At 45.0% G+C, this 72,089-nt stretch overlaps 2 protein-coding genes across 3 annotated transcripts in view; one reads left to right on the plus strand and one right to left on the minus strand.

Annotated features, from left to right (window-relative positions):
- The window catches only part of LRRIQ4 (leucine rich repeats and IQ motif containing 4), a 25,656-nt gene extending 20,148 nt beyond the window's left edge, over positions 1-5,508 (plus strand). For both annotated transcript variants that reach the window (XM_053600178.1, XM_053600179.1), the window contains exon 5: positions 5,292-5,508. In XM_053600178.1, coding sequence (XP_053456153.1) covers positions 5,292-5,465 — 174 coding nt within the window. In that variant the 3' untranslated portion in view covers positions 5,466-5,508. The remainder of the gene's footprint in view (positions 1-5,291) is intronic.
- A 2,530-nt stretch (positions 5,509-8,038) lies between these two features.
- LRRC31 (leucine rich repeat containing 31) lies at positions 8,039-34,488 on the minus strand. The gene is given in 12 exon segments (XM_053598859.1): positions 8,039-8,154; positions 8,157-8,237; positions 17,652-17,801; positions 20,351-20,476; positions 20,479-20,517; positions 21,205-21,291; positions 21,294-21,374; positions 25,085-25,111; positions 28,193-28,309; positions 28,959-29,062; positions 32,249-32,487; positions 34,402-34,488. Coding segments are annotated over 12 exon segments (1,254 nt in total).
- Between the last annotated feature and the right edge of the window lie 37,601 nt (positions 34,489-72,089).

The raw sequence follows: 72,089 nt of genomic DNA on the forward strand, positions 1-72,089 counted from the left end.
CCCAACGGGCAAAGGAACCCAAAACTTAAAATTTCAAAACAATCTAAAATCCTTGGACTATTTCATTGGAGTGAAAAAAGTTTGTATTAACAAAGGTAAGGTTGGAAAATTAGAAATGAAAGCATTTATTTATTACAAGTTATTTGTAATAAATAATTGATAATTATTAGACATATAGGCCCAGAGACCAGGGTTCTGCTTTGCCACTAACTAGAATCAAAGGGCTGAGAGCCCAGGAGACCGAGGAGACCCCAGGTGGGCTGGGAATGTGTCCACTTCAGACAATATGCTCTTCAACTGGCCTCTCATCTAGACAACCACTTAACCCATAACTAGCATCCCTGCCTCTGGGGGGACTCCCCCATGACGCAGCCCCCACTCAGTAGTCACATTCTCTAGAGTTAGAGTCATAGCCTCTGGTCTGCAAGACCCTCTCTCAGTGGCCCCAACTCTATCAGACCTGCCCTCTTTTCTTCAAGAAATATTTTGTGATACCACCTTTAGTATTCTGCTATTGAATTCAGAGATAGAAAAACTACCCAAACACACAATTTTAATAAATCAAAATAAGGCCTGAGTTTGCAACATAAAGGAGAACGAAAAGGAAAATGATTTATATTAAAATATTTATTTATATATATGTATATATGTATATACATACATGTAGTTATTCCTAAGTGTATATATACATATATACATACTCAGGAATAACGACACTGAAAAAATGAAAATTGCAGTTTTTGATTGCATACTTTCCAAAAGCAGCTGGAAAACCCTTGTGCCCTCTGGCATATTTTAAAATTGATATTAAATTTTTTTGTCATAAAGTTTAAATCAGTGCAAAGGATTTTGGGTGAATTTTAAATGTTGACACTTTATAATGAGCTGTTAGATCTACATTCTAAATGTGTCCAGTGGAATCTAAATACCATTATAATCTGTCTATATCAATTTATAAATACTTGAACAAGCTCTCATTTTATAGGCAGAAATTTTATATCATATTCCTTTTCTTTTTCTTTTTTTTTTTTTGAGACAGAGTCTCATTTTGTCAGGCTCATTAGAGTGCTGTGGCATCACAGCTCACAGCAACCTCAAACTCTTGGGCTCAAGCAATTCTCTTGCCTCAGCTGTCCAAGTAGCTAGGACTACAGGTGCCCACCACAGCACCCAACTATTTTTCCAGACGAGGTCTCACTCTGGCTCAGGCTAGTCTCCAACCTATGAGCTAAGGCAATCCACCTGCCTCAGCCTCCCAAGTGCTAGGATTACAGGCATGAGCCACCTTGCCCAGCCTTCCTTTTCTTCTTGAACATGTTTTTTCCATTCCACTGTTTTCTCAGAATTGATCCTAAGGTTATAGATATATATATTTTTAAGTCTTTCATAAATTGTTCATTTGTACTTCTGTGCAACAAAATAACTGTGTTACATCACAATTAATAGTAGTATAAAATTATCTAAAACAACATAAAATTTATTACAAATTATTTATAAGAAATAATTGATAATTATTAGACATGTAGGATTTTTTAGAAGACTATGCCCAAATGAGAGGGATTTTTTAAAATCGGTTTATATATTCATGCATAAATATTGCTGATTACTAGAATAAGACAGAGTTTATCTAGATTCTACTCCTACTTTTTCATTTTACAGATAAAAACCCTGATAAACTGTATTCACATAGATGAGTTGGTGAGAGTAGAAGCTTTCTTTGCCTGTACTGTTCTGTTTTAAATAGCAATGCTTCAGACATCTCCAAAATTCTCCCAGATTTATACCCCCCAAATCAGATAGTAGGTCTTAGCTGACATAGCAACTAGCATTTCCTCAATTTTCTTGATAGAATTGGAAACCACCTCCCTAGCAAAAGGATTGCTCACCCAGCCCTCCAAGTCATTCGTTTTCTCAATATCCCCAGTAGTATTTTGAGTTGTTCTTCTGTTTTTTCCTTTTCTGTCTGTTGTTGCATTCTCAGGCTGACTTTAGGCAGGGGTGCATATGGGGGTGCTTTCCCCAAAGCTCAGGAACGTGTATTGCCTTCAGCCTGTCCCTCCTGCTCACCCTTAGGCTATGCAAACCAGGGCACCTGTCACACAACCCACCACACGGTCACCTTAAGAAAACAAAGGGAGCTGAGGAGAGGAGGGAGGTTGGGGTGGAGGGAGGGTAATTGGTGGGGCCACACCTATGGTGCATCTTAGAATGGGTACAGGCGAAACTTGCTAAATGCAGAATACAAATGTCTACATACAGTAACTAAGAAAATGTCATGAAGGCTATATTAAACAGTTTGATGAAAATATTTCAGATTGTATATGAAACCAGCACATTCTACCCCTTGATTGCACTAATGTACACAGCTATGATTTAATAATAAAAAATAAAATAAATGGTTATCTTGGGAAAACAAAAAAAACAAAGAAACAAAAAAAAAAGAGCCCCATAAATTCCCAAGTGCCTCTGGAGGGTACTGTGGCCTGGAGGGTCACATGGGCTGACCGGCCGTTTCCAGGCCTGGCTCACCCTTGCCCCCCTACACGCTCAGTCCCAGTCAGGACCCGGTGCTCCTCCAGGGACCAAGTGTGCTCCCGCCCCAGGGCCTCGGCACGGGCTCCTCGGGTTCCTTGCCATGCCCAGAGATGCTCCCTTAGGTCTGGCAGTAGTCCAGCCTTGCTTCACTGTCTCTGCTGCGTGTCCTCTCGCAGAGCCTCACGTCCATTCATTCAGCGAGTGTTCGCCTCTCCCTCACGTCCATTCATTCAGTGAGTGTTCAAGGAGCTTCTGCTGAGTGCCAGACATTGTTCTAGGGACTGGAGAGACAGCAGCATACAAAACAAGTATTTCTGTCCTCCTGTTGCTTGGAACCTAGAAGGAAATAACATAAAATTACATTCGTTAGAGTGCTGTGGGTGGGGGGAAGTTGCAGGAAAGGGGACTGAACCCGCAGGAAATGGCGTATGTGTGCACTGCACGCGTGTGTCTGTGACTGCGTGTGTGGGCGTGCTCATGTCTGTCTCTCTGCGCCAGCATGTGCACATACGTGTGTGTGGGCACGTGCGCGTGTCTGTGTCTGCGTGTTCTGTGCGCATGTGTCTGTGTGTGCACACACACGTGTGCGTCTGCGCATGCGCGTGTGCGGAGGAGCCGGGCTGCTTTACCCCAGGTTGCTGGGGCTTCACTGGAAAGATGGCTCTTTGAGCTGGAGGGGTTTGAACACAGCACCACAGATGGAGGCTCAAATAACAGAAATGTGTCTTCTCACTGTCCTAGGCAAGAATTCAGCAGGGGCCGGCCTGGTGAGGCCTCCCGGCTGTGCAGCGGGGCTGATGCTCCCGCGTGTGAGGTCTCTGTCCTGCCTCCCCTGAGGCCGCTAATCTCACCCATTTAAATCTGATTATCTCCCCAAAGCCCTGTCTCCAAATACTGTATCACCTTGGACATTTGGGCTTCAACATATGAATTGGGGGACGCAGTTCAGTCCCTGGCAAGGGCAGCTGAACGCAGCTGGCTGCGGGGTGAGCCCCGAGGGTCAGGACTCGGCTCCCGCAAAGGGCGGTGCCTCCGAGCCGGGCGAGGCCCCCGGGCAGGGCCGGTGAGCAGGGCGAGCGGTCGGAGGGAGGCGGGAGCGCAGCCAGTGGGGCCTCAGAAGCACGGCAAGGACGCGGGGCGACACTGGGAGGCGTGTTCCTGGGCAAGTGGAAGGGCTCGGCGGGCCAGTGACGGGAGTGGGGCAGGATCGGAGCTCAGCCTGCCCCGGCGCCCTTCTCCAGCCGGATCACTTGGCAGGTCGCCCGCGCTCACTGTGGCCTCCTCTCTTGCCCGGAAACGAGCGCCCTGAACGCAGCCTCACTGCTGCTGCCAAAAACCTACAACAGTGCCCGGCACACAAAAGCACTAAAGTCTATACTTTTAAAAATTGGCCTGACATGAAACAATAAAAATCCTCAAAGAAAGCATAGGAAAAACACTGGAAGATACTGGCCTGGGGAAAGACTTCATGAAGAAGACTGCCATGGCAATTGCAACAACAACAAAAATAAACAAATGGGACTTCATTAAACTGAAAAGCTTCTGTACAGCCACGGAGACAACAACCAAAGCAAAGAGACAACCTACACCAATGGGAAAGGATATTTGCATATTTTCAATCAGACAAAAGCTTGATAACTAGGATCTATAGAGAACTCAAATTAATCCACATGAAAAAAGCCTAGAATCCCATCTACCAATGGGCAAGAGACATGAATAGAACCTTCTCTAAAGAAGACAGACGAATGGCTAACAAACATATGAAAAAATGTTCATCATCTCTATATATTAGAGAAATGCAAATCAAAACCACCCTGAGATACCATCTAACCCCAGTGAGAATGGCCCACATCACAAAATCTCAAAACTGCAGATGCTGGCGTGGATGTGGAGAGAAGGGAACACTTTTACACTGCTGGTGGGACTGCAAACTAGTTCAACCTTTCTGGAAGGAAGTATGGAGAAATCTCAAAGCACTCAAGCTAGACCTCCCATTTTATCCTGCAATCCCATTACTGGGCATCTACCCAGAAGGAAAAAAATCCTTTTATCATAAGGACACTTGTACTAGACTGTTTATTGCAGCTCAATTTACAATGCCAAAATGTGGAAACAGCCTAAATGCCCACCAACCCAGAAATGGATCAACAAGCTGTGGTATATGTATACCATGAAATACTATTCAGCTATTAAAAAAAAATGGAGACTTTACATCCTTCTTATTAACCTGGATGGAAGTGGAAGACATTATTCTTAGTAAAGCATCACAAGAATGGAGAAGCATGAGGGACTTTACCTAACCATTGCAATCAGTGTAACCTGGCTTATTGTATCCTCAATGAATCCCCAACAATAAAAAAAAAGAAGAAGAAGAATGGAGAAGCATGAATCCTATGTACTCAATTTTGATATGAGGACAATTAATGACAATGAAGGTCATGGGGGGGGGAGGAAAAGCAGAAAGAGGGAAGGAGGGAGAAGGGTGGGGCCTTGGTGTGTGCCACACCTTCTGGGGGCAAGACATGTTTGCAAGAGGGCCTTTACCTAGCAAATGCAATCAGTGTAACCTGGCTTATTGTACCCTCAATGAATCCCCTACAATAAAAAAAAGAAAAAGAAATAAAAATTGGCCTGAATGACTGGCTCCCTTTGGAATTCTAATCCCGGCCGGTTCTCTGCAGCCCCAGCCCCCGTCAGGGCAGACAGCGCCCCGCAGCGGCTGCGGCTGGGGCTGAGCCCGCCCGTCTCGTTTGCAGATTCAGGCCTGGTGGCGCGGGATGATGGTGCGGAGAGGATTCGGGAGATTTGAAGAACTACTGAAAGCGCGAAAGAAAGGCAAGATCTCTCCAAAAGATAAGAAAGCAAAGCAGCAGGCTGCGAAGGAAAGGGAAAAAGAAAAGGAAAAGCCTGAGAAGAAAAAGAAGAAATGATTCTATCAATGTATGGGCTGAGGTAATGAACCAAGCTGTCTGGGAATTAGAGTCTCACTGCATTAAAACTATTCATAGAATTATGTTTATGTGTAAAAATAAGATACTTTTTTTTTTTTTTGAGACAGAGTCTCACTATATCACCCTCGGTAGGGTGCATGGCATCACAGCTCACAGCAACCTCAAACTCTTGGACTTAAGTGGTTCTCTTGCCTCAGCTTCCCAAGTAGCTGGGACTACAGGCTCCTGCCACAAGGCCTGGCTATTTTTTGTTGCAGTTGTCATTGTTGTCCAGCTGGCCCCAGGCTGCGTTCAAACCTGCCAGCCTCCTGTATGTGGCTGGCACCAAGCCATAAAGATACTTTTGCTGAACTACTTTACAGGTAAAATGATAGTTCCGTGTTTTTTTTTAACCATCCATTTTAACCACCCATTGAAGGATGCACGCTGTTTCCAGTTTTTGGCTATTACGAAGAAGGCTGCTGTGAACATTCATGTGTAGGTTTGTGCAAAAGCACAGGTGTTCACGGATTCTGTGGGAATGCCCAGGGAAAGGAATACCATGTTACCCAACATCCCTTTTTATTTTACAGCTCTCAGAAATTCCTCATCCTCATGACTTTTTCTTTCATAGTAGTATTGATTTTTTTTTTTTTTTTTTGTAGAGACAGAGTCTCACCTTACCGCCATGATGGTAGAGTGAGATGTACACAGGACTCAGTAGAGTGCCATGATGTACACAGGACTCACATAAACCTCTAGCTCTTGGGCTTCCGCGATTCTCCTGCCTCAGCCTCCCAAGCAGCTGGGATTACAGGCGCCCGCCTCAACGCCCGGCTATTTTTTGGTTGCAGTTCAGCCGGGGCTGGGTTTGAACCCGCCACCCTCGGTATATGGGGCTGGCGCCTTACTCACTGAGCCACAGGCACCTTTAAATGCTCATATCTTTCAAGCAATGACAGCAATATTAAGTATTAGTGTAGCAAGAGGAAAGTGAAACAATTTGATTAGAGAGTATCAGAACAGAAATGTTTAGGCAGACATCACAGCCATGCAATGACTTTCACGTTCCACTAGAAGAAAGACAAAAATTTCAAACCTCACTTAGAACAATATAAAACTTTCATCAGTAGGCTGGACACAGTGGCTCATGCCTATAACCCCACTCTGAGTGGCCAAGGCAGTTGGATCCCTTTAGCTTAGGAGTTTGAGACCAGCCTGAATAAGAGCAAGAACCCATATCTACTAAAAATAGGGTGGCAGGCGCCTGTAATCCCAGCTACTCTGGAGGCTGAGGCAGGAGGATTGTTGAGTCCAGGAGTCTGAGGTTGCTGTGAGTGATGACACTATGACACTCTACCCAGGGTAACAGAGTGAGACTCTGTCTCAAAAAGCAAACGTTTCATGAACTAAATAGGTTTTATGTAGCAAATTCCATGTCAAGGAAATGACTAGAGGCCAGGGGTCCTCAAACTGCAGCCCATGGGCCACATCAGGCGGTGTGATTATATTTGTTTCTGTTTTGTTTTTTTACTTCAAAATAAGATATGTGCAGTGTGCATAGGAATTTGTTCATAGTTTATTTTTTGAACTATAGTTCTGCCCTCCAACGATCCAAGGGACAGTGAATTGGCCCCATTTAAAAAGTTTGAGGACGCCTGCTAGAGGCAATATGTTAATAATATTTTTGTTTTTACAATGAAAGATTTTCATTTATTCTAACATGATGTGTTTTCGATAGTGGGTCCTACTGTCTAACAGTGATGCAGAGAAATATTTACTCTCTACTCAATATTTACTTGATTTGCTTAATTCAGATTGAATGGTAAACTTGTGTCAGTTGATCTGATTTAGTGTAATATCTACTTGTTCATGATTCATTGATTCTGCAACTAGAATTAGGAAAGGTACACCACCATCTAAGGCCTGTAATTCCTTAAACATTTTTTTCTAAAAAAAAAATTCAACTTTTCCCAATTAGGAAGTATATTTATGAGCTATCATCTTTTTCTTTTTTTTGAGACAGAGTCTCACTATGTCACCCTTGGTAGAGTGCTGTGATGTCACAGCTCACAGCAACCTCAAACTCTTAGGCTTAAGCGACTCTCTTACCCCAGCCTCTCGAGTAGCTGTGACTACAAGCATCCACCACCATCCTGTGCACATTGGGTCTATATACTTTGAATTTTATTTCTCTTTTATTTCTCTCTTTTTATTTCTGGGTGCTCTTAGTCAAATATGCTTTAAATTTTAAATGTTAAATCTGCAAATGCCAGAAGCATCAATGGGGTCTTCAGAAGGTCACTTTTAAAAGACCTATTTTCTGAAAAGCCATTTTGCCTGTGGCTGAGTCTTGTAATAAGATTTGCAAACAAGGAAAGCCTCTCTCTCTCTGTCACCACACAGCACCCCTGGGACCTGTGGTCCTCACCAAGACTGAGGCCCCCTCTCGCTGTTACCGCACAGCTCCATGGGCTAGGGGGTCCTCACCAAGACCGAGGCCCCCTTTCCCTGTCATCTCACAGTTCCCTGGGCCAGGGGTTCCTCACCAAGACCGAGGCCCCCTCTCCCTGTCACCGCACAGCTCCCTGGGCCAAGGGGTCCTCACCAAGAGGTGCAAGAGCCGGACCCTCCAGAGCGCAGCAGCTGATCAGCAGTGACCTCAGTGCTGGTAGAAAGCGGAACCTAGCAGGTTCTCAGAAGCACTGCCCACATTCCTGTCGGCTGATAAATCCAGTTCTTGAAGACTCCCAAGTAAAGGGATAAACTGAGCTGTGGAAATATAACAGGGTCATGTTTCGGGACCATCTCACCAGATTCTTTGAGTGCTTGCTCCCCACTGGCAACTTAACCTGGCAGCCTGGCTCCCCCATCCCTCCTCCGTCCCTCACACACCCTGACCAGCCTGCTCCCCAGCTCTCCTGCCAGGCCCCTCTCCAAGCTGGAAGTTAAGAGCAAACACTTTGGAGATAGAGAACTGGGTTCTAATCTTGGATCTGCTACTAAAGAACTGTGACTTTGGACAAGTTAATTAACCTGTCTGAACCTTAGCTTTAAAAAAAAAATTTTTTTTTTTCTTTTTTGAGACACAGTCTCACTCTGTCACCCTGGGTAGAGTGCTGTGGCATCATAGCTCACAGCAACCTCAAACTCCTGAGCTCAAGGGATCCTCTTGCCTCAGCCTCCTGAGTTGCTGGGACTACAGGTACCTGCCACAACACCTGGCTAGTTTTTCTATTTTTGATAGAGATGGGGTCTCACTCTGGTTCAGGCTGGTCTCTTTCTTAACCATAAAATACCCCCCTTCAAGGGTCATTGGCAATATCAAATGACTTGGCACGAATAAAGTATTTGGCGCATGACTGCTTGGTTAATGTTTGATATTATCCTTCTTTTCTTAGAATGGGAGCACCAGTGAGGCCACAGAAACAAGCCAGAGGCCTGTTGGCAACAGCACTGGAGTGGGGTCCCCAGGGGTCCGGGGTGCTGGGAGTCACCCCGGTTCACTGCCTTTCTGCTATGTTTCCTGCCACTGGCACTGCTCTTCCCAAGGCAGAAACCACAGTATCCAAGGATCTCTGGGGGCAGCCCCCTCCTCAGAGCCCTCCAGTAACCCCGGAGCACGACCACATCACCCTATTTTATCATCTTCATCACAGCACCCACCACTACGTGATATTTTCTTGTGTATTTGTTTCCTGTCTCCCCCAACTAAAGGCAAGCTCTAGGTGTGCAGAGACTCCCCCCGCCCCAGAGCAGGGCACAGTGCCCAGAACGCCAGAGGCACAGAGGTTTGTGGAAGGGGCAGGGGATCAAGGGAAGAAGGCAGAGGAAAGGCAAGGAAAGGCAACTGGGCACTTCTGACCCCAACAGGTGTAACTGTTTCCCTCTTCCCACCCCTCACACACTTTGAATTTCACCATCAAAGTCATAGATCTGTGTGTATGTCTGCCCCTACCAGAAAGAAGCACCTGGGCTGTTTGTATAGTGCACCAATCGGAGGATTGATTAATCCTTAATCCCAATGAGAGGATTAATCAATAATTATTGGCTAAATGATCTATAATTCCATTTCTTTGGAGCTACTTAGAATAATCAGGTAAAAGAATATTCAAGGATTTGACATCAGAAGGAATAAAGCAATTCTATTTTCATTTCCATCTTTTCAAAATTAAGCAGAACAATGCCGTTTGCTATGGTTATTAAGTAATTATCAGTTTTCCAAGGCCAGTCACCCATGTCAGATCAGGAATGCTCATCCCTCTGCGGCTGGTGGCTGCACTGAGTCCTCCAGCACTTTGGTCATCCCCTGATGACAGGGTGGGCTGCGCTCTTTGCGTGTACCCAGGGACGCTGTGGGCTGATGACTCCCAAAAGCCGCCTTAGCTGTGACACTCAGGCTGTATGATAAGCACAGAGAACAGCGATACCACAGAAAGCTCCGAAAAAAGCTCAAAAAGGAATTATATTGTCACTTTAAAATCTTCATGAAAACCTTGAACTCCTCTCATTTTCCCAAATTGACAGAAAAGAGTCTGAGAAATAATTTACTGGGCTTAAAAGACAGATGTTACACCTAAAGCCTACTTTCCTGTCTTCCTTCCCAAGTCCTACTAAAAACTAAAAATGTGCTTCATTATTGCCGTTTGCTCAGTCATGAATGTGCACTAATTGGGTGCCAGCTATGAGCAGGTGCCTGTGAGTGGTGGGGAGCTGCCCACTATCTGGAGAGAGCGAGCCTGAGGCTCAAGGCCAGCCCACACCTGGGGTAAGCCCGATGGTGAGGCCAGGGCAGAGTCAGCGAGGGAAGCGAGAGGGTCAGGGAGGCCACTTGGCCTCCCGCACTGATCTGGGCATGAGACATGGTAGCCTGGGCCAGGACAGCAGAGCCCTGCGTGGTGAGCTTCGGCAGATGCTGGCCGCATGTCAGAGGTTTGCTGCAGCCCCAGAGGAAATAAAGCCCAAAATCTCCAGGTAATACTCGCTGCGTTCCTTATGGGAAAGTGCACTCATATATTACATGATGTAAGTACAGAGCTCTGCTTGTGGTAAGGTCAGTGTGGTTAACTGAAGCTGTAATGTACATCCATCACACACCATCCCACTGACCGTCTCTGTAACTCCACTGTGTCTGAGCAACATTGCTTCTAGTCAGAAAACTGAGACCCTAAGGGGAAAGGGAGGGGAGGGGAGGCGGGAGTATGGTCAGAGGGAGGGTGATTGGTGGGACCACACCTACAGTGCATCTTACAAGGGTACATGTGTAACTTACTAAATGTAGAATATAAATGTTTTAACACAATAACTAAGAAAAAGCCAGAAAGGCTATGTTAACCAGTGTGATGAAAATATGTCAAATTGTATATAAAACCAGAGCATGGTACTCCATGATTGCATTAATGTACACAGCTATGATTTAATAAAAAAAATTAAAAAAAGAGGCAACAATACGGCCCACCCCCGAATATTCTGAAGCCACAACCCCTGTCTCCCTGGGCAACCAGAGGAGGCTGGGCATCTTCTCAGATGGCAACCACCTCAGAACAGATCTGGGACTGAAACACAGGCCTTGTGAGTAAAGGGTTTGCCGGTGGTGGTACCGGCCTGGGTGGAGCACGGGGACTAGAAAACGCACACACAGAGCCGGGAAATTCCCAGGGCAGGGCTGACCCAGAGGACCACTCTACTGAGCCTGAGATGCACCTGGCCCTCAAGGGATTGTCAGCCTATAGACAAAGGAAGGCAAGAGGCTAGAGCTGACAGCTAACCAAATACAAACCTGCAGGAGCAAAGACAGGGACTGAGGCACAGGTTCTGGGAACTAAAAACAGCTTCCCTTCTGCAGAGGAATTTAGCAGGGACAGGAACAAATTCCCACAAAGTTGTTCTGTTCTGTCAGTAACATCAAAGGTGGGGGTTAGAACTGAGTGAACACCCCCCAGCCTCCATCAAGTGCCTGAGGTTGTCAGGCCTCACCACCCCCTGCTGGATAGAGCCAGAGAGCAGTGGCCTGGCTGAGCAGATACAGATTCCCTTGTGATTCAGGCAGGTGCAAACCCCTGGAGTATCTGCTCATGGGAGGCAACTGAGTCACAGCCCTGCGGGGCTATCAGTGACTGGGTGTGACAGAGATGCAAGGTGGGGAAGGAAGCATCAACCTTCCCAGACTACTCTATTTGCTGGGTGGATCCTCCTGACTTCAAGGAGCACCGGAGAAAGTCATATTTGAGTTGTCACCAGACCCCTGCAATCCAGTTACCAGAGACCTTTGAAACTCTCACACCTGAGACAGGTGCTGACTGAGACAATTGATTTGGACCTTTTGAATTGAGCCAATTGCCTGAGGACTATTCAAGTGGTGCCCTGGGTGTGTGGTTATAGGAAGGTTTGATTTTCCTTTTCTAATTGTTGCTTATGGGGGGCGGAGTGACTTAATTGCTGGTATTTCTCCACAGCTGAGACTTCAACCCAGAATAACTGCTTCACTAGGGTCAGACAGAGACCACCTGAAAACAAGACAGAACCACATAGCCCCACCACATCAAATAGGTCCCCAGTTTCTCAGGCCATAGCACTGTATGGGTCCTCAACAGGGGAAAAGTCAAATGGTGTAAAATAATCATGGGGCAGAATCAGCGGAAAAACTCTGGTAACATGAATAACCAGAATAATCAACCTCCCCAAGGAAAGATATAGCAGATGTAACTGAAGATCCCATTCATAAACAGCTGGCTGAGATGTCAGAAATCAAATTCAGAATTTGGATTGCAAACAAGATTAATAGAATGGAGGAGAATTTGGAAGTAAAAATTCGAAGAGCAATTCAAAAGCCAGAATTAGAAATTCGAGGAGAAATGCAAAAGTTGTCTCAAGAATTTAATAAATTTAAAGACAAAACCACCAAAGACTTTGATGCACTGAAGCAAGAATTTGCAGCCCTCAAAAATCTGAAAAATACAGTAAAATCCCTCAGTAACAGAGTGGAGCAAGCAGAAGAAAGGATTTCTGACATTGAAGACAAAGCCTTTGAACACTCCCAAACTCTCAAAGAGGAAGAGAAATGGAGAACAAAAACAGATCATTCTCTCAGAGAGCTCTGGGATAATTCAAAGAAGGCTAATATCCGCCTCATTGGAATCCCTGAAACTGATGAAGTGGCCTTGCAAGGCACAGAGGCCCTTCTCCATGAAATTATGAAAGAGAATTTTCCAGACATGCCAAGAGATTCTAAAATTCAGATAGCAGACAGTTTCAGAACTCCAGCATGACTCAATCTGAATAAGACATCCCCCACGCATATCATAATTAACTTCACTATTGTTAATATGAAAGAGAAAATTCTGAAAGCAGCCAGACATAAGAAATTCATTACCTACAAAGGGAAGAATATTAGAATGACTGCAGATCTCTCTGATGAAACTTTTCAAGCCAGAAGAGGATGGTCATCAACTTTTAATCTCCTAAAACAAAATAACTTTCAACCCCTGATCCTGTATCCAGCTAAACTGAGTTTCATTTATGATGGAGAAATTAAATACCTTAATGACATTCATATGTTGAAGAAATTTGCCATAACCAAACAAGCTCTTCAGGATATTCTCAGACCTATCCTCCATAATGACCAGCCCAATCCTCTACCACAAAAATAAACTCACTCAGAAACTTTTGACCAAATTCTAACTTCCACAGTGGCGAAAGGATTAAAAGTGTCCACTGGACTTTCGAAAAACTAGATACCCAAAATTTTACCAGACTTATCAATATTCTCCATTAATGTGAACAGCTTAAACTGCCCTCTAAAGAGGCACAGATTAGCTGACTGGATAAAAAAACTTAGGCCAGACATTTGCTGCATACAAGAGTTACATCTTACCTTAAAAGATAAATATAGACTCAGGGTGAAAAGATGGTTGTCCATATTTCAGGCAAATGGTAGCCAGAAAAAAAGCAGGCATTGCAATTCTATTTGCAGACACAATAGGCTTTGCAGACACAATAGGCTTTAAACCAACAAAAGTAAGGAAGGATAAAAATGGTCACTTCATATTTGTTAAGGGTAATACTCAATATGATGAGATTTCAATTATGAATATTCATCCAACCAGAATGCACCTCAATTTATAAGAGAAACTCTAACAGACATGAGCAACTTGATTTCCTCCAGCTCCATAATAGTTGGAGATTTCAACACTCCTTTGGCAGTGTTAGATAGATCCTCCAATAAGAAGCTGAGCAAAGAAATTTTAGATTTAAACCTAACCATTCAACATTTGGATTTAGCAGACATCTACAGAACATTTCATCCCAACAAAACTAAATACACATACTTCTCATCAGCCCACGGAACATACTCCAAAATTGATCACATCTTAGGTCACAAGTCTAACCTCAGTAAATTTAAATTATTCCTTGCATCTTCTCGGACCACAAGAAGATGGAATAAAAGTTGAACTCATTAACAACAGGAACCTGCATACTCATACAAAAACATGGAAGTTAAATAACCTTATGTTGAATGATAGCTGGGTCAGAGATGAGATTAAGAAGGAAATTGCCAAATTTTTGGAACAAAATGACAATGAAGGCACAAATTATCAGAACCTCTGGGATACCACAAAGGCAGTCCTAAGAGGGAAATTTATAGTACTGCAAGCCTTCCTCAAGAGAATGGAAAGAGAGGAATTTAACAACTTAATGGGACATCTCAAGCAACTGGAAAAGGAAGAACATTCCAATCCCAAACCCAGTAGAAGAAAAGAAATAACCAAAATTAGAGCAGAATTAAATGAAATTGAAAACAAAAGGATTATACAACAGATCAATAAATCAAAAAGTTGGTTTTTAGAAAGGCTCATAAAATAGATAAACCTTTGGCTAACCTAACCAGGAAAAAAAAGAGTAAAATCTCTAATTTCATCAATCCGAAAACGACAAAGACGAAATAACAACAGACTCCTCAGAAATTCAAAAAATCCTTAATGAATATTACAAGAAACTTTATTCTCAGAAATATGAAAATATGAAGGAAATTGACCGGTACTTGGAAGCATGTCACCTTCCAAGACTTAGCCAGAATCAAGTGGAAATGTTGAACAGGCCAATATCAAGGTCTGAAATAGCATCAACCATACGAAATCTCCCTAAAAAGAAAAGCCCGGGACCAGATGGCTTCACATCAGAATTCTACCAAACCTTTAAAGAGGAACTAGTACCTATATTACTCAACCTGTTCCAAAATGTAGAAAAAGAAGGAAGACTACCCAACATGTTCTATGAAGCAAACATCACCCTGATCCCCAAACCAGGAAAAGACCCAACAAGAAAAGAGAATTATAGATCAATATCACTAATGAATATAGATGCAAAAATATTCAACAAGATCCTAACAAAGAGAATCCAGCAACACATCAAACAAATTATACATCATGACCAAGTCGGTTTTATCCCAGGGTCTCAAGGCTGGTTCAATATACATAAATCTATAAGTATAATTCAGCACATAAACAAATTAAAAAACAAAGACCATATGATTCTCTCAATTGATGCAGAAAAAGCTTGGGGATGCTGGATATTATCAAAAGCTTTTTCTGCATCAAGAAAATCAGTATAGAAGGGACATTTCTTAAACTGATAGAAGCCATCTACAGCAAACTCACAGCCAATATCGTATTGAATGGATTTAAATTGAAATCGTTTCCAACCAGACAAGGCTGTCCATTGTCTCCACTGCTCTTTAACATTGTAATGGCTAACAAGTTTTAGCCATTGCAATTAGGGATGAAAAGGCGATCAAGGGTATCCATATGGGTCAGAAGAGATCAAACTTTGGCTCTTCCCAGATGATATGATTGTATACCGGAAAACACCAGGGATTCTACTACAAAACTCTTAGGAGTGATTAAGGAATACAGCAATGTCTCAGGTTACAAAATCAACATTCATAAATTGGTAGCCTTTATATATACCAACAATAGTCAAGCTGAAAAAACAGTTAAGGATTCTATTCCGTTCACAGTAGTGCCAAAGAAGATGAAATAATTGGGAGTTTATCTAACAAAGGACGTGAAAGATCTCTATAAAGAGAACTATGAAACTCTAAGAAAAGAAATAGCTGAAAACATTAACAAATAGAAAAACATACCATGCTTATGCCTGGGAAGAATCAACATTGTTAAAATGTCCATACTACCCAAAGCAATATACAGTTTTAATGCAATCCCTATTAAAGCTCCACTGTCATACTTTAAAAAACAATACTTCGTTTTATATGGAATGAGAAAAAAACTCAAATAGCCAAGACATTACTCAGAAATAAAAACAAAGCAGGAGGAATCATGCTACCAGACCTCAGACTATACTATAAATTGATAGTGATCAAAACAGATGGTACTGGCACAAAAACAGAGAAGTAGATGTCTGGAACAGAATAGAGAACCAAGAGATGAACCCAGCTACTTATCGTTATTTGATCTTTGACAAGCCAATTAAAAACATCCAGTGGGGAAAAGATTTCCTATTTAACAAAGAGTGCTGTGTAAACTGGCTGGCAACCTGTAGAAGACTGAAACTGGACCCACACCTTTCACCATTAACTAAGATAGACTCACTGGATTAAAGATTTAAATTTAAGACATGAAACTATAAAAATACTAGAAGAGAGTGCAGGGAAAACCCTTGAAGAAATCGGTCTGGGCGAGTATTTTATGAGGAGGACCCCCTGGGCAATTGAAGCAGCTTCAAAAATACACTACTGGGACCTGATCAAACTAAAAAGCTTCTGCACAGCCAAGAACACAGTAAGTAAAGCAAGCAGACAGCCCTCAGAATGGGAGAAGATATTTGTAGGTTATGTCTCTGAAAAAGGTTTAATAACCACAATCCACAGAGAACTAAAACGTATAAGTAAGAACAGAACAAGTGATTCCATCACAGGCTGGGCAAGGGACTTGAAGAGAAACTTCTCTGAAGAAGACAGGCGCACAGCCTACAGACATATGAAAAAATGCTCATAATCTTTAATCATCAGAGAAATGAAAATCAAAACTACCTTGAGATACCATCTAACTCCAGTAAGATTAGCCCGTATCACAAAATCCCAAGACCAGAGATGTTGGCGTGGGTGTGGAGAAAAGGGAACACTTCTACACTGCTGGTGGGAATGCAAATTAATACATTCCTTTTGGAAAGATGTTTGGCGAACACTTAGAGATCTAAAAATAGATCTGCCATTCAATCCTATAATTCCTCTACTAGGCATATACCCAGAAGACCAAAAATCACTCATAACAATTATATTTGTACCAGAACGTTTATTGCAGCCCAATTCATAATTGCTAAGTTATGGAAAAAGCCCAAGTGCCCATCGCTCCACGAATGGATTAATAAATTGTGGTATATGTACATCATGGAATATTATGCAGCCTTAAAGAAAGATGGAGACTTTACCTCTTTCATGTTTACATGGATGGAGCTGGAACATATTCTTCTTAATGAAGTATCTCAAGAATGGAAGAAAAAGTATCCAATGTACTCAGCCCTACTATGAAACTAATTTATGGCTTTCATATGAAAGCTATAACCCAGTTATAACCTAAGAATAGGGGGAAGGGAGAGAGGGAGGGGAGGAAGGGGGAGGATGGGCAGAGGGAAGGGGATTGGTGGGATTACACCTGCGGTGCATCTTACAAGGGTACATGTGAAACTAAATGTAGAACATAACTGTCTTAACACAATAACTAAGAAAATGCCAGGAAGGCTATGTTAACCAGTGTGATGAAAATGTGTCAAACTGTTTATAAAACCAGTGTATGGTGCCCCATGATCGCGTTAATGTACACAGCTATGATTTAATATTAATAAAAAAAGAAAGAAAACTGAGACCCTTAAATTTGCCATTCTCTCTCCATACCTGTTTGTAATAGACTTGTGACAGTGAGAGATTCATTTCTAAGCAGCAAAATAAATTCAAGATTTTGCCTCAGTTCTAAACCTATCATTTACAGACACGATGTCTGTAATGTTGACAGAAATGTTAGATTACTAGGATTTAATACATGCTGCGGCATTCACAAAACTGTGATGATTTGGTCCTTCCAAAAACTTTACAGGAGGTAAATTTAAGTGCACATATCAGTTTCCAAGTCCCCAAACACATGCGCAGGTTCTGCAGAGTGCTCACTCAGTTGCCGGCTGTCAGGGAGCACTAGTGAAGATGGAGTCCCTGCAGGCGCTTCAGCAGAGCCAGCTGCCCCGATGAGCCTTCGAAACCTCCGCCCAGCTTCTTTTTGCAGGAAAGATCTAACTTCCTCAGCTCACCCAGGTATCTGAAGGCAGTATCTACAAAGAAAGTCAGGACCCCATTCTGACATACACCGAGGGGGGAGGAGGTGTGCAGTGGCAGGCAGCCAAGCAGGAAAGGAGGCTGAGGCTGTGGTGACAGAAGGTGGAGGACTGACAGCGGTGCCCTCTGCACATCTGGCAGTGACCCACACACACTCTCCATAAGATCATATTGTCCACCAATGGCTTTGACATGAATCTTGCAACCACCTCTGAGCATTCTCCTATTCTGCTTGAGCATTGGAGTCAGCTCAGAATTTTAGACCTACTCAGGCTGCCAGTGAGGAGGATGTCACAGGCTCTGTAGGTTGAAGGGCAAAACACAGCATCATTGCCTGTTCTCCAGGAATGTGGATGCTCTGCATGGGGGAGTGGACTGTGGATAGCAGGGCCCCACAGCCTGGGAAACGCTCAGAGAGCGACCCCCAACCACTTCTCCTTTCACAACATTCTTTCTACCTGCCAGAAGTCACGCAGCCCATGCATGCTCTCCTTGTTATGGGCAAGCACGCAGTTTTTCCTCTTTAAGGTTCATATCTACCTCATGTGCTAAGATTTCTGTAACCTTGTTAAGATATTGTACAAATAAAATTGTTTTCACAGTTCAGGTGCTGGCTGCAGCCATCAGCTACGTCAGTCCTCCTGACACCATCCCATCTCTCGTCTCCTGTCTTTCTCGGCTTTATTTCTCCATTTCCCACCATTTCCACTCAGGTCAACTCTCCCTCCTTGTGCCAGTTCTCCAGATCTACACAGGGGTCTGAGCTTTAACTACAGAGCCACTAAAGTCATTTTCATCAGTACTAATTCCTTCCTACTACTGAGCATGAAAAATGATAGTGAATGTGATGGGCTGTGAAGACTCCAGCCCCAGGTCTGGCTTTCTAGCAAGTGGTCCCCAGAACCTGAAAGCACCAACTCAGCCAGCACAAAAAAAAAGAAAAAAATCAAGCAGTAGCAACAGAGCCAGTGGGGGAAGAGGAAGTTACACAGCAGGGGCGGAGCCAGTGGGGGAAGAGGAAGTTACACGGGGGGGCGGAGCCAGTGAAGGAAGAGGAAGTTACACAGGGGGCGGAGCCAGTGAAGGAAGAGGAAGTTACACAGGGGGCGGAGCCAGTGAGGGAAGAGGAAGTTACACAGGGGGCGGAGCCAGTGAGGGAAGAGGAAGTTACACGGGGGGGCGGAGCCAGTGAGGGACGAGGAAGTCACAGAGCAGGGACAGAGCCAAAGTGGGGAGAGGAAGTCCCAGGTGGAAATAGTCACAGGAAGTCACACAGCAGGGGCAGAACCAGAGTGGGGAGAGGCAGTCACACAGCAGCGGCTGGCGATTGGAACAATTTTATAAAACACACCTATGTTATAAGCAGATAGAACACACCTGAGAGGCAGGTGGGGGTCCTTCCTCGCATATGGGGAAGGATCATTTCCAAACTTTCCCCCTTGTATTTATTCCCCAGTTCCTAGCTTTGCTCCACCCTCTTCTGCTGTTTATGCGTTTCTGAACTCAGGTCTGTAATTTGGGAAGGATCTACCGACTGCCTTCTGGGAAGTCTCATTTTCCTCATCTGTTCACTGACTGGCTCACCTGGGATCTTGGTCAAGCTGACTCCACACTATTCCTTAACGTCTCCTTCGGAAAGTCTCCAAGATATTATCGGGGCATTGATTAACCATGGGATGCTGACCAGGTTCTTCTTTAAAAGGTTTCCATTGATCAGTCCTTCTGAGGGGGGGTCTTAGGAGTTGAGCATTACCTGAATTTCGAAGCTTTCCAACCACAACCGTGGCTAGTTCTACTTTTTTTTAGTAGCCCTGAATAGTCCATCTCCCTACACTGCTTGTGTATAAGCTAAAGAACTTCTGTTTCTGGGCAGCGTCTGTGGCTCAAAGGAGTAGGGCGCCCGCCCCACATACCGGAGAACTTCTGTTTCCTCTGTCTCAGCAATTGTCTGCTTGTCTTTTCCTTCTTACCCTGCTCCCTACCTATCCCTAACAGTGAAGGTTTCAAAAGTAAGAGAAAACTTTTGAAAGAAACTTTTATTTTGCTCAATGTCTATCTCAAACTTAAAACGGACTGGCTTTTTCAGAGTCAGCCTCTTTAAAAGCTTATTGTTATACAAACAAAAGTATATGCCTCTTGTTAAAAAAATTTAGAAAATAAATAAAACATTAAAAAGGGTTAAATTATCTTTAAAACATAACTTTTTTTTTTAAGAGACAGAGTCTCACTCTGTCACCCTTGGTAGAGTGCCATGGTGTCACAGCTCACAGCAACCTCCAGCTCTTGGGCTTGGGTGATTCTCTTGCCTCAGCCTCCCATGTAGCTAGGACTAAACGGCTATTTTTTTGTTGCAGTTTGGCTGGGGCTGGGTTTGAACCTGCCACCCTCCGTATATGGGGCCAGCGCCCTACTCACTGAGCCACAGCTCCACCCTAAAACTTATAACCTTATTCCCCAACATAACCACTGTTTATGTTTTATTGTATTTCCTAATAGCTTTTAACATACTTATATGTAATTTTAAATTTAGCCAGTGTTAACTCACCCAATATTTTGATGCTCGTTTGTAATAACCCACATGATTGTAAATTCAACACCTTCAGATTTGAGGTGCATTTTAATCCCAGAGCAATCCTGTTCAGACTGCCACTGAGGTGTCTGTTCATGGAGAGTCAAGCACCTTAAGGCCTTGCAGCACAGGCAGCAGCTGGCCTGGGAGAAAAATGGACACAACAGAGCAGCACCGTTAAAATGCAGGGCTCGAGGCCTCGGGCAGGGGGAGGGAGCAGCTCTGTTAAAATGCAGGGCTCGAGGCTGTGGGCAGGAGGAGGGAGCAGCCTCCTATGTCTTCAAAACAGAGGGAGCCTCCTTTTAAATTCAGGACAAGAATCACCAAATTGTGGAAACAGCCTAAACACCCACCAACCCAGGAATGGATTAACAAGCTGTGGTATATGTACACCATGGAATACTATTCAGCCACTAAAAAAGATGGCAGCTTCACATCTTTTGTATTAACCTGGATGGAGGTGGAACACATCCCTCTTAGTAAAGCATCACAAGAATGGAGAAGCAAGAATCCAATGTACTCAATTCTAATATGAAGACAATAGATAAGCTAATCCATGGTGGGGGCAGAGGACTGAACAGGTGGGGAGAGCAGAGGGGAGAGGGAGTTGGGTGGTCATGGTGCAGGGCACACCTCTTGGGGGGCCAGGATACAATTACAAGAGGGAATTTACCTAATAAAGACAATCAGTATAACCTAATTCTTTGTACCCTCAATGAACCCCAAATAATAAAAATAAATAAAATTCAGGGCAAGACAAAAAAGCAAACTTAGATCCCCACGCTATCCAATCACAGACATCTGGGATGGACTCTACAAACTCCACTCACCCACGAAGGCCCTGTCTTCTGACATGAGGGCACAGTCCACAAGCTCCAGCGTTCATACCTTTGTCCCATCCTGGAGCTTCTGGAGATGAGAGGCAAGTTTCCTCCCACGTTACTGTTCCAGGACAGATTTAGCTCTTCAAGTTCAGGTATCATTATTGCAAGCGCTTCTCCTTTTAGAAAATGACCTCAAAATTATGTTGCTTGCTCATCAGAAAAGCAGGAAATTCACTTTGAAATCAATACAACAATTAACTCGTGGAGTCTAGAAGCTGGACCAGGCTCTGTGTTACGTTAGGTGCCAAGAGACAGTGAGGAGGAAAGGGTCCAGTTCCTGCCACTCACAGCAGGGTGAGGTCTGCATTAGTAGGACTAGTCATTCTGCAGCCATGCATATGTGCAAAGCATTGATGTAAAAAAACCACCTACTGGTAGGACGGTTTGGGAAGTCCATCTGCTTTCTCTCATTCCCTCTCTCAAGGGTTAGCATTTCTGAGATGCTTGACCAGGGGTAAAAATGAGACAAAGCAGGGAGTTGGGCACCATGCCCGTGACGCTGTTTTGAACATCAGGAACATCACACACTACCAGCCATTGCAAAGGCTGGTCTGCTACACGACAACCATGAACTAACAATGGAACATCAGGTGAGCAAGTATCACAGCCACACAGTGCCAGGACACATGGGGTGCAGCGACAGGGCTGAAACCTGACATTTCTGAAACCACCTCAGACAGGAAAGTGCCTGAGCGCTATAGCAGGGAGCTGAGCAGAGAGCAGAAGTGACCAGAGGGATCCAGCCTCCAGAGTGCTTTCCACACCGTGGGGAGAGAACACACAGGTGACAAATGTTTTCTCGCTCTGTGCTGCATCCACCTTAAGACCTAACAGTTAAGGGCCCAGGAAAGTCCCCTGGATTCCTGCACAATTAAGTGATGACTAAGGAAACTCCTGAGGCAATGTCCAGAGTAATGCCTGAGGTAATGCCTGTCAGTTCCCGGCTCAATTAGTTATGTCTGCAGGGGACACAGCACTGGAACACTATGTTTGCCATCCAGCACTAAGACTAAGAAGTCTCTCTTTCGCTGGTTGCCACTGGACTTGAACATTTACCATTATTTATTTACTCCAGGGACTAGACAAGCACATGTCACTCCATATGCCATCCCCAGTCAACTGTGGGCAACTCTCTACAGTCCTGAGGTGTCCCCTAGGATCAGGGAGAAAGAACGCATGTTTGATTATACCACAGGAACATGATTTCCAATGCTGGGAATCACGTGATGTCCAAGTGGGGTCTTGGCTTTGCACAAGAAAGAATTCAGGAGCTGGCCAACAGTATAAAGTGAAAGAGAGTTTTATTTAGGAAGTGAAGTAAGTCTACCCTACAAACAGAACAGTTCTCCCGTGGAGGAGAACTGGCCCTTGGTTCCTTTGGCCTCTCGATTTAAGCAATGGCTTAATTATAGGTTAAACAAGAGGAGGAATATTCCTGTTATTTCTTGGAAAGTGAGGTGTTTTCTTGGCATGAAGGTGATACTGTACTTCAGACTAAATATGGTCAAACAGGATGTGTCGTGAAGTCAGGTGGATGAGCAAGCTTCCTTAGAGATTTCTAAGGCAATAAAGTGTGTAACAAAGCTGTAAGGTCCAGAGGTGCACATTTCTTTGCTAGCTTGGCTCTACCCATCTGGAACTTGTCCCACCTCCATCTTGTTTTTATCTGGGTAGTTGGAAAGCTTGTTTTGAGACCTCCTGCCTCAATTAAATGATTCTTGCACTGATTCAGCACCCATAGATCAGTGGTCAGGGCACTGGCCACATGCACTGGTGCTGGTAAGTTCAAACACAACCCAGGCTTGCTAAACAACAATGACAACAATAACAAGAAAAATAGCCAGGTGTTGTGGTGGGCACCTGCAGTCCCAGCTACTTGGGAGGCTGAGGCAAGAGAATCACTTAAGCCCAAGAGTTTGAGGTTGCTATGAGCTGTGACACCATGGCACTCTACTAAGGGTGACATAGTGAGACTCTGTCTCAAAAAAAAAAAAGATTCCTGCACAATTAAGTGATGGCTAAGGAAATTCCCGAGGCAATGTCCAGAGTAATGCCTGAGGTAATGCCTGTCAGTTCCCGGCTCAATTAGTTATGTCTGCAGGGGACACAGCACTGGAGGGCGGTACGTTTGCCATCCAGAACTAAGCAATCGTAAGGGGTGTAATAATTTTGAAACGTCTCCTGATTCATGTTCCCTTATCAGTAAACCACTTATTCTGCCTATGACCCATATGCCATGAAGGCTGGGCTAGAAGAGCAGAGCATGGGGAAAAGCGCACCTCTCCTATCGGGAAAGGGAGCAGACTGCCTTCCAGAGAAGAGAAGGGAGGGGCTTTGAGAAGGGCACAAAACATCAGCGGGGCTGTGGTGCAGCCTCTCTCCAGGGCCAAACAAGTTTGGAATGCGTCCTCAGGCACAAGTTTCGTTTTCTGGCTTCCTAAGAATCGGAAGATCATGAAGAAGACCAGGTTAAGCATAGAAATAATGAAACTAAGTCATCTTTTTACACCTGAGTAATTTTGTGAGTCTGCTGCACAACAACCAGCTGCTCAAAGCTGGGTCTAATTGATCACAACAACCAGCTGCTCAAAGCTGGGTCTAATTGATCACAACAACCAGCTGCTCAAAGCTGGGTCTAATTGATCACAGAAAGGGGCCCTGGATGAGAGAATAAGGGAAAAGCACCTCTCTATTACTGAGCACCTATGGTGACCCAGGAGATAGTACGTACTTCACAGAAATTAACCCTCACTGTCAGTTTTCGAGCGGGAGATTCCCCCCATTTCACAGATAAGAAAACTGAGGCTCAGAAAAGTTAAATGTCTTGCCCATGTTCACAAAGCTAGTTAGTTGTGGCACTAGGATTTGAAATAGGATCTGAGCAACACCGTAATGTATGATGTTTCTCCTCAGCTACAAGAGGGACAGCCCAGGGACATCGGCCTGGCCCCGCTTTCCAGGTAGGGACTAGCAAGGGGCATGAATTGTGCTGTTTTTCCAGAAATCTTTAAGGAGATGCAAATAATCAAAGTGTGTCATCAGCCCACACAAAGAGAATAAAAAGTGTTAAGGATGCTACTAAACCAGCAGGCATTCAAAACAGCAGTGGGGTTAACTTCCCTGCACATTTCATCCAACGTTCAGTACATAAACCAACGCAACTGAGGTTCTAGTTCTAATCTAAATGGAAAATCTTGTTCTGATCCTTTTTTTTTTTTTTTTTTGTAGAGACAGAGTCTCATCTTATCACCCTCGGTAGAGTGCCGTGGCGTCACACAGCTCACAGCAACCTCCAAATCCTTGGGCTTAGGCGATTCTCTTGACTCAGCCTCCCAAGTAGCTGGGACTACAGGCACCCGCCACAACGCCCGGCTATTTTTTTTGTTGCTGTTTGGCCGGGGCTGGGTTTGAACCTGCCACCCTCGGCATATGGGGCCGGCGCCCTACCCACTGAGCCACAGGCGCCGCCCTCTGATCCATTTTTTTAAATGGAAGTGGAAAAAATAGAAGAGAGAAGTATTATTTTGGAATTAGAAAAGAACTTAATTCTTATCTACTCTAATTCTTCTCTTTAACAGATGAGGTAACTGGGACCCAGATGAGCAAGTTTTAAGAGTTTTAAGATAGGTGTCTGGCAGCCTCTTCCTTTCTCTGCGTTGCTTAGCATGACGCTCAGCCGAGGGCCACGTGGCTCCTCAGCACTGCCTTGTGCATGGTCCTTTGACCACATCACCTGAGAGGGTGACACAGTCATTTGGCTGTGGGATTCAGGACAACAGGTGCCTCGAGTGAAGCCGCCTGCTAAGGGCGCATCCACCCTACCTACCCAGAGTGCAGACATCTTCCCTGGTAAGTCTGCAATTGCCCAGCCTCAGGGTCTTCAACTTGCAGATCAGGTGCACTTGCTGGGTGATTAAGCGGAGGTTTCCACCTACAGAATTGTTCCAGGACACATCCAGTTTTTCCAGGTCCGGGAGGAAAGGCAGAGTGACTAGGTGTGAGTGGAAGAAAGCACAGTTTCATACACGTGATCTGGACCTGTAATGAGCAGAACCCAGTGCCCACGTGCACAGGACACAGCTGTGCCCTGTAGACCAGCGGGCCGTGGGCACATGGACTCTGAGCAGCACAGAGGGGGCAGTTATGCAGGGGACTCTGTGACATCTGCATCTCCTACTTCGTGAGATGTTGTCTATTTCCACCAAATAACTGCACTCTCAAAACGCAGTGGTGTCTCCATAAGATTTCCCAGAATCTCCTTTATGTGGCTGAACCCACCAGCAGTGATGGTAATTCTAACACGTGGCTATAGCAGTGTACACTGGAAATTCTGTTCCATGAAACCCTCTCACATCACCACCTATCACTCTATCGGATCCCAGGTTGAAGGGCCTGCGGAAGGCTCTGCCGGCCGGGACTGCCGAGCTTGGGCTCGCCCGTTACTTTGCCCTCTACCTTGATTACCTGGCTATCACCCCACTGAAAGTCTCCAGCACACTTAAAAGGAGCAAGATGTGGAGGTCCCTGTGGGGACAAAGCCTGCCTGGAGCCCTCTCTATGAAGTCACTCTGTGAAAAGATTCTCAGAAGGCATCCTTATTCCCCTGCAGCAACAAGACCCGGGAGCAGAAACCCCAAAGCAGAGGAGGGATGTCCCTGCTCCCTCATCACATGTCGTGAGCGTGACGTGGTGGCAGCAGTCGGAAGAGCTGGGCCCCTCTAGTGACAGGCATGGCAGTTCCAGACCAGCCAAAACTCTGAAGCCATGGATGAGAGAAAAATTGCTTCCTTTTTGCTAGTATTTAAAGCACTTTAGCAATTTCATCTTGTTCACTAGGATCCTAACTTCATAAAAGTCTATCAAATGTATCAAGAAGGCAAAAAAGGCCACCAAAAAAGTGTGCTTTTCTAACATGAAGCATTGAGTTAGTGTAAACTCTGTCCCATAACCTTTCACTCCCAATTTTTCTAGTTCATAAAGGAAATGAAGCCTCCTCTCTGTTCGTAACCCCATTTAGAAGATACAACAGCCAGGCACAAAACGGAAGTGAGTGGTCGAGCCTCAGTGGGCATCAGAATCCCAGAAGGGGCTTGTCAGTCCCATGAGGGGCCCACGCTGAGGGGACACGGCTCTCAGGTTTGTACTGGACTCAGGTGACTGTTTCCACAAGCTCCACAAGTGATTCTGACATAGGCATTCGAGAACCACGGGCATAGGGTTCCCTCACAGGAGACCCGTTCCAAACACAATTGTGTGAATTTTAATAAAAACGTAAAATCGTCTGAATGTTTGTGCCCCCCCATGCAAATATTGAAACCTAGTCCCCAGTGTGATAATATAAAGAGGTTAGACTTTTAGGATGTGATGGTTAATTTTAGTGTCAAGTTGAAGCCTTATTTGGGAGTGTGCCCATGCAAATGTCTCCAGAGGTCAGCATGGGAGTCTAAGTGGACCAGGTGTGGACGCTCCATCCTCACCATGCGTGGGCACCCCCAACCTGCTGGGGCCAGGAGAGAACAAACAGAAAAGGCAAACAATCAAATATGCCGCCCATCTGCTGGTGCTGGACACAGTCCTCCCCTCCTGCCCTGGGACAACTCTAGGCTCCTCAGACTTACACCAGTGGCCCCCAGGCTCTTAGGCTTGGCCTCAGGCTGAGAGTCACAACATTGGCTTCCCTGGTTTCAAGGCCTTTGGACTGAGCCATGGTACCAGCACTCCAGGGTCTCGGCTGCAGGTGGCCTGTCATGGGACTTCCCAGCTTCTGTAATCACACAGCCAGTTCTCCTAATAAACCCCTCACGTGTCTATATCTATATCTATAAAGATCCTGTTTCTGTCTCTCTGGAGAACCCTAACCCAGGAGGTGATTAGGTCCTGGGATGGGAAGAGGGCCCTATGACAGAGACCCCAGAGAGCCCACCCCCCAGTGTGGGAACACAACTGAAGCCACCACCTAGGAACCAGGAAGATGCCAAATCTGTCAGCGCCTCCCTCTGGGACTTCCCAGCCTCCAGAACCGGGAGAAGTGAGTGTCTGTCATGGTGGCACCCATAGCTCAGTTGGCCACATGCACTGAGGCCAGTTCGAAACCGGCCCAGGCCAGCAAAAACAACAATGACAACTGCAACAACAACAAAAAATAGCCAGGTGTAGTGGCAGGCACCTGTAGTCCCAGCTACCTGGGAGTCTAAGGCAAGAGAATCACTTAAGCCCATGAGTTTGAGGTTGCTGTGAGCTGTGACACCACAGCACTGTACTGAGGATGACATAGTGAGACTCTGCCTCAAAGAAAAAAAAGTGTATGTCATTGGTAAATTCCCCAGTCTAGGTATTTTGTCACAGAACAACCTGAACAGACTAACAAAGAGTTAAGGACCCTCACTGGAAATGCAGCTCCTTTGACAGCTCTGAGTCGCTGCACATCTAATCTGATTTAAAGAGTCTGAGAAACAGGAAGGCAGGGTGATGTGACAAGGGGAGGGCTGTTCCCAAAGTCCCAGGTGAAGAGCAGGCATATCTTTGTGTACAGAAGGTGTAGCCAGTAATTGCCGGTAGTTACACTTTTCATACCACAGATAACAACACGATATCCTTTAAATTCCCAGCAGGGCCTAGTTTTACAGTTGAGTTTATATCATCTGCAAGGACAGATGCTTTTCAGAGCACAAGTGGCAACTGGAGGGTAAACTTCCTCAGGAAAAAATGAACAAATGAGTTCAGCTTCTCCTAAACTCAGCTCAAATCTCCAAAACTTGAGGAAGGAGCGATTAACTTGTTTTTTGAGTTGTTGTTTTTAACAGCGATGCAGCTGCTATTCCTGCAACTGTCTGGGACCACTGCAGGTTTGAATGGGTGGGTGACTGGGTAGTGTCGCCTATCTGTCTCCAAGTGAAGTCCCAAAGCCGACGGCATACAGACGCATTTCCCTGATGTCCACACTTGTTAACCTCCAGACGCTCGGTGGCAGCCTTTCTGTCCAGCTTCTGCAGGGACTGCTCAGTTTTCTCCATGCTGGATCCCAATTCCTCTTCTGAGCTTGGAGGCTTAGCTGTATGATAAGAATAATTTGTTGTCAATAACAGATGGTTTTAAAGATGCTTAACAACCACAATAACGTAAGAGGAGATGTAGCCTCAAACCCTCCTTGGCTGTAAAAGTCACTTTATGATCTAGTAGTTATCAGACGGTCACAACAGCCAGTCCTCCCTGCTCCTGACACCGTCAAGGCCGTCACGACCCTGGGTGGAAGAAAAACATGGCAGATTAGAAATGTGATGAAGAGCCCTGCGGCTGGAGACGAGAGGGTGGCCTGAGAATGTGGGTGAACACTGTGGCTTTGGGGAGGGCGTAAGAACTCTGTGACCCTCTCCCGGAGGAAGGTGAGCTCTGAGAACCATCTCCCATCTTCCAGGGAGACTGAGTCTTGTTAACAGAGGACCACATAACCCTCAGGAGTGTTTGCTCTTGCTCCTGGTTCCAGCACCTCCATTACAGTAAAACAAGCGAAATGACCCAACACGAGCCTGAGCTAATCCCTTGTAAAAGTTCAACTGAGAAAAGGTGGCATTTACCAGGCACAAAACTTAACCACAGCTCCTGCCACTGGGCTCAAACACTGACTGCTTCGGTAGCCTGGGGAGCTCAGTGCGAAGACCCAGTTGGATTCGTGGGTGAGAAGCCTTTGAGAACACACTTACTTCTGGTGGATGCAGAGGCGGGGAAGAAGCACAGGAGTTTGCCTGCTACATCCAAACAGGTGAAGAGCAAGGTGCTGCAGCTGCCATCAGTGAACTTTAACTGGCTACAGGGAAGGAGTGGAACATGTGTGGGCAGTTCCAGACTGTCCAGCCGACAGACACAGAGAGACAGTGCCTGGGAGGGCCTCTGCATTCCCTTAGCTCCTGGAAGACACTCGGGGAGGACCCCAATCACTTCTCCTCCTTTAACATTCTTTTCACCTGCCAGAAGTCACATAGCCCTTACATGCTTTTCTTATTACAGCTTTTCCTTGTTAAGGTTAATCCTTACCCCTAACACATTCGCTTATTAGGGGCTATTTGCCCAGTGCCCTCCCCTCCCCCTCTGTCACAGCCCTATCCTAACACAGCAGCACCATAGTAACAGAGCTGTCGTCCTCTCAGGCACCTGTTAGTGCTACCTACTTCCATGCACCCCCATGTCAGACACGCATAAAACTCGTCACCATTTTTCCAAGAAAAATGGACATGTACCAACCGTGACCTGAAAGCGGTTTTTAAGCAGAGACACAAAGCAGAAGCACGCAGGGCCCATAAAATGGTTTTCAAGTGAAAATGTATATATTTAAACAAAATATATTTTGGACTCTAATGGGAAATCGTAAGTTTCGAATGTGCAGTTATTTTTTATTAAACCACACAGCTAAGAAGAAATACATTGGTACCTGAGAAAATTAAAATAAAAGATAGAAGGATTGTATTAGTGATGCATTTAGACTAAAAGATTAACAAGATAATAAAAAAAACTTCCCATCAAATCCCCAGTGAGTCCGAGCACGCTGTTTTTGCAGAGAAATCCACCGCCCGCAGGTGCACTAGTCTCCAGGATGGGCTGTGTTACCACATTCTGCCAGTGGGAGGCAGCAGCACCCACCCTTTACCCGTCACTGGGGCCTTCAAATGCAAGGTTGGTACAAGGTATGCGGGGTGAGGGGCCGGGTAGAGTTGCCAGATTTAGGAAAAACAAAAACAGGACACCCAGTTAAATTTAAATTTCAAGTAAATAAGGAATCATTTTTTTAGTATGTCCCAACTATTGCATGTATTTTTTTCTGGCAACCCTAATTTTGGGTGGAGCAAAACTGAGTTGTAGATGGAGGATGGGGGGTGGGGGACGGCCTCTTACTTGCCAGCAAGCACAGGATGATTTGTTTAAAGTAATCACACTTAAAAATAAATAAATAAATAAAGTAATCACACTTAAACCTTTTTACAGATTTGGAAACTAGGACTCAGAAGGACTATTAATTAACAAGAGGAAGAGTCAGAATTTGAACCCAGAAAAGTTTGTTCCAAAGCCCATTGCGTGCCTGTGTGTGTGTTTCATTTTTGTATTTAAAAAAAAAAAATTGTGCATTGCATTGTGGAGAGCAGGCTGTGAGGTGGCAGGGTCCCCCACAGCCTGGGAAACACTCAGGGAGGACCCCAAGCACTTCGCCTCCTTTAACATTGTTTTCACCTGCCAGAAGTCATGTAGCCCTTACGTATATATGTTCCTTATTACAGCTTTTCCTCCTTAAGGTTAATCCTTATCCCAGGTGTTAAGATGTACCTTTATAAATAAAGATACTTAAAGATACTTTATAAATAAAGCTGCTTGCACAGTGTGGTGCTAGCCGGCCGTCGCGCCCGTCAGCCCTCCTGGTCCCATCCCGTCTTTGTTTCTTGTGTGGTTTGTGTTCTCGCATGCCTTTCTTCCTCATCTCCCACCATTTCCACTCAGGTTATTTCTCCTTCCCCGAGCTGGGTTGCACGGTTGTATCTTGTTGCTTTCTCTCTTTTTCAAGCTTTCATCTCTACCTACATTTCTGCTCCAGTTTCAGCTCCACTGAGCCCTCTCTTTCTTCTGTTTCCTGCTCGAGCCACCATCAGTCCTTCCCTTTGATGCCAGATGTACGGAGAGCTGGCTTCCTGGCCCAACTTTTCACAGCGTTTTCCAGCTGACTCTCCACCTCTGGTTGCCATCCTCACCTATCCAAATAAACTGTTTCTCCAAGGTTACCAGCATGACCTGCCAACTGACGGTTCAGAAATCTCTTCCGAGCCCACATTGCATCTGGGTGTTCAGTGACGCTGGACATGGCTGACTAGCCCAGGTCAGCACAGGTGGAAGATAAACAAGGCGCTGACTTCTCTGAGCCTCAGTTACTCACCTAGAAAAGAGGACTGTTTCCTGCCTGGTTCACGTCTCAGGAAGGTAGTGACTTAAACTTCCTGGAGCCTCCCAGAGACATGAGAGTCTGCAGGGCCTTTTACCTACGATGTACTTGGTAAGTATTTGTTGGATATACAAATAACCGAATGAATAAATATTGGTTTTGCAGCACTTCAATCAACATGATAAATCTTGAACAAAATACCTAACTATAAGCATTAATACAAACTTATGAGACCCCTGGAAATCTCATACACCATATACTTCATTTTTTTTTTAATCAATGAAGCTTGTTCTTAAAAGGATTCCTCCTGTCAGGGTTGAAAACGGTTTATGAAACTTCTGCGTCAGAGCTGCTGCAGTTCGGCTGGGCTGGGAGGGCTGGGGCTGCACAAGGACACAGCAATGGCCACACACAAGAGGTTCTGGGGAGCAGTTCAGGGCCTTTTCCCGACTGCTTTTGCTCTGAACAAAGCTCCTGGTTCTTTGAGCTATGGGGGTATCTTCTCACCAGGTTCCTTCCTGATGTAAATGTCAAGAGTGGCTCGTGGGTCGCTGGTTTGCGTTTGTGACCTCACAGAGCATCGTTGCATGTTGCGGCATGGGTGGTGCTATGCAGGGCCAAGAGAACAGGCGCCTGTTTTCAAAGAGCCACCTGCCTAATGAAATACAGAAGAGAGGCGTGTGGTGGCACCCCTTGGTGACCATAAGCACCCCAGGTGTGGTGGTGCCAGCCATGGTGGGTGGGTCTTGGGAAGCTTCCAAGAGAAACTGGTGCTTGAATTGAACCTGGAAGGATGAGCAGGAGACGGGGGTGGAGGGACACGAGGGAGGGATAAGGCAGGGAGGCGTGTAGGGGCGATGGCGACAGGAGGGAGGCTCTTCCAAGGCACAGGGAACTTCTGAAGAGGAAGTTGTAGGGCTGTGGTGGGAGGTGGGGGTAGGTGGAGGTCACAAAGAGAGCAGCGTTCACCTGACCAGGAAGACCTGCAGGGCCATCCCTGGCAGTGGACTTCCTCTTCAAGGCAAGAGAGACACCACGGAACCTGTGCTCAGAAAGCTCTCATGATGGCACAGAGGGTAGTTGTCAGGAGAGCCAGCCCAGAAGCAGAGAGCCGTCAGGACCCATCCAAAGTCCCGCAAGAGGTGGGGAGAGCTGGACAACAGCAGGGGGATCAGCCGGCTAGGAGAGCAGCGGGCAGGACGATGTGACTCAGGGAGCTGCTGGATGTGGGAGCCACCGACATGGAGCACCAGGCAGGGCCCCGGTGGCCAGCACTGCCCCGCAGGGATGCCCCTTGGCTTGGCTCTGCACTGTTAATTTCGTCATGATCACAGGTCTTCAGTAAGCACTTTCCTGAAGCTCCAGATCGTATTTCAGAACAAAAATGAGCTATTTTCTGATAGAGAAGGTATTCTTTTAAGGGTAGGATTTACCTGCCTATTTACAAAAACATACTTCAGATATATTTAATTTACTTGCTAGTAAAACTGTATTATTTTTGGTATTTGATGCCAAACAATGTGATGGAAAGAAGGATACCTAGAAACTGAACAGGATTGGCCAGGAGTTGTACATGTTTGTATAAAAATTAAAATGTTTTAAAAATATATTTAATATAATAATATCTTTTTCTTCTTTTTGAGACAGAGTCTACTCCCTGGGTAGAGTGCCATAGCATCACAGCTCCTAGCAAAATTAAACTTCTGGGATCAAGCGATCCTCCTGCCTCAGCCTCCTGAGTAGCTGAGACTGCAGACGTCCAGCGCAACGCCCAGCTAGTTTTTCTGAGTTTTAGTAGAGACGGGGTCTCTCTCTTGCTCAGTCTGGTCTCACAACTCCTGGGCTCAAGGGATCCACCCGCCTCAGCCTCCCAGAGTGTTGGGATCACAGGCATGAGCCACCGTGCCAACCTAACAGATATCCTGATGCCATTGCATATGACACAACTTTGGAAAGAGATTTGGCAATATTTTCATAATCTTTGAATTTATAATCCCTGTTTGGGGAATTTGTACTTTTAAAAAAGCCAAATACAGTGAAGAGGGAAGGGAAAAAGGACTGTCAAAAATACTCCCTGAAGGATAAACACAGACATTTATTAATTATGGCATATGCATGGGATGGAGAATTATGCATGAAAACCATGTGTAGGACCACCTTGCAGCAATGTGGGGACTGAGATATAAGAATATGCTCCAGGGTCCGGACAGGGCTCACACCTGTGGGAGGGTGGCTCCCTTGAGCTCTGAAGCTCAAGACCAGCCTGAGTAAGAGCAAGATCCTATCTGTACTAAAAATAGAAAAACTAGCTGAGCATTGTGGCAGGTGCCTGTAGACACAGCTACCTGGGAGGCTGAGGCAGGAGGATCACTTGGGCCCAGGTGTTTGAGGTTGCTGTGAGCAGTGACACCATGGCACATGGCCCAGTGGCCTCCCTGACGTCCCTGCTGCTCGTTCCTCCTCCCATCGCTCTGCCTGCCCCAGCATCTTCCACCTCCAGGCTCTCTCTCAACCTCCCCAGCCACAGTCCCATCTGGGGCCTTTGCTCTTGCTGTTCCCTTTCTCTGGAACGCGTGTGCCCGAGTGGCTAGCTTTATTCCTCCTCTCTACACAGCTGGCGTCCTCGGATCTCTGCTCACATGCCACCCGCTCTAGAATGCTGCCCTGCAGCCCCATCCAAAATAGCGCCCCGCCCCGCCCCATTGTTCTCCACCTACTTAGCCTGCATTGTTTTCTTCACGTCACCTATCTCACCTGAAATTATGTCCACATCTGTTCTTTGTCTAATAAAATCCTATTTATCCTGGCTGTACCTCTAACACTTGGAACAGTGGCTGGCACACAGTAGGCACTCAATAAAAATATTTGACTGACCTGACTGAACATAAATAAATGCCTGCACATGAAAAAAAAGACTAAAAAATTTTGCAGAAATGACCATTTGTGTTATAATGAAAGGAAATTAGGTAATTCCCATAAACCTTTCTATAGTGTTATATTGCTTTTTTTAATTTAAAAGTAAAATTACAAATTATTCAAGGCATTTAAGTGATATAAATGTTTAGCACGGAGAGTCATAGTTTTAGTTGAACCCACAAGATCTCTTTAGCAGAAAACATTACAGAGATTTATCAGCAGCCAAAAGTTGACTGGCGTCTTGGGCAGCCGATGCGCTGTGGTTGGGGTGGGAACCAACTGATCCGAGGTCATTCCGGGCTTTCAGCCTTGCAGCCCTGGAGGAATTTGTTGACAGGTGATATCTGGGATTTAGTTTCTCCTACTGATGAATTTTTCTTCCTTGTTTGACTCATGATCAAGTTGAAGGGGCCTTTCTTAATAAGACACCTTCCAGTTGTTTGTTTGCCAGGATTTATGAGAAGTAAATAAGCCTCTCTCAAGCCTTTGTGAAATCAAACTCTTCTCCCCTATATGAGTCCCACATTTTCCTTCTGTTGCTTATCACTGGTAATGTTTACCATGAAAGAAAGAAGGATGCGACCCAGGATCCGGGAACCAACAGATATAAATCCAAAGCAAATTTGAGTTTTTGCCTTGCCCTGTTTTATCGCATGAGATATGGACCATTCAACACCACTTTGGCAAGCACTTTGAGAATGTCCACACATCTTAAACTACCGTCAATTAGAGTTTCCTTGTACAAAGAGGTGGTGGGGAGGGAGGATTTAGCTGCCTCTGAGACAGGCTGGCCACTCTGCAAAGCTGTCCTGGGAGGAATTCGTCCTCTACCCAGCCCTCATTTTCCTCTTGGCATTTTCTTTCACTCTTTCTCTGCTCCAGCCCTGATGGCCACCACATTCAAAACATGTTAATGGTAAAGAATTCATTCATTCCATGAACACTTTTAAAGAACCTACTGTGGGCCAGTTACTGTTCTAAATGCCAAGAGATTCAACGAGGAACAAGATACTGCTCTTGTCTGATGGAGCGTTAGCCTGGTGGAAAGAGGGACCTACAGACCAGGGCCCATCAGAGGGGAAAGGCCAGGTAGTCAGGGGGCCCCAGGGAGCTAAGCCTGCCTTGGAACAGACTTTGACAGCCAGTGACCTGCCTGGGTTTGGAAGACTGGAACTTAGCTGCAAAAGGAAGGCAGCAAGGGCATTCCAGGTGGAAGGAACAGCAGGCTCCACTGTCCCCAGGCACGAGGGTCTGGAAGAGCCCAGCATTCGCTCTTGGCATGAACTCTGCTGGCCTACAGTAAGGGAATGGGAGGGTGAAGGTGAGGGTTGGGATCTGGGGCGATCTGAAGCTCAAAAGGGTTCATGAGGATCAATCCATTATTTGTCAGAATTTGCCTACATTTAACAAGTGGGTTAAAGACATTAAAGGAATAAATTTAGGCATTGAAATTACAGTGCTCATGGTTACCCTCCCCCCCCCCGAAAAAATAGCTCTTTCTGGAACACTACGTTCCAAAATGATGCAAAAAACATTTTGAGCAGGGAATCCTAAAAATTGACTTTGCAGAGCCTCTATCCATGCTGGGGGTCAGGAAGGCTCCCTGCACCTGGAACATTGTTTTGGTAATCACGGTCAGACATCCCATGTTGTTTTTTAAGTTTTCTTTTCCTATTAGAGCAGGACCCAGCCCTGGTTCACCCAGGGACGGACCGCAGGGGAGACAGATTGCTGCCCCTCCCGTGTTCCACCTTCAGCCTGTGAGTCCCTCTCCTGCTGGCCTTCTGACTCCAACCCAAGACTTACCTTTGTGGGCATTTTACCCAATGTCACTTTTTGGAGATTTATGCAGGGCCATTCTCCAGAGAGCTAGCTCACCAAACGGCTTAGGCTCGGACTCCTGCCGAGTCCTAAGACTTCACAGCTGGCTGGACTCTGGGATGTGGGCGTTTACCCACGTGAAACCCACCCAGCTTTGAGGCCTGGCAGATTAGAACCCAGGAGCAGAGGAGCCGGGAAAGGCAAGAACAGACCAGGCACTAAAGGAACAGATGAGGAAGGAAAGAAAGGAGAGAGGCTGGGAGGCTGATGAGGAACCAGAAAGGAACGTGGATGCGGGAGGAGACTTGTCTCAACTAGCAGTGAAGTGGTTGTTGGCATGTTCACGTGCAGAGAAAACAGTTGTTCTTCCAAAGATGTTTAGAAAATTCCTCTTTAAATAAAAACTTCAGTAAGACCTCAGGCTTCCCATACCAATTCAAGCTTTGCAAACTTGGCTTAAATAAGCTTTCCATTTCCCCCTTGTCTCTGCCCTGGACTGGACTTTATGAAGGTCAACCCCGGAAATGGGACTGGGGACATCTACAGGTCACCACACAGCAACTAAAAACTGGAGAGTTGTCCCTTCTTCCAAGATCACAGACTGTCACTTAAAAGCCCTTTAGAAAAACAATGGCTCGCGTTTGAATTCAACCTAACAACATTGATGGAGCAACTTCAGATATTTACTATATTCTTAGCAGGTAAGGCTATTTGCCATGACATATTTGACATATTGTTTCTCTTGAATGTAAGCTATTTTTTTTTAAATTAAGTTTGTTTTTTGGTTTTTGGTTTTTTTTTTATTGTTGCAGTTTGGCCAGGGCTGGGTTTGAACTCACCACCCTCAGCATATGGGACCAGCACCCTACTCACTGAGCCACAGGTACTACCCCGAATGTAAGCTATTTTTATTTATTTACTTTTGCAAAAGTGAGGAATGCCTTTCCCTTCTTTTCCATCCTTAGGTTTGGACTTAACATAATTTAAAAATTTTTGAGGAATGCTTTCAAAGGCCTTACATTTTCGGTGTGGGTCTCGTTCTGACTAGTGAATCACATACTCAAATGTTGCTTGTCAAAGGAAGGTGCATTTTTCATTCTCCACAAAATTTACTTCATGAACAAAGAAAGGAATCGTTGCCTGTCACAACATGGATGAACCTTGAAGATACACCAAGTGGAATAAGCGAGTCACAATGAAATAAATGTTTAATACCAGTTATACGTGATATCTGAAGTAGTTAAACTGAATGCTAGCTGCCTGGGGATGGGGGTGGGGGAATGGCAAGTTGTTTAATGGGTATAGAGTTGCAGTTTTACAAGATGAAAATGTTCTAAGGCCTGGTGCAGTGGCTCATGCCTGTGATCCAGCACTCTGGGAGGCTGAGGTGGGTAGATCTCTTGAGCTCAGGAGTTTGAGACCAGCCTGAGCAAGAGCAAGACCCCATCTCTACTAAAAATAGAAAAACTATCTGGGCACCATGGTAGCGCCTGTAGTCCCAGCTACTCAGGAGGCTACGGCAGGAGAATCACTTAAGCCCAGGAGTTTGAGGTTGCTGTGAGCTATGATGCCAACAGCACTCAAGCCAGAGTGACAGAGTAAGACTCTGTCTCCAAAAAAAACAAGATAAGAAAAAGTTATGGAATTCTGTTGCACAACAATGTGAATATATTTAACATTACTAAACTGTACACTTAAAAGTGGTTAAGATGATAAATTTTGTGTTAGGTGCTTTTACCACAAATAAAAAATTTTAAAGTATATTTTTAAAAAGTGATTCAGAGGGCTGCAATTCTCAATGCAAAGTTCTAAGAATATCTTTTTGTGTGTGTGTGTGCGTGATTTTTTGGCCAGGGCTGGGTTTGAACCCGCCACCTCTGGCATATGGGACCGGCGCCCTACTCCTTGAGCCACAGGCGCCACCTGTTCTAAGAATATCTTAATCAATTTCTGCTTCTATTTTCCTTTGTATGTATTTGTAAGTGTGAAATGACTTTAGAAAATCCAAGCCCAAGTGTGTCTCCATAGATCTTGGTAAGTACGAGATAAAAATCTTTGGTAATTGGGGGAAAGTTCTTCATTCCTTCGGGTCTGAGGCACTCTGGTGGCCCGAAGCGTCTTCAGTCATATGTCCAACAGGTTCAGCCCCATTCAGAACGCTTGTCTTGAAGGGCATTATATAGATACATTTCTAGAACTTTGGTTAATTCTACCATTCTCAGTTAATTTAAGAAAAAGAACTTATTAAAAGAACGGACTTCTTTTAATAGTGGAACTTCTATTGAAAGGATGGTAAACACTGTCTACCTCCAATTTTCTTAAAATCCCATTAAAGGGATTTTTAAAAATATCATAAATCTACAAGAATGAAACCCAGCCCCGGCCACAAACTGCAAAAAAAAAGACTGCATTTCATAAATCTACAAGAATGAAGAGAATTGGGTAAAGTGTCAGTACAATTTTGAAACCCAGAGTATGAGGAAGAGTTTAACTGCCTGTGATGTGACGTGCCTGCAAGGGTTGAGAGGACAAATTCTTCACACTTCAAATCTCAGAAGTCTCAGTAGTTGAAGGGACCAGGTAACTCTGAGGGAAGGGGCTGGGTGTGGGCGGGCTGCCCGGGATGGCCAATAACAGTTGTAAGGAGTTGAACCGCTAGACATCATTTCCCACGCCAGGGCAACTGGCCCTTCTCAACTCTGGCAAAAGACAGAAAGCTTATTTTCAGGACAGCCTGAATGCAAAGGATCTAGACACAGACCTGGTCATGCTGTAACTTATCTGAGAGGAGTTTAAGTCGAGTCTGGATACCGAACCATGAGACCTCTCCCTCCTCCCTCTTCTGTTCCTCTAGAAACACGCTGGCAGCCAAGCTTAAACCCCCTTCAGCACATAACAGAGGTGGAACAGCAGACACCATCTGGGAAACTGGCCAGCCCAAGAGAAAAACCTAGAAATTAACTGATGAGTCCCTCAGTGAAAGGGGCCTATCCCTGTCCCCACCCAGGCACATTACCAAGAGGTCAATGGTTAACAGGTCCTACTGTGTGCCTGGATATCCCAATAGGTTGCCTAATTCTACAGATGCACGGAGGACCCAGGATCTCAAGATATCTGAGGAAAGACTCTGACATGACCAAGCAGGACAAAAACAACAAGGAAAGGGAAACTCGGAGAAAACAAAGGTCATTTAGAAAGAAGAAAATATGTCTACTACCCACTATTATGGACTTAGATTTAAGAGATAATGTCGCAGGGTCCATAAGTCAGGAAGGCGTAATAAAGGGAACAACCATAGAACAAAAGACCTTCTAAAAATTAAAATGTGACAGCAGACTCTGAGCAAAATGAAAATGGCAATGGTGTGGTTTTAAATCTACCCAGTCCTCTATCAATAACCACCACAACAACAAAATGCAAAACTACCATATACAGTAAAAGTGTGTCTCACAAGCTGCCAAAAATAAGGAGGAGGCTGGTTAACCAACAGTAAGGAGGCTCACATGGTACCAGCAAGTGGACAGGAGGAAAGTAGGAAGCAGGCTAAGGGCCTTCTGGTGGCACCGACAGCCAGCAAACCCACAATCAATCTGCCAGAGGCACTCGTCCCCGTGACAGAATGTGCACAGTCTGCGTAGAAAGCTTATTGAGTCTTTCTGAGAACAGCTGCCGGAACTGGAAAAGCCTCTGTGGGTGAAGACAAAGGCAAGGCTAGGTGGTGTGGGGCACCTGGGGCCCTCCTAAGTCTCAGCACTCCCAACTGAGTCTCCCATCCAGGACAAAGCCCCCCACAGAGGAGGGGCTGCTGGGAGTGAGTGAAGGGAAGAGAAGACCAGATCAAAGAGCAGAGGGCAGAAAAGGCAGCTTCACAGGATACACGTAGGAGACAATACTGCCCGCTTCGTTATGGTAACGATAGAAAAGCTACTGAGATAGGAGAGCATCCTGGCCCACCCTTCCCTCCTAAGGCACACCGCCTGGGCCTCCTCACAGCACCGCTGGATATAATCTCACCTCTCCCAGCATGGCAGCTGACCCATCAAAAGCAGATTCCAGGGAGCAGGAGAAAGCCGTGGTGCCTGCCGTGACCTCATCACACCCACCAAGTCGACCATGTTTGGTCCTCAGAAGCTAGAATAGAATTTTCTAGTCCTAAGTTCAGCTCACTGTCAAGGGCAGGGGAATTAGGCTTCACCTTCTGAAGGAAGGAGCACTCAAGAATTTTGTGGATGTTTAAAAACTACCTTAAAATAGAAAAAGGGTTAGAGAGAAAGTTAAAGAAAGATATAAACAGAAGATAGGTGGATAGGAAAAGATAAGCCAATAATTGTAAAATAGGATTCCCTGAATCAGAAATCTAGACCAAACACTAAAACGTTTAATTCATGAAAATATCAGGGTGGTGCGTGTGGCTCAAAGGGGTAGGGTACTGGCCCCATATGCCGGAGGTGGCAGGTTCGAACCCAGCCCCAGCCAAAAATTGCAAAAAAAAAGAAAAGAAAGAAAGAAAAAAAAATTTGAAAATATCAATGAAATAAAGTAAGATTTAAATCTATATATTAAAAGGGCATGCTGCATCCTAGGAAAATGAATCTGGAATGGATAACACTGAGACATATTCTAGTAAAACCAATGAGCTTTAAAAAGAAAGAAAGAAAAGACTAAATCATCTACAGAAGAAAATAATCAGATTGTCCTCAGACTTTTCAACACAGTCTAGTATTTATTTCCAGATAGTGGAATAACATATTTAAAACATTGGGTGGGAGTGAACTAATGATTCTATGGATTCTGTTAGCCAAACTTAATCTGTGCAGTCACACTTGCATGAATATTTAAGTTTAGGATTATTTTTTCTAGATCTGTGAAATAGGATATCAGTATTTTGATGGGAACTGCATTGAATTTTGGGCAGTATGGACATTTTAATGATGCTGGTTCTACCAGTTCATGAGCAGGGGGTGTTTTTCCATCTACAATATCTTTCGTCATTGTTCTGTAGTTCTCCTTAAGAGACCTGCACCTCTTTTTGTTAAGTGTATTCCTAGGCATTTTATTTTCTTTGTAGCTATTGTCAATAGTGGTAAGTCCTTGATTTGTCACTCAGCTTGACTGTTATTAGTATATAGAAATACTACTGACTTGTGTACATTGATTTTGTAACCTGAGACTTTGCTGAATTTTTAAAATCAATTATAGGTGGTGACTGTGGCTCAGAGGAGTAGGGCGCTGGCCCCATGTACTGGAGGTGGTGGGTTCAAGCCCAGCCCCAGCCAAAAACTGCAAATAAAAATAAAAATAATAAAATCAATTATAGGAGTCTTTTGGTGGAGTCTTTAGGGTTTTCTAGATATAAGACCATATTGCAGGCAAATAGAAATAATCTGACTTCTGTTTTCCTTATCTGGATACCCTCTATTTCCTTCTGTTGCCCCATTCTCTGGCTACGACTTCCAGTACAATGTCGAATAGTAGTGGTGACAGTGTCTTGTTCCAGTTCTGAGGGGTAATAAGCCACGGAGTAAAAATACAATCTACAGAATGGGAGAAAATATTCACAAACTGTGCATCTGACAAATGACTAATATCCAGAGACTACAAAGAACTCAAATCAAGAAGAAAAACACAAACGACCCAAAATGTTCAACATCACCATTCATCAAGGAAATGCAAATTAAAACCACAATGAGACAGCACCTCAGGGAACAATGAGTGCTTCGCAGAGTAACAAGGGTGATGCTCATACGTTCTTCACAGGACTGACTATCAGTACAAACCCTGCGGAAAACAGCATGGAGCTATTCTAGCAAAGAAATAGAAATAGACCTCCCTTTCAATAAAGCCAGCCCACTGCGGGGTATCTGCCCAAAGGGAAATAAGTTCTTTTATAAAGAAGACACCTGCACATGAGTGTTTATTGCAGCGCAGTTCACAAAGGTGTAGAATCAGCCTGAGGATCCATCAACTCCTGAGTGAATAAAGAAAGTGTGATATAGATAGATAGATAGATAGATAGATAGATAGATAGATAGATAGATAGATAGATAGATAGATATGCACACACACCATAGAGTCCTACTCAGCCATAGAAAAGAATGAAATAATATCTTCTATAGCAACTTGAGTGGAATTTGAGATGGTTATCCTAAGTGTAGTAACTCAGGAAGGGAAAAAGAAACACTGTATGTGCTCACTAATAAGTGGGGACTGAACTATTGGTACACATGGTCACAAGAACATGTAAAGGACATTGGAAACCAGGAAGGTGGGAGGGGAAGGGATGGAAAACTTACCCATTGGACACAATGAACACTGTTCTAGTGACACTGACTTCAGCATTATACAGTGTATCCATGTAATAAAAACATTTGTACACCCTTAATATTTTGGAAGAAAACTATTAGAAATAATAAGTTCAGCAAAGTTGCAGGATTGATATACAAAAACCAGTTAAATTATACAAAAATCAGTTAAATTTTTATACACTAGCAATGAACAATCCAAAATGAAATTAAGAAAACAATTTTATTTACAATAGCATCAAAAAGAACAAAACACTTAGAAATAGATTTAGCATGAGAAGTATAAAAATTATATTCTGAAAATGAGGAAACATTGTTGAAAGCAAATAAAGAAAACCTAAACAAATGGAAAGAGACAGGCTGTGTCCATGGACTGGAAGACCTAATACCAGGTTGGTGGCAATCCCCAGACTGATCTGTAGATCCGGTGCAATCATGTCTGAATGCAGCTGTAGTCTTTGCAGTAATTGACAAGCTAATCTTAAAATACATTTGGAGACTCAAGAGGCCAAAACAAATTGAAATAATCTTGTAAAAGAAGAACTAAGTTGGAGCATTCACATTCCTGAACTCCAAAGTGGTCAGCAAGATGGTGCGGTACTGGCTTAAGGATAAACAGAGATTAATGGAACAGAAGTGAGAGTTCAGAAATAAATACATTTATGGCCAATTGATTTTTCACACAGCTGCCAAGACCATTCACTGGGGAAAGAATAGTTTATTCAAAGATGGTGCTGGGACAACCAGCACCAAAAAATGAAGGTGGACTTTTCCTTCCCACCAGCACAGACTAACTCAAAGTGGGCCCAAGACTTAAACGTAAGAGTCAAAACTATAACACTCTTAGAAGGAAACACAAGAGTAAATCTTTGTGACTTTGGGATTTTTCCATTCTTAGATATAATACTAAAAACATACGCAATAAAAGCAAAAAAGTAAAAAAAAAATAGATAAACTGGACTTCATTAAAATCTAAAACTTTTGTGCTTCAAGGGCACTTTCAGGAAAATGTCAGTAAGTCATTTCCCTGATGAAGGACTGTGATCTTTATGTAACGGATGCCAAGACAAATAACTCAGTTTAAAAATGAACAGGCAGTTTTCTAAAGAAGATACACAAATGGTCAGTAGGGGCAAGAAATGATACACAACATTACTGGTCATGGGGAAATGCAAATCAAAACCCCAATGAGATTCCACCTTACAGCCAGGAGGATGGGTGGAAATAAGAAATCAAAAAATAAGGATGTAGAAAAATTAGGACCTTCGTGAAATTCTAGTGGCGACATAACAGGATGCATCCACTTTAGAAGAGTCTGGAAGCTGCTCACAAAGCTCAATAGGGAGTTGGCATTTGACCTGACACTTCCACTCTAGGCTCATGACCAAAGAAATGAACACAGGCCAACCCAGCTCTGCACCGAAGCCTCAGAGCAGCATGATTCGTGATGGGCAAAAGGGGCAACTACATGCCAGATGCCCATCCACTGGTAAACGCTGATTTCATGTAGTGAAATGTTATTCAGGCGTGAAAAGTCATGACGTGTTGATAGATCTTAGCTACAACAGGGATGAAACCTTGAGAATATTATGCCAAGTGAAGCAAGCGAGATAGGAAAGGTTGTACGTGTAATTACATTCCTATTAAATAGCCAGAATAGGCAACACAGAGAGACGTGCCCAGGTGCGGCTGCAAAGGCGGCTGGGAACGTGACAGCTGGGCACGGAGGGGACACATGTCCACCCATTGTTTCTGCTCCAGGGAGAGTAATAAGAAGAGGCAGAATCCTGACTATGAGCAAAATCTTTTGTTCTAAGCTCCCCACAGTGGAGGGCATGGAGCTCCCCAGACACACAGCCTGTGTGGGCTGCCGAGACACCGCAGACTGGGTGCTCAGACAGCAGAAATGTATTTATCATGGGTGTGGAGAGCATAAGTCAGAGGTCAAGGTGTTGGGGGGCGGGGGGTCTGTAAGGCTTCCCGGCTGCCTTCTAACTGACCCCTCTGTGCACACACATAGAAAGAGATTTCTGAGGCTCCTTCCTCTTCTCATGAGAACATAGTCCTGCTGGACTAAGGTCCCACCTTGACGGCCTCATTTAACCTAGTGACCTCCTTAATGACCCTGTCTCCAGTATAGCCACCCCGGGGGTCAGGGCTCAACACAGGAACCAGGGGTGGGAGGCAATCTGGTACAGACTACAGGTGCCGCAGCAACCTCTCTGGCTGCTCCCAGCTGTGGTCCGAGAATGCCCACTTCATTGCTTATTGGAAAAGAAACAGACTAAGCTCTCCAAGAAGGTGGAGGCTCCCCTCTCAGTCTGCAGCACAGAGACTTGTTTCTGGGAAATTCTTCGGCTGGGGCACCTAAGCCAGGTGCAGTGAGACCGGCCCTGCCAAAGTCATGAGCAAAGCTGCTGCACCTGCTTTGTGACCTTGATCCATTCATGTCCTTCAACTGGACGGCCTTCCTTTCCTCTCCTCATGCCTCCCTGCCTAACATCCAGCTTCTCTGAAACCTGACACCTCTCGTCACTCCCTAGTCTACCCTGGGACCAGCTCAGGTACCTGGCAGCTCCTTCTGAGATCTTTATTGTTAAGGAGAAGGTCACTCGGAACGTTTCTCAAAGGAGCTTCACAATCATTTAATTTACTATAATATACAAAATGTGTCTTTCTGGAAAAGACGCAAATAACAATTGGTGCCATTTGCATGGATAATAGCAAGAGTCATAATTTGCTAATCTCACCTATTTTCCACAAGAAAGGGAACAGAGTAATTTACATGGTAAATGTCAGAGGGTGAGTTTGCCAGTGAGTTTCTTCACTGCTGCTTATTCGACTGGCCCTGAACACCTGAGGTGTGAGCCTCTGAGTCTTCTGTGAAGTGGAAGTATGATAATGACATCAGGGCAGAGGGGTCTGTGATAATAGATGTACTGACTACAGTGTCTGGCACATACCAAGTACACAATAAATATAAGTTGCAGATATTATCACCACCATAATCATCCCCACCATATTGCCAAGTTGACCAAGTACAGGCCAGGCCTAGTCGCCTGCATTTGCTCTGAGGTTTCTAACCATTAGGGCTATTTGAATGCCCACAAGGAAACCTAGAAGTATCAGCCAGCAGGGCAGGAGTGAGGGTTTCTCTTGGCTGTGAGGCCTCCCTCTGCACCCCAAGGCCTCTCCAGGGTCCCGAGGTAACAGAAAGGACAGAGACCAGTCTCAGACACAGGATCTCAGGTCCCTTCTGGCCCTCCCCACACCCCCCTCCCTCTTGGTCCCCTGTCACCAACACACAGCCATGTGACATTTATTTCACAGTAAGTCACAACAGATCCAATAACCAACCTGCCCGTGCCACCCTCCACTCTTGTGTTAGGGGCATTAATCATCAGTTGATCGTCAGTTAACCCCAGTGAACTGGGCAAATTGTAGCAAACAGACACATTTGTATGAGCTCAGAAAGCCCCACATGGGGTCAGTGCTCCCAGCATTTTCCCAACTGGGGTCCTCCCCCATGCCTCCTGCCAGACGTCAAGACTCACACAAAGTCCTGAGACTCTCAGGTCTGTGTAAACACATCCTGATCACAAAGCTGCCTGCAGGAAAGGCAGTGCCACTGTGAAAGTGGCCACAGCAATGAACATGGGCCCGAGAGGCTTTAGTTCTCTCCACTGCCTGGCCCTGAAGCTGGACGCTCAACATGGCTCATTGCCATGGCACTGCTCATGTCCCCGGCAAATCGTCAGGAGCAGTCTGGAGGAGTCACCCTGTAGGGGCTGGGAGACTGACATTTGCGTAACATGTGTGTATGTGAATATCACACAGCAGCCCACAGGGCTCCACTGTGACCAGCTTGCCTCTTACAGCTTCTAATGTCCCCACAGCAAGGAGCAGAAGGCAGAGGGGCGCACGCTGTAACCAAACGCAGGAGACGTGGACATGTAGAGACGTACTACTTCACAGTCATCGTATTTTCAGTAGGGAGGAAGTCAGGCAGAGTGTCACTAGCTGCACCCAGAGTGTCACTAGCTACACACAGAGTTTTAGGGGCCTAGATTTGGACGTTGGAAGTCTTTCAAAAATGAGGCTCCCACTTGTCGGCCTTGATTCTTCTGGAACGTGGTGTGCCAGTGAGTTGTGTCTGAATTCCAGTGTGCTGCTGGCAGGTTTCCCCTACTGCAGGGACACAAAGTGAAGGTGCCTTCCCCCAACCTGTCTTGAAGGTGTCTTGAAGCGGGGTTCAGCATGTGGTTGAGGTTCTGCTGACCCTTACAAGCCTTGAACTTGTAACTGAGGGATATGGACTGGCAGGCAGGTCACGTGACAGCCAATTTCCTAACATGTGTGGTCTCTAGCCAGCCGCCGTGACAGAGTGCCCACGTTCAGTGGCAGTATCCCCACCATGGCAGACTGCAGGTGTCTGGGAAACCTAGTTATGTGGGCTTTGGAAACACAGCTTAGAATCCATTTCTCCATGACTCCACAAGCCATTTATTTACTCCTTGTAACAAATCCCTTTTTACTTAATCTAGCCGGAGAAAATGCTGGTCTCTGCCAAAAATTCTTCCCCAATACCCCAAGTTGGCAGAAAGAGGTGGTCGCTTGTGGAGGTGTGGGAGAGACCCCTCGCTGACCTCAGGGGGTGGGGGAGAATGTGCTCAGACTCTGTGCTCTTAGAAAGCACTAGAAAGAGCTCAGTGCCACTGCAGGAGGACTACTGGGTAAAGAGAAGCCTGATAGGCAGGTGGGTTGGTGGCCATTCGTGGTTTGCTTCAAGAATGCCCAGACGAGGTTGAAACAGAGACAGAACTCCTTAACAGCATGCGAGGCCCCTCGCAGCCTGCCTCCTAGAGGCCTGTGCGTCTGATGCCGGGCCTCCACTTTCCTCTGGAGATTCACAGCCCATCCCTGACTCAGACATCAGCCTGGAATGTCCCTTAACTGGCAGCTCCTGCTAGCCCTGAAATCAGCCCTTCCGCTAAGTCTCAGCTCTCAGGATACCTGTGGAATCTCTCCATGTGCCCTGCTCATGCAGAATTACCATTTACGTCCATTAAAAACAGGTGCCTGCCCTGCCAGGCAGGAAAATCCAGGGGGGCAGAGACTGCCCCAGGCAGGGGGATCCTGACCAGCTCACAGTGCCCTGCACATGCTTGGTGAGTAGAGTTTGAGAGCACCTGCCTCCCTGCTCCCGAGGTGCTGCAGTGGAGGGAGACAGCTCGAGAAACTGGCCATTGGCTCTTAAATGCTTCTGCCTGGGAGTGAGTGACACACCAATTCCATGAATAATTTGCTGGCCAGAGCAGATTCCAAGGCCACCCAAATTCTAACGCTTGATCTAGGAAGAGGGAGGGCTGCGAATACAAGTGTCAAATGCCTGTCGTAGCCTCCTGCCCAAGAAGCAGCCTGAACCTCAGGTTGGGACAGGGGCGTACTGATTGCTCTGTATCTGGTGACACACTGAATTCTTTGCTCTAAGGCACTTTTTTTTTTCACTGTCATTGTCGTGTTCTCTACTGGCTATTGAGCATTCTTATCTTGGCAGTCCTAAGCTCAGGGCTTTACCAGAAATGCCCTGTGAAAATGAGCTTTAGGTCAATAACAGAATCTGCTTACCCAGGCGGGCTCGTCTCTAGTCACCGCCTCCCCGGGACAGGAGGATTTACTCCCTTTGTTACACGTGATCCACAGTCACTGCTGTTCTCACTTGGCCTTGAAATACAGTTGCTCTTGGGGCTTAGCAGAATGGCCTGCATCAACACTCACTCCCCCTGTACTGAGCATCTGTTACCCGTGGTCAGGCAGTGAAGGAATTTCACACAGTCGTGTAGTCAGGGTCTGTGGGGATGTGGCAGGTGAGCTGGGCAGGGGTGGCAGGACTCGGTCAGGAGGCTGGGTCGCCCTCCTGCGCTGGGCTTCCTCAGGGAAAATTGGAGGGAGGGTCTGGGAGGTGTGAGAGAAGCCGGGGGCTGAGGAGCAAGCTGGTGCCCTCCATTGCGGGGAGTGGCCATGCACAGGGCAGCGCAGGGCAGCGCACCTCGCCAGCACCCACCTCCGGCTGCCAGGTTGTCTCAGCTCCAACTTCCAGGCCACTTATGACCTGGGACCCCAGAAATTCCAGCTCTTCCAGGACCCCCTCCATGTCAGAGGTCTTGTGTGTCCTGTCTTACGTCCCCCACAGCATTTTGCTTTGGCCGTGGCCGTGACAGCAGCTCTGCAGGACATAAGCCCCATGGCCGGCACCCGCATGCAGCCAGGTGCCTCCTCCCTGCTGGGTGACTGCTCACCTGAGGCAGCTCAGGGGCCACCGGACATCGTTGGTCAGTGCCTGGAAGCGCCCGGGAACAAGCAGCCCTCAGTCGAGTCTTGAACTGTGAGAAACTTGAGGGGGTGCAGTAGACACGTGCTCCCTCTTCTGTACCGTGGGCTGACAATGTGGGGGATGTTGCACACATTCCCTCAGGGTGTCCCTGGGGAGTGAACCCCCTTCACCCCACTGGGCTGGCTTTCCCTTCCCGTCTGTCTCACTCTTCCCTGTCCCCAAATACAAGTCCTCAGGCCCAAATTAAGACACATTTCCCCAAGATAAATGGTTGAACTTTTTCTTTCCTTTTATTTTCTTCATTAAAGCACTTACCCGTTTGTTTCAGGGTTAATTATCGAGAAAAAGGCTAATGCTAGTATCCTATGCCTGTTAACCATGGGTCTCGTGCAATACGCTGATGGGAAGAAATTACACCGATCGAATGGAAACAGAAAGAATTCTAAAGAACTGGGGTGTGGGAGTGGACGGAATGGGCCCTGGCTTTTAATGTATTTTATCCCCCCGCCCCACTGAGAAAACATTTGTTTAACCTCAGGAACCAGTACACCGTACAGACTCCCCTGACTGCTGTTCCTTACATGGGCTTTACGTGATTTGTACATTAAATGAAGTTAGACCTTTCCTGGAGGTACTGTTGCCACCAACTCAAACTCCATGGCTAGGAGCAGTGTCGTTTCCACACAGCACTGAGCGTCTGCTGTATAATTACATTAAATCAATCCCCTGGCTTGGGTAGGGCAGGAAGAACATGAGCTGGCCCTGAAAGGGCCCTTAATGACTATTTTTGTTTGGAAGAACAGTGGGAACTCTGTTGCTATTCAAGAAAAATGTGGCCAGGGGACTGTTCCCTCTATTTCTAAAGCAACCCCAAGTGTTTTATTTAGTGGTTCAATTCTCAGAGTCTGGCCATATGAAAGATTTTTAAAATCCAGTATTGATATATTCTTTAAGGCTTTGGAGAACAACTGTTAATTAAATGTATAACAGACCCTTATAATCTTGGGCCAAATATTCATTTTTTTCCAGCCTAACGTTCCCAAAGCTTCAGCTACTTTATCCGGTAAATATTTTGTAAAGTATCTGGGAAAGTGTGGACTGTCACTCACTGGCACTCTTTTAAAACAGGACAGATTTTTCAGCTGCGTGCTGGCACTCAAGTGTGGTCCTACAAGACGTGGGCCCCAGGTCTCGCCCAGAGAGCAGAGGTTGGACAGAAGTGAAAACAGTTTGGGGGACAATACTAAGATGCCATTTTCTTTCACTGTTATCGTCTCTGACTGTGTGGAGTCTCCTAGGGTCACAGAATAAGCGACATCACCGCACAGTGACCCAAGACACAGTAGCAGAACCCGTCTGTCCACAAACCAGACGTTACAGAAATCTGCAAAAATATGAACATGCCACTTTTGTCCCTAAATTTTTAAAAATGTATTTTCATAAAATGTAGCCTACGTTAACATGTAATGGGTTTATTATTATTGTTTTTAAATGAATTGATAAATATGCTTTGAATTCTGTTTTAATTTCTAATACACTATTATTTATTTATTTATTATTAAATCATAGTTGTGTACATTCATTCAATCCTGAATTCAATAAAATTCAATGGTTTTATATACCATTATTATTAAATAATTATTATTAAATCATAGTTGTGTACATTAATTCAATCCTGAATTCAATAAAATTCAATGGTTTTATATACCATTTAACGTATTTTCATCACACTGGTTAACAAAGCCTTCCTGGCATTTTCTTAGTTATTGTGTTAAGGCATTTATATTCTACATTTAGTAAGTTTCACATGGACCCTGGTAAGATGCACCACAGGTGTAATCCCACCAATCACCCTCCCTCTATCCAGCCTTCTCCCTCCCCTCCCTTCCCTCTCCCCCTTCCCCCTATTCTTAGGTTATAACTGGGTTATAGCTTTCACGTGAAAGCCATAAATTAGTTTCATAGTAGGGCTGAGTACATTGGATACTTCTTCTTCCATTCTTGAGATACTTTACTAAGAAGAATATGTTCCAGCTCCATCCATGTTACACTAGCTATTGATATTCATATCCCTATAAACAAAAGTTTTTGAGGTACTCAGCCCATTCTACGAACAAAAATGGATCCTGAGACCAAAAGTTAAGAATCACTGGTGTAAGGGAACAGTAATGGTTTTGAACTGGACCTTACCAGCCACTTGCATAGACACAACACACACACATACCTTGTACACACCCTGTATGCACACACTGGATAGGCATGCTGTACACACCCACACTGTACACACACACTGTATGCATGCTCACTATATATGCATGCTGTACACACACACCCTGTACACACCCTGTATGCACATATGGTATACATACCCCTGTATACACCCTGTATGCACACACTGTACACACATGCTATACACACACACCCTGTACACACGCACCCTGTACACACACTGTATGCACATACGGTATACATACCCCTGTATACACCCTGTATGCACACACTGTACACACATGCTATACACACACACCCTGTACACACGCACCCTGTACACACACTGTATGCACATACGGTATACATACCCCTGTATACACCCTGTATGCACACACTGTACACACATGCTACACACACACACTGTACGCACACACACCTCCCTCAATTAAGGTCTTTCTCATCTAAATAAGAAAAAGTAAATGGTTTAGTTCAACAAAGAAATGTTAATTGACTCAACAAAGTATTGAAAAGAAAATATTCCTCAACTGAGTAATTCTGAACATACTGTTATGTTCACTATAACATAGTGAACATTAGTCCACTCAAATTTGTGTGTTGAAATTCTCACCCCTAAGTGATGGTGTCCGTGAGCAAGGCCTCATCCTTGTGACTGGGCTTCATCAAAGAAGCCCCACAGAGGTCACCCACCCCTTCCCTGATGCCTCAAGACACAGAGTTGCTACCATTCGTTAAGTCTGAGGGGAGATATGTGTTCACATTTACATATATGTGCATAAAGTATCTCTGAAAAATACACAAAAAGGTAGTAACAGTGACAGCCTGTGAGGGGGGAAGTTAGAGTAGAGGACAGGAAAGAAGACCTTTACAATTCTGAACCTTGTGACTACATTACATAGGCAAAATACAAAATAGAATTTAAATGAAAAACCCCCAAGTCCACTGTTTTTCCAAAGTATCTCCTAAGTCCTCAGTTCCAGATCTACTGTTCTCAACAACTGACATTGGACTGTTCTCTCTCTTTTTTTCTTAAAAAATATAATTCAGGCTCGGCACCTGTAGCACAGTGGTTATAGCACCAGTCACATACACCGAGGGTGGTGGGTTTGAACCCAGCCCGGGCCAGTTAAACAGCAATGACAATTGAAACAAAAAGTAGCTAGGCCTTGTGTTGGGCACCTGTAGTCTCAGCTAATTGGGAGGCTGAGACAAGAAAATCTGTTAAACCCAAGAGTTTGAGGTTGCTATGAGCTGTAACCCCATGGCACTCTACCAGGGTGACATAGCGAGATTCCATCTCCAAATATATATATATATATAATTCAACTTTCTCTACTTGATTACAAACTCCGGATTAAATGACTAGCTGCATGTGTGTGAGCCTTAGAGCTCCCTGCAGTAATCAGGGCCTGGCGTAAATAAGCGTTCAATAGTAATTGTTTATTAACCATCGAGGCTGTTCCCAAGGAACAGACCCCTGAGCCCTGAGCCAGCGCCAGGTGGCAGGGTCCTCTCTGTGGTGAGATGTGTGGGTGTGTCAAACGGGACAGACCCACGCTGGTCAGCACAGGGAAAGCAGCAAATACATCTTTTTAAACATTTGATATTTGTATTTGAAAGAAAAATGGAAGTATTTGTCACGGGAAATATAAATCCTCTGCTGGATTTCCTGCAAGTCTTTTATAGTTTAGAATTGAGTTTGCTTTTTTAATGCAAGAAAGAGCCCTCAGAACTTGATCTTGCCGGGAACTCAAGTGAACTGGGAGATTTTGCCAAGAGGATGATGTCAGTGGTCTATAGCCTTTCTTGGACAAATTGGTGATTCTGAGAGTTTGTGGAAAAATCTTCTAGGATCCCACTATTTTATAGGTGAAGCAGCAACAGTAGGATCCAGAACAAATCTCTAGTACAGACCCTAAAACTGGTCAGGTTTTATTTTAGTAAAAGGTTGTTAGTATCACAAACAGAGGCCTTAAATGCTAGTTTTTAAAAAATGAGTAAGGAAGATGATTTCCCATTCCTGGAAGAGACTGTCACCCAAACGTTGCAAAGTGTCCCTACCTAGGTCCCTCTAATCAATAAGAAAACACTAGTGATTCACATGAAATGTTGGTGACACCACATCCTGCTTCCCGGACAAATCTGCATTCTTACAGGATCAGCAATCCTTAGCCCAAAGGAATGAGCCCTTGAGGATAAAATTTCAGATGATGGACTATTGCAGGGGTCCTCAAACTACAGCCCATGGGCCACGTAAGGCGGTGTGATTATATTTGTTCCCGTTTTGTTTTTTTACTTCAAAATAAGATATGTGCAGTGTGCACAGGAATTTATTCATAGTTTTTTTTTTTTAAACTATAGTCCAGCCCTCCAAGGGTCTGAGTGGCCCCTGTTTAAAAAGTTTGAGGACCCCTGATTTAGAGCTTTCTACCTCCCCTGCAGGTAATCTTACTGCCTAAATTTATTCCAACTCTTAACTTTCTTTACCATAGATTGAAACGAACATGGTTCGATGTTTAAATTTAGAAATTGTCAGAAGAGACAATTTTATTTCATTCAAATTTGCTTTTTAAACGTTTACAAAAGAGAAGAAGGGAATCGTGACCACCACTTCAAAAGCCAACTGCTGTCCTGACTTTTTGTGTGAAGAACAGAAGACCACTTTTTGCTGGAAACATCAGAGTTGATTTTATGTTCAGTCACACGGAGGAGGTTAACAACAGGCTGCTGGCACAAACTACCATAGTTTCTCACACCAGCCTTACTTTCTGATGTTTCATAGTTTTCAAAACATATTTCAGAGTTTTTGGTAATCACACAAGTTTACAATTTAGATGGATATTGGAAAAATTTGACAATTTCCCTCATGTTTTAAGCTAAAAGTCAGAAACACAACAGGGAATATGTTGCCACCTGTGATGGAGCAAAATTGTCCCTTGGGTCTTTGAGAGTTGGTCTCAAACAGATTCCTTAAGTCCTCAGTTGCTTTATCAATTATTTTAAACTAAATAAAATTAAATTTAAATTATATTCCCTTCTTGAAAACTGTTGTACTTTCCTAACTTCAAATGTCTCAGAGAAGACATTTGTGGTTCCATTTTCACATCTGATGCCAGCCCAGTCTGTCTCCTCTCCTGGACAGTTACCCAACTTGGGCCTGCTCACCAGATTGCTGGACACAAACAGGACCTGGTTGAGGGCCAGGACACTTTAGGAATTTTGGCTGTGCTCCTGTCAAACTCTTGGCAGGAAACTGCCTGGAGCGCACCAGGCCCCAGTGCCAGCCGCCAGCAGCCTGGTCTCTGCAGGGATGCGGGCTTCTCACTGGCGGAGGGGGGCCTCTGCCATAGCCAAGATTCTTCCTCCCTCTGTTGTGTTGGCTGGGAGCTGTATCCAGTAACCTCCTAAGTGGCCACCACTTCTAAAATACTGTTCATTTCATCTTTATCTAATCATTTAAAATTTCTCTTTGAGGGTGTTTTATTATAGGCATAGCACAGTGCATGTATAATTTATAAATACGTGAAAATAATTTATAATTTATAAATTATAATTTATAATCACAGGACATGTATAATGTATAAATACATAAACATATAAAGGACAGTCATGTTTGAAAATATTTTCTGATGAGAGTTGACAGTCAAAAAAGTTTGGATGCCATTGCTCTATGAGCAAAGGTTCTAGAAAGGATCTCTGTGCCCTTTTCCCAAAAGCAATTTAAAAGGTTATATCTAAGACTCAGGAACCAACTAGAAACAGTTCTGAGTGGCCAAGATGGGACAATTTGAGGATTAATGCAATGGGTTAAAACACATTAAATAAATTAAAAGTAGGTGAACTTACAATGATACTTTTATTTTATTTTATTTATTTATTTCCTTATCTATTTTTGAGACAGTTCCACTTTCTTGCCCCCGGTAGAGTACCATAGCATCACAGCTCACAGCAACCTCAAACTCTTGGACTCAAGCAATCCTTTGGCCTCAGCCTCCTGAGCAGCTATGACTACAGGTGCCCACCACAAAGCCCAGCTATTTTTAGAGACCACGTCTCACTCTTGCTCAGGCAGGTCTCGAATTCCTGAGCTCAGGCAATCTACCTGCCTCAGCCTCCAGAGTGCTGGGATTATAGGCATGAGACACCTAACCCAGCCCATAATGATATTTTTTGTTAAATAAGCTCATCTCTCATCTTTGAAGGATGTTAGTGAATCAACTAATTATTCTGAAAAGAAGCAAGCACTGAACCTGACTTTTGTGTGTGTATACCCTAGGACACCAAATGATGGCAGAGTCAAACCCAGCCCCGGCCAAAAAAAAAGAATATTATCATTTGGCAAATCTCAGATCAAATAGGATCTGTGGCCATTAGTAGCCACTATCTCCAGAGAAGTAACTCCCAATGATGGGCTTCCTGGCAGGAGAGGAGACACCACGTCTGTGACTGTCCTTCCAGAAACTCAAGCCTGGGTCAGATCAAGCATCTGCATTTAATACCCAGGTTTCAGGAGATGCTGTGTGGAGCGTGTTAACACCATCACGCACCCCAGTGAGCAAAGCCAGACTGCCGGAGACTCAACCAGAAAGATGACCTGGGTTTTTACACAAAAGCATTCAAGGAAAAAAGAGTAGGGAAGAAACCTCACCATTTAAAAGAAACTCAAGATGCATAATCCAAACACAACTTGTGGACCCTTTTGGATTCTCATTTAGACAAACCAACTTTTCAAAATATTATGAGACAATCAGGAAAATTTCAACACCGACTGCATAAGAGGTAACTGTAGACATTGTTAAGGGTTTAGGTATGGTCACGGTTTAGTGGTTAAAATCTCTTTCTCTGCAAAAAAGATACATGAAATAATACCATGTATTATTGGCATTTGCTTCGATATACCCCAGTGGGGGAGAGGGAAGCAGACAATGTAAAGGAAACAAGAGTGGGCCCGAGTCTGTGAGGGTTGTAGCTACATAAATTGTATGTTCAAGCTAATTGTCCTATTCTATTTTTTCAAAGTACCATTTAATAAATTTTATTTTCTTATTTCAAAATAAAGGGATACAACTGGATACCTTTGATAATGCTTAAGCCAGGGCTTTCGCTGTGCCCAACGCTGGAGCAGTGTGCCTTGCATCCGGTTGGTGGATTTCGCCCCTGCCCTCCCCACACTGTTCTATCCTGTCTCCTTCAATATATGTTTGAAATTATTCATAATAAAAAGATTTTTCACTTCTATGCCCATCCACCATTCTATTTCTAAACCACATGCTAGAGAAAATGTTTCTCAGAAACAATAATTTCAAGTGGAATTTGAAATTTCAAGTGGGATCCAGCAATGAAACAGGGTAGACGGCCGTGAGTCTCTGCAACCCACCTCTGAGGAGAGGAGCTGAGACAAGACCAGCCCTCGCCTCACGCAGCTTCCATTCTAAAAAGGGAAATCCAAGCAGTTAGTGTGCCCAGCTAGACAGTCCCCTCAGGCACCATGCGGCATTGTCTGTGCAAGGAGGCAGAGCCTGTCCGCGTGCTCATCTCCTGCCTTCTACTGGGAGGACTGGCCAGGCCAGCAGTGCTGGTCCAGTCCCCCCACGGTTTTTAAAATATGTTTGAGAGAAGGTGACTGATTCACCAACCCAATTTTATGTGTTCTATTTCTTAACTTTAAGGTTCCTAGGCATATAATAGTTGCCTGTGAGTGTATACTGAATGAATATTTGTGTGGGGAGTATTTTTTAGGGTTCACGGGGGTGGGCATGAGACACCGCTCGGGCAGCAAACACAGTTGAGGGGCATAATCTCATGGGGTCATGGGAGCTGCCACCCATTTGGTCCCCTGATATAAGGAAAACGTTCCAATTCCTTGGCTCTGAGGGTGTTACTGGCGGTATTCTTGGGCCAGACTGCGTAACAAACCACTATGGGCAGCAGGAGGCTGGGCAGCAGAAGACTGGGCTCGCTGTCCCAGAGGCTGTCCTGGAGGCCGTTCCGGAGGCCGTTCCAGAGGCTGGTGAGTCAGCACTGCCTGGCTCATGACACATCGCCCTGGCCCTGCCTTCACGTCTGCACAGTGCATTCCCCGTGCACCTGTGCCCTCCAAATTCCTCCTCTTTGCCAGGACACAGTCACAGTAGAGGCCACTCCAATAAACTCCCTCAACTCAATTCCTCCTAGAAACACCCCCTCTCCAAACAAGGTCACACTCTGACATGCAGGTGTTAGGACTTCAGTACGTGGGTCCTGAGGAGACACGATTCACCCATGACACTGGGTGACTCTTGTTTCCCCGGGTCTCCCTGTCCTTGGGGATAATGATGCTAGTTTGGGCTTCCAGGTTTCTAAGGAAGTCACTGGCAGCTACACCTGTTGACGCCAAGATAACCCTTCTGTTCTTGCTCCCAAAGCTTCCTCGGCACTGCTGTGGTTAATGTTGCCTGTTCTGGCTCTTGGTGGTCTGACTTGCCTACTGCTGTTGTGTGGTTCTCAGCTGTCTCCTTTCCACTGCAAAAATTCTTTTTCTTCTCCTTCCCTCTTCTTTTTTTTTTTTTTGAGACAGAGTCTCACTTTGTCACCCTCCGTAGAGTGCCATGGTGTCACAGCTCACTGCAACCTCAGACTCTTGGGCTTAAGCAATTCTCTTGCCTCAGCCTCCCAAGTAGCAGGGACTATAGGTGCCTGTCACAATGCCCAGCTATTTTTTTGTTGTGGTTGTCATTGCTGTTTAGCAGACCCAGACCGGGTTCGATCCCCAGCCCTGGTGTATGTGGCCAGCGCCCTAACCACTGAGCTATGGGAAACAAGCCCCCTCCTTCTTTGAGGTGGAGTCTCACCCTGTCACCAGGCTAGAGTGCCATGGTGTCATAAGCTCACAGCTCCTGAGCTCAAGTGATCCACCTGCCTCAATCTCCCAGAGTGCTGAGATTACAGGTGTGAGCCACTGCACCTGGCCGTTCACTGCCATAATTCTTAGAGCTGAAGAACAGCTTCTTCCCTGCCAGCAAACTAAGCTTTTTCAGTCAACCTTCTGGTGGCCATGCCTTGCCCTGGCTATTTTATTCCTGGGGTCCCCTTCAAAAGGCAGCCTGCCCTTTGAGGAACTTGGGGTGTTTCCCAGACCTAGGAAAACATCTCTCCCCTGTTGTCCCTGATCCTTCTCCCAGGTGAGATCAGTTATCCTCTCTCAGGGCACATTACAGCTCTGCTTTTCAGGATGCCCAGTGCCACTGAGTTGGGGAGAGCTTTCATCATACTTCTGCCTGAGGTTGGTGTAAGAGTTTGTAATTTTCCCAGATTTACTGTCTTATTTTTCCAAGAAGCCGAGAAGCCCTTGAGCAAACCAGGTATCCGCTGTCTGAGAACCATGTGGGAGACGCATTAGCATTCTGGCTGTTGGGAGTCTGTCCCCAGAGCAAGCAAAGAGCGGAAAGCCTTACCCTCTCAGATACGTGGAGCAGACGTCAGCCAGGCTGCTGCACCCTCAATCACAGGGCTTCCAAGTCAGCTGAGCATGGGCCCTCGAGCCTTGTAGTCCAGCAACTGAAGTGAATGAGGCAGGAGGCTACCGTTTTCTCTGGTATTTCATTCATCCAGTTTGTGCTCGTAGCTCCTGGACTGCGGGCAACAACAGGGGTTCGGGGTACTGACCTTCCACATAGTCAAAAATCTGCATCTAACTCTTGACTCACCCCAAACTGAATCACTTACCATTGACTGGAAGCCTTAGTGATAACATCAACAACCAATTCACACATATTTCATATGTTATATTTATTATATAATGTGTTCTTATAATAAAGCAAGCTAGAAAGAAGAAAATGTTCAGAAAATCAAAAGGAAGAGAAAATATATTTACTCTTCACTAAGTGGAAGTGGATCACTGTAAAAGCCTTGACCCCGTCACCTTCCTATGGGGGAGCTGAGGCGGAGCGGGGCGGGGTCGGGGGGGACGGTGGCGGAGGCGGGAGAATCTGCACACACATGGGCCCACACAGCTCAAAGCCTGTCTGTCGTTCAGGAGTTGGTTGTATGACATTCCATAATTACCCACTCTTCACACCTTCAGCCGTTCAACAAAACATGACCAACTTGTCAATTTTACAAAACAAAACAAAACATCCACAGAATTAGAATTGGGTCTCAGAAGACAGGATTGGAGGGAGTGGAACCAAAGGAGCCACTTCCTCAACAGCTAACAGCTCAAGCTGCAGCTGCCAGGTAGAAAAGCTGTTGCCATGGTTTCTGAAGCAGGAGTAGAGTCAGAAATACCATCTTTTGAACTAATACATGGGAAAGATAAGACCTCACCTTTGTTTCTCTTAGCTCATCTTTAGAAGGGCAACAGCACAGTAAAGTAGGAAAATCTGGTGATAGGAACAGTTGATACATTAGCTTTAGGGCCTAGAGAGAAAAATTACTTATTTTTCTGTTATACCTAAAGAATTCATAATTCATCCCAGAACACCAGCTGACATGCATTTCCGGTTGACCTCTCATCCCCTGGTCTGGCTCCTGCATGCGACGCCTGGTCGCTGCAGCATCTCCTGGGCCTCCCCACTTGGGTGGATGGGAGGGGACCACCCACCCACCTGGTTAGGGGTCAGCCAGTCAGTCCTCCCTGTGGGCAGCTGCAACTTGTCCCCCTGGGAAGCATGCTTCTTGCTCCAATCAGGACAGCCTAGGTTTCCAGCCACAGGGTGGGGCGTAAAGCACATAACTTTATCAGGGTTCATTCCTGTTATGTTAAGGGAGATTTTGTTTGATTGAAAGTTTAGAACACTTTATTATAATCTTTTATGAATCTCTACTGAGAAGACCTAAGAAAAGGACATTGCAAAGAAATGAAAGCAAATCATATTTGTGTGTGGTGGTGACTAACGTGTGTGTGCAGGTGTGTACACACGAGTGTGCTCAGGGGCAGGACATGGGGACCACAGCTGCGTGTTTGCTGAGTATAAATGCCAGGATGCCCTTCCATCAACACTACCCAGATGCATTTCCAAACGTTTCACCTTTCATCATTTCTTCAGCCTTGACTCAGAACCACAAAGTATTTAGAAACTTCTTTGAAATGATGAGTTTCAAAATCTTCATTCTGAACATAACTATGCCATGTGGTAGAAAGGACGGGAAGCACTAAAATTGAGCTTGATTCCTGGGTCTAAACTCCAGTTCCCAGGACTAAGCCCAATGCCAAAGACATTCCTTCTTTGGTCATCATTATCCTTTCCAGATAACTTCCTCATAGTCAAAAATCTTCCTTCCACATAGTCAAAAATCTGCATCTAACTCTTGACTCACTCCAAACTGAATCACTTACCATTGACTGGAAGCCTTAGTGATAACATCAACAACCAATTCACACATATTACATTGGGGTATAACTGATAGGAAGGAAAGCTTGGGAGCTCCAGAAACCTCCCACCGTGGCCTCCGAGTGCTGGGCACGTGGGCTCTATTTTTCTTTGCCAGCATTTCTATTGCAGGCTGCAGTCACATTATTTCCCCATCGCTTTCATCACCCCAGTGCCACGCGGCCCAGTGTGCCTGTGGCCTGCAGGCTGGCACTGCAGCGTCAAGAGAGCACAGGCCTTGCCCCAGGGGTATTAACCCTCTTGAGGAGGACAGGAAGGTAATCAAAAAACCCACTGTAATGAAGCAAAGGCTGTAGCCAAGATAACCTTGTGTCTTGTTTCTTTACAAAGACTTTTACAGATTCATCCTGATTGCCCAGCAGAGCCCCTGATACACAGTAGTTGTTCAATGAGTGCTTTTTTTGATTATTTTACTGATTTTATGAGGTAAAGCCCTTAGACTTGACATAATCATTATGCAAAATACAAAATGAAAGAATAAAAGGTGGGTTTAGTAGAATACAATTTTTAATACCAGCTTCCCAATTTATTAATTTATTTTATTTTATTTTTTTTTTGTAGAGACAGAGTCTCACTTTATGGCCCTTGGTAGAGTGCCGTGGCCTCACACAGCTCACAGCAACCTGCAACTCCTGGGCTTAAGCGATTCTCTTGCCTCAGCCTCCCGAGTAGCTGGGACTACAGGTGCCCGCCACAACGCCCAGCTATTTTTTTTTTTTTTTGGTTGCAGTTCAGCCGGGGCCGGGTTTGAACCCACCCTCGGTATATGGGGCCGGCACCTTACCAATTGAGCCACAGGTGCCGTCCCAGTTTCCCAATTTATTAACCTAAAATTTTCAGCTTATGATTAATCCTTTTTCTCTCAATTAAAATTTTACGTTTGGCACACAAACACAAAAATAAACAGAAAGTGCATGATTCCATAGTAAGAAGGCCACCGTCTTTCCTCCCACATCCAACACTCTTCCATTGTTTCTGTCTAACATCAGGCTCACCTCCATGGACTGCACCTACGTGCACCTGCTCTGCTTCGGGAAGGAGTGAGGAGCTTACTTCTCTTCTTTTATAGATGTTGCTGCTAGAGCTCCCTGGCTGTCAGAGCAACAAGGAAGAGGTTCCAGCTGCTGTGACTTCACACTCCTCCTCCGAGAAGACATCATGGCTTGGATCCTAAGTTACCAAGAACAGGCCCTGATTTAAAGATTCCATACTAAATTCAAATATTTCAAGTCTTTTCAACAAATGTTTTTGGGAAAAAAGAATATCCACATGCAAAAAAATGTGGTCAAGTCCTTACTTTATGCCAAAATTGAGTCAAGATGGGTCACAGACCTACAGGTAAGAGCTGAAACTATGAAACTCTTAGAAGATGACACAGAAGGGTGGTTTGTGACATTGGACTTAGCGATGATTTCTTATATATGACTCGAAAAGCACAGGCCACAAAAGTAAAAATAGATAAATCAGACTGAATCAGAACTTAAAACTTCACTGCATCGAAGGGCACAACTAATGATTGAAAAGGTGCCCTATGAAATGGGAGAAAATGTTTGCAAATCATATATTAACATCCACAATATGCAAAGAGCTCCTACAATTCAATAACAATAAAATAAGCAACCTGGTTTAAAAATGGGGAAAGGATTGAAAGGCATTTCTCCAAGGAAGAGCACGTGAAAAGCCAGTTCCCTTTGGGAGCCATCAGGGACATTTAAATCAAAACCTGCGGTGAGATCCCCTCACACACATTAAAAATAACAACAGAGGGTGGTGCCTGTGGCTTAAGGAGTAGGACACCGGCCCCATATACCAGGGGTGGTGGGTTCAAGCCTGGCCTGGGCCAAAACTACAATAAATAAATAAATAAATAACAACGGGGCTCAGCGCCCTAGCACAGTGGTTATGGCGCTAGCCACTCGCCACTGAGGGTGGCGAGTTCGAACCCAGCCCAGGCCTGCTAAACAACAATGACAACTGCAACAACAACAAAAATAGCCAGGCACTGTGGCAGGTGCCTGTAGTCCCAGTTACGTGGGAGGCCACAGCAAGAGAATAGCTTAAGCCCAAGAGTTTGAGGCTGCTGTGAACCATGACACCATAGCACTCTACCCAAGGGCAACATAGTGAGACTCTGTCTCAAAAAAAATTAAAAAGTAGAAAAAAATAACAATGGCAGAAAATAACAAGTGTTTGTGTGAGGATGTGGAGACATCGGAACCTTTCTGCACTGGTGATCAGAAAAAAAAATGGTGCAGCTGCTGTGGAGAACCGTGCGGTCCATAAGTTCTGCTTCTGAGGACGTACTGCCCAAGACTGAAAGCAGGATATTTGCGCACCTGTGCTCACAGCAGTGCTGTTCTCAATAGTTCAGAGGCAAAAAGGCACCAAGGGGAATGCACAGATAAACAAATGCCATAGGTATGCACAAAGGAGGTTTGTTTGGCCTTAAAAAGGAAGCAATCCTGCCGCAGGCTCCAATGCAGAGGAAGCTGGAGAATGTCATCCTGACTGAGGTGAGTCAGTCACAGAAGGGCAATAGTATGTGATCCTGCTGCTTCAGGAGGCATCTGGAGGGTCAAAGGCATAGAAAACAGCCTGGCTGGCAGCCAGCGGGGTGGGGAGCTGTTACTGAATGGACACGGAGTCTCAGCATCGGGAGATGAAAGGAGTTCTAGAGAACTGTTACACAGCCATTTGAACATACTGACACTGAGGTATACAATGAAAAATCATCATGATGGTAAGTTTTGTGTGATATGTATTTTGCCACAATTTAATAAAGGTGTTTCATGTCGAATGGCACTGCGCTCATCAAAGCGGCTCCTTGTTTAGTAACACGACATCGGCACCAGACACTGCCGTGGTGCAGGGCGCTGCTGGGCTGGGCCCAGCACTGTGCCAAGGGACACTCGGGATGGTCCACAGCAAGGGGGATGCGGTTTTTATACCTTTTCAGGATTTGATCACACGCTATTACTGCCTTCCAAAAAGCTGGGTGTTTGGGTATGAATGGGAAAGTATTTTTATAACTGTAGAGGCTCTTTTTTCTTTTTCTTTCTTTCTTTCGTTTTTTTGTTTTTGGGGGTTTTTTTGAGCCAGAGTCTTAGCATGTCGCCCTTGGTAGAGTGCCATGCATGGAGTCACAGCTCATAACAACCTCAAACTCTTGGGCTTAAGTGATTCCCTTGCCTCAGCCTCCCAAGTGTCTGAGACTACAGGAGCCCACCACAATGCCCAGCAACTTTGTTGTTGTTGTCATCACTGTTGTTTATCAGACCCGGGCAGGGTTCAAACCTGCCAGCCCCAGTGCATATGGCCAGCACCCTAACCACTGAGCTACGGGCACCAAGCCACTATAGAGGCTCCTTACCAAAACGAAGACTTTAAGTAAAGAGAAAAAATCATTAATGTCATTATGCTACTCCTGTGAACATTGTTACATTGTTAACAGGAAATCGGTCTATGTAGCGGGCCTGGGCTAGATAGCTGTGATGATAGGCCTCTTGCCACAGCAAGGAACATTTGGTTTCCAGAAACCAATCTTTAAAACCCTGCTTTGTGCAACCGTGCAAGCCCCTGTCATTACAGGAATTTACTTAGGGCACAGGCTGCTGGAGCTTTGACTAATGTAGTCCACAAAGGTGACGCCAGCCCAATTTCTCAAGTGTTCTGATGACAGTAGAAACACGTTACCAGGAAACCCAGAGGGACGCCCAGCAAAGCGGTTCAGCATCTCACAGGACCACACCAGAGCAGGGCGAGTGTGGCTCCCGTCACTGTCCCTCCTCAGGAACGTTTTTACTATTTAAAGAAATGTAAATCGCTTTCTGGAAACAAATTAATATCCGCATAACAAAAATATACTCAATCCCAAAACTTTAATTCCAGAAGCACAGATTCAAATCTCAGAGAAGTTTTCACACTGTGATCTTGACACCAAAGTTCACCTACGCTATGGAATTTCCGTTGTAACAATAATATACTTTATGATGCAAATATACAATAATCAATGTAAATTTATGTTTGTTATTTCTAAGTCAATTATTGCTATACCCAAACACTCATTTGTCCAAGCTTTATACCAAATACAGTCTTCTGTTGTCAGAAGCATTATAAAACACATATAACAATTATAGAATAATTTATTTAATGCTACAAATTTTTTAAAGTGAATCACGAGTTCTTTGAAGTAGAGACTTAAAACTTTCACAATTTAAGTAGATTTTAGTTTTTCACAATTTCCTTAGATCATGAAATAATAACCTACATCTGGCAAAGAAAGAGAAGTATGGATAAAGAAGGAATATTTTCTATTATTTCTTTGGAAGTCTTGTCTACATGGAAAGAAAGTGTCTTTGGGGTGGATTATTTGACATTCTGTTTGTATATTAACAAGCTTATCTTCTAGAAAACAGCACTCAACAGTCTAGGAGAAAATAATCTCAGGTTCACTATGGGTCAGAAGTGTGTGAGTATCAAAAGAGGATATCAAATAGTTCTAAATCAATCTCTTTGTTGGTATGTCCTTAGCACATTGGAGAACTTGCTTACTGATAGGACATCAGTAAGAATTTTAGTAACAAACAAAATTTGCAAGCTAACTGGATTTTTCCGTAGATGGAGATGATGCACAGGCTGAAGATGTGACGGCTCAGTGGGGCCACGTGAGGCCGTTGCCCTAGCGAGGGAGAGTGTGAGAGCTGCGGTCAGCACACAGGCCGGGCGGACCAGCTCTGGGTCTCACGTCACCTTTTCACTACTTAGTTGAGATATTTGTCCTTAAAACTAGACGTTATGGAGAGAGGATAAGTAACAATTCCAGATCATCCCCACTGGTTAACAAATCAAGATCCAGGGCTGGGGGCCTGGTTGCAGCCATCCACAGGGGAGTCCCAGCAAGTCAGGAGGAGGGCAGCATACCCTTTGGATCTAGGGACACCCAAGGCTGCTCTGGAGTCCAGGAGAGGGAAGCTGTGTGAGAGGAACACCGGGAAAAACCAAGCGCTAAAGGGCTTCCGCCCCATGTCTGGTGTGGTTTCCTGGGAGAAATCCTCCCTGCAAGGCCCTGGGACAGCACAGGTTTGCCAAGGCCAGGCAGAGGGAGGCTGAGCTGACCATCCTGGTAACTCTGGGCAGTGAGGACGGGGCCTAGAAGTCCTACAAGCCCTTGGGTGACAAAAAGATGCTCTGTCCTAGTGGGCGTCCCAAAACCCAGGGCAAAAGTAACTCTGGTTGGGGCTGCAGTAAGGACCATGTAAGCCAGGGTATAAACAGGCCAGACCACAGGGGCTCTGCTGAGTCAGCAGGGAGGACCTCCTGGAAAGTGGGCATGGGTAATGTCCCCCTCTGAAGCTGAAGCCCCCAGCCCCAGGCAGCATCCCGACAGCCAGAGGGCAGCGCATGGCCTCGGCACTCTCCTGTGCCCACACCATGTCCCCAAGAACTTTGCAAGTTCCCCCAACTCACATATCATCTTGGGAAAGAAAAGGAGATGTAGAAAAACCCATAAGAGACAATTCCATCTCTGACGAGACTACGTCGCCCGAGAAACGCTGTCTCTTTTTGTAATTGGGTAGGTCTGAATTCTCCAGATTAGAAAATGTGACTTCACACTCTTACCCCTTGAGCAGGGCTGTGGAGGGCTCCAGACCAGCCACAGGAAAACACCACGGCTTTTCTTTGTCCTGAGTGCAGGTGCAAAATCACAACTCTCCTGAAAGATGAACCAACAATTCTCAGGGCTGTTGCGCAAGGGATCGTGGAGTGACTGGTGTCACAGGTGTAAAGCTCGCTCCTGAAATGGTATGAAAGCAAGAAATGGCTACAAGTCCATGATGGCAAGTAGCGATATTCTTTATTTCCAGCGAGCTTAAATAGCCAGCTAGTCACGTACACACTGTTGATCTATAATCACACAATAGCTTTACAAAACATAGGGTAAAATCCTATTAACCTTTTCTTGGTGCCTGCTGATTAACTAATATACATCTTTCTAACCCAAAACAACTATCACATGAGTCATATGTTAGCTGCTTTGCTCGTGAGCTGATAAGCCACAAGAACACAATAAAGAAAGAGTAGATTGTTCCTTAAAATCTCTGGAAACCGATAACAACCTGAGGGGCAGAAACTTAGTTTCTCGTATAACCATGGTCCGGAGGGGCCGTACAGCATATTGATTACATGACTTGCATGCATCAGCCTCTGGGCGGTCTCTCTGGGAGTGGAGTTTTTGCTCCAATGCCCCCAGGCTTAACAGCCACATTCCGGGGTCACCAGGCGAAATCTAGGGCAGCGAGAAATCTAAACTGCTTTTCTCAGGCCACTTGGGCACAGAGCATATAGGCTTTTAGTCTATACAGGGCATTGCTGGTGGGTCATCCTCATCCTTTCCTGGGGAACTTCCCCAACTATTCCTGAGGTAGCTGGGATCCAGCAGCCCTCCTGCCTCTCTCTCTGCGTCACCTCTTTCCGAGAGCCCACTGCCCACGGTGACAGACCCTGTTAGCATCTGAGTACCTGCCTGGGACTCCTCTCTGCAGCTTCACCCAGGACTGAGCAGCACCCCATCCCCCCTGCATCGGGGGGACCCAGTTAGATGCTGCACTGTGGGGAAGGGTGTGTGGGGAAGCGGGGGTGGGGAGGTGAACACTTGAGGGCTTGGCTGTGGTCATTTTCCAGCCACAGCAGAATTGCAGTGTCTTAACCACTGGACGCTGGACCAGTGTGTGCGCCAACTGAACACCAGAAGCTCCCCTGACTTCTCTCCCTTTCTCTGGGCCCTCCTTGGACTCTGTCCCCCCACAGTCCCCACTGCCAGTGCCTTCCCGGGCAGCCTCGATCACACCAGCATGGCTGGAGCTGGTGGGGAGTGAGAGAAATGACCCCTGCCAGAGGGGGTCTTGGGGACTCCTCCAGGGCTGAGTCAGGAAAAAAATGTGTCCTTCATGAATCCACAGACAACTCTGATCAACGCTTCCCAGAGAAACCAACTAAACGGAGGCTGAAAGGAATGACGGTCATCCCCTGCTGGGTGGGTTATTGGTGGCCAGGAACCACATGGCTCCTCACAGCTGCTATGTGAACACAGTGAGCTTCAAAGTTTCTGTTGAACCATGTGTGATCAAGTCCTTCAGGTTCAAGCTCTTCTGAGACTCTCAGAGTGATTAAAAACACGTAGACATTAACAAATGCTCATGTTTATGTTCATTAGAAGAAACTCCAAAATGTACGAGTATATACAACACAACAAGAAAGACAGCTTCGTGAAAAAATTAAAGCAAATGGAAAATAATGTTAGGAAAAATGAGATGAAGCCGTACAATTCCCCTTTTATATAGATTACGGCTTTCATCCAGGCCAAGAAGGCTCTTCTCACTGTCTATGGGAATTAAAGTACAGTTGTCAATTCTGGAAGCGTCTTTCTCAAATACGGTGCCATTTTTTTTTTTTTTGTTAAATTTTTCAGCTCTGTGGAAAATAACATTTTTCCTCTCCTTGCAAAAGCAATTTTTCCTCTGGAAACCTGTTGGAAATATGGACCAGGTTAGAGTTGCATCAAAGAGAAGCTTATTACTTACTCAGATAGTGTTTCTCTTTTGTGTCAAACTGAATAGTGGTATTAGGTGAACGCACACAAAGCATCTTAAGGGCTCAGGAAGGATTATGCTGAAGGCTAAACTCTGAGACAGGTTTATTACACTGCGGTGCAGTTTTCCGGGCTTAACGTCCTTTAGCCTATGGGTAGAGGATGTAGGAGAGCAGAGTTTCTAGCTGAAGTAGGACTGGGGCAACTTAGAGAAACTCGTGTTTAAGGAGAGGCTGATCTTGATTAAGACAGTTATTGAAAGAATCGTCAGGCATTGATTTTAACCTGTATTCAGAGACACTTCTTCGGTTGAAGGACAGAGAGTCGTTGGACGATCCTTCCACAGGCAATGTGCAAAATGAGAGTCTTTACCAAGGATGTAAGTACTCACCCCTGCACACCCGCGAGTCCCAAACCATGGCTGATAGCTCTAAGAAGTATGTTGTACATACAAATAAAAGGATGCTTTTATCTTAGAAGGAGATGCTTAGGTTTATCTGTAAATTGTATTGGCTCCTTTACTAACAGTATGGCAGCTAATAACTTCTTACTTGGCCAAAGTTACTAAAGAGCAGAGATGATACACCGCTCCCACCAAATCAGTGTGGTCTGGCTTGGTTTGTGTTTTTAAAGGAATTTTATTTAAGATAAAGTCAATTTAAAGGAATTTTATTTAAGATAAAGTCAGTTCAAATTTGTATATAAATTAATTCATGATCTTGAACTTGATTAAGGGCTACTCCTGTGTGTTCACTGCTAAACATTTACTACATGTTATTATTTTAATGGCCTTTTATTACTACAGATAACTGGATTCCAAAAATTGTCGTAATATATGGACCATGAAATGTCAGTGTAGAAAACTTCAGAAAAAATATTAATGAATAATAAGCATGAAATAAAATGTATGTTGATTTTCTTAACTCTTTCTTTAAGACTGTCTAACTAAAATACCTAATATCCATTTCAATTATATGAGTACTGTCAGAATTCCACTTCAGTATCTGTACAAATTTATCATGGACTTTGATAATGTTTCTCACAATGTTTCTTTTTTATTTTATTTTTTATTTTCTGAGGAGGAGGAAAGATATTACTTTGCACAAAGGAGGAAAATGGCAGACCATGGTCTCAAAATCTCCCAATCTTTTGAAGAAAGTGAACATAACTTATACAAACTGTAGTAGCCCATAAATTATGTTGAATCTAAACAGAGAGGAAATGACGTAATCTCTAGCTGCTTAACGATGACAAAGCTTTATCCTTTTTCATGACAGTATTTGTGATTGTCCCTAGAACTTGTCCTTTCAAGAAGTCACGGCGGGATCTACTGACAAAGAGCTTCCAGCGTGAAAAGAAGCTGCCTGCATGTGGCCACCCGCCCTCAGCAGCACTTTCTGAGGTGTGTGCCGTGGTGAGAGGCATCTAGAAAAGTGCCACACATCTGCCTTTAGTGAAAGTGAAATGTATTTTAGGGCCACTCCCAAGCGTTTCAGCTGGTCATGCTACTTACCACACAGTGACAACTCGTTCTCACTGACCTGTGCTTGTGCAGCAGAGAAAATGCTCATTGCTGTTTAAAAACTAAGTCTAGCTTCCCTCCAAAGTGGGTGTTAGTGGTATCATCCAAACCAGTGGAAGGAAAGATCTCTAAAGTTCTGGTCCATCCCGGCAGACCCATCAGGGGACCAAGGCAGGGAGAGACCTGGGGAGAGGCCCACCCATGTGGAGCTCGGAGCATTCAGAGGAGAGGGCTCACACCACCCCACCCCACCCCCACCAGACACAATGTGGGGCTGTTTGGAGTTGTTGGAGCACCACCATCTCAGAAAAGGTTGAGAACAATGACAAGGAGTCAGAGCCTGGGTTGCTGAAATTGCCCAATGTAAGGTTTAACAATGGAGAAGTGTAACACCCGATTTTAAGTTGGGTCCCACACCCCCTGCCAGCCCCATGGTTAATTAGCCAACCATGTGCAGGTGTGGAGTGGTGGTGCGTGTATGTTGAGGGACGTGGGCTGCATTCTGACTCAGGGTCGAGCAGACAGAAGGGACAGCCAAGAGAAGGGAGCAGCGGTGTACACCAGGAGCCTCATGAGGACACAGAGGCAGAGCCAGGGAGCCCGTGAGCACTGGGGACGTAGGACGGGGCAGAAGGTGGCATTTGCCCCTCAGACTTTTGATAGCAATGCCATTTGTCCTAGTACAAATGGCCACAATGCAGATTTGGACTGAAGATTTCATAAATGTAACAGTTTCTTGTGCTTGAAATAAAAGTTTGGGCTAATTTTAGAATTTCTTTGTAACCATCTTGAAGATGTTTATTTACAGCTAGACATAGTCAAATATTTTATGCCAATGTATTTATCTAACTTACCTTAAACTTTATTTCAATTAACAAATGTATTTGGAATGTCAAATTAATTATTTTTATTGTATGCAATATTTTATACAATTATTTTTGCAAACTTTTTCTTATTGGGTATAAAAGTAGACTTTTCACATGTCTAACTATAGCTATGAGAAATTAGCACAATCTCTATTTTCTCAGCTAAATGTTACTGCTAGAAGTATTTGATAATGAAATGCTTTTAGGCTGCTCTATTGGTTTGCCTAAGATTTTCAATTTATTGTTTAAAAAACTGAAAAGACATTTAAGGAAATGTGAATTATGCTTTAGCATTAGTGTTCTGTTCAGAACTCACATTAGCATGAGGCATGGAAGTCACTGAACGTGGGCAGCTACCTAGCCCTATTTTAGGGGCTAGGTAGCTGCCTAGCCCTTCTTTTACACTTAAATAGAAGACCTTTAAGAACATCTTCCTCCATCTTAAATTTTAATTTAAGAATTTATGTTTATTTTTCTTGGGCGGTGCCTGTGGCTCAAAGGAGTAGGGCACTGGCCCCATATCCTGGAGGTGGTGGGTTCAAACCCGGCCCCGGCCAAAAACTGCAAAAAAAAAGAACTTACGTTTATTTTTCTCAGAATTGTGGAGATTTTAATTCTAATGATCTACTTTTCAGACTCAAAAACTTACCAGATACAACAGTTATTTAAAAATTCATTTTAATGCATATAACCCCAGGACATATGCACCATATATGCAACAAATATTTTTTATATGTATGATCCAGGGTTTGCTAAATTCAGGTGCACTGATTTCGGGGAGGCATCCCAGCACAGCCAATAAGAGGCCCTCGGCTGCTGCCCCTAGACAGGAGCTCAGCCCTGCTGACTCAGCGAGGGCTTTAGTGCACGGTGTCCATGTCTTACTGCGGCTGCCCTAATCAGTTGAGACAGAATTAGCACTAGCTAAATCGTCTATGTGCTGCCTGGAGGGGCTTGTTGAGGGTAAGAGTCTGAAGACCCAGATTAAGGGGTCCTCATCCTGCTAATGTGCTGGGCGTCCAGGATTAGTGCTCTGGGTCACAGAAATCCAGCCTGAATGCAGACCTGAGCACACCACACTCCCCCACTCCGGGATTACTGGACAAGCTCGGCCCTTCAATGTACACACCAGGCTGCACTTTTACTCAGGAGCATTCTATCTGCTATGGCAAAGTGACCATAGCTCACAGTTTGTTCACATGTGTCTAAAATAGAAGCAGATTCCCCAAAAATGTGCAGGTTAACATTTAATGACTCATAGGTTGTTCATCTCCTCAAAGTGATGGTTCTAGAACGACACACATTTGGAGCTTCAAGTATCCACCGAGCTGACGCAGTAAGAGATCAGGTCAACCTCAGAACATTGCCTTGAAAGTGTTGATTATATTTGCTTTAAGATATAACCTGGTTTAGGGCAGTGAAACTCCTCTGTGGGGATTTGGGCAGGAGCAATGCGTGGACATCCCACACACACCTTCTGGGCCAGGCTGTCGGTGGCGGGGGCTGTTCATGTCTGTACTGGGGGCATATGGTGAGCCTAAAGTCTATGATACATAATTTGGAGCATGCAAATGATAATGGGCATCACATGAAGCAAGGCAACTTTTTTAAAGAAAATCTGGGTACCGATAGATACGATAGTGACAAATAAATAGAGTTCACAAACACGAGGATGAGAAGAAACAAGGGAAGCTGAGTGGAGCCCAGAACTGTGGCAGGGAGAAGTTACAGATATCAGTGGCTCCCGGCCTCCCACCCCCCCAACCTCCATGACACACGGACATTTCTGTAGATACTGGACATAGCCGACACTTTAGATGAAAGCTTGGTGGATTGATTAAAAACCATAAGCCACCTTATCAGAAGTATAGTGAAATTTTATAAATCAGGTTCTACCTTTCTGGCGTTATGAAAAGAAACACAGGCAGACCGAAGGATGATGGAATTGAGAACAGATGTGGTT

The sequence above is a fragment of the Nycticebus coucang genome, chromosome 8 (assembly GCF_027406575.1).
Source record: "Nycticebus coucang isolate mNycCou1 chromosome 8, mNycCou1.pri, whole genome shotgun sequence".
Lineage (NCBI taxonomy): Eukaryota > Metazoa > Chordata > Mammalia > Primates > Lorisidae > Nycticebus > Nycticebus coucang.